The sequence below is a fragment of the Eretmochelys imbricata genome, chromosome 18 (genome assembly GCF_965152235.1).
Source record: "Eretmochelys imbricata isolate rEreImb1 chromosome 18, rEreImb1.hap1, whole genome shotgun sequence".
Taxonomy (NCBI): Eukaryota; Metazoa; Chordata; order Testudines; family Cheloniidae; genus Eretmochelys; species Eretmochelys imbricata.
In genome coordinates this window covers 12244738-12316400 of record NC_135589.1, presented here as the reverse complement: position 1 = coordinate 12316400, position 71663 = coordinate 12244738, and the positions used below count along the sequence as shown (strand labels likewise).

The window sequence follows — 71663 nt, the reverse complement described above, 5'->3', positions numbered from 1 at the left end:
CACCTCCCTCCATTCCACCATTGACCCCCCCTCCCATCCATATCATCCTCCATCACATTAGGATGTCCCTGCACTTTTATAGCCTGCTGCCAGCTCCACCATCCTGCCTCAACGTCTCATCACAGACCCCACCTCCTTCCTTGTATTTCCCACAAAACCTACCCCCACCAGTCAAACCCATCACAGCCCTCCTATCCCACACCAACATCCCTCGTAGATTCAATTACCTCCGCACAGTTTTCTGTAGAGACCTCTGTTAACCCACTTCAGTTTCCACCCCAGTCTCCCACCACGTTACCTCAGCTTTGGGCTCGCGCACGCGCACACACACACACCATTGCCTCAGTGAGGATACAAGGTTAATTAGGTGTGTTATGTGCATGTGTCGAAGGTGCCGCAGTTTCCTTTCAAACTGCCCCCTTTCCTCACAGCTTCCCCTTTTGTTTCATACTGGGGATAGAGAAGGCCCCCTGATTGGCATGTGTGAACTGGGGCAGAAGTGGATCCTGAATGAAAGGGGACAGGTGCATAGAAGAAGGCACAAAGAAGGGAGTGTGGGGAGAATGCAATGCATGTGTCTGGGGTGAAGTAAGTGGAGAACGTAAGAGACAGGACCTGAAGTTAGACCAGGGTGGCATCATCTGGGGTCTTGGAGAAGTCTGAAATGGATATGGCAGCCAACCTGAGGTTACATTTGGGAGTGGTGAGCTCATAGCACCAGGGGAGGGAGCTAACGTTCACAGCAGCATTGTGGCTGGAGTGAAGAGGAGTGATGCATAGTATATCAGGCAGCCCAAGAGAGGAGGAGATTGCAGTCCTCAAGGCAGAAGACCAGTAACTGGACCAGTTTTAGTCCCTAGGATGGAAAGGAAGTGTCAAATTTTTGAAATGCTGTGCAGAAGAGAGTGGCAAGATGTGGCAACTGGCTGACTTTGTAGGGAGAAGGAGAGCCAGGAGTCACAGGGGACACTCACGTTTTGGTCCTGAGAGGGGTAGAGAAGATGGCAGTGGTAGAGGAAAGAGGAGGCAGACCATGGTTAAGAGGGACAAGAAGCAGCTTAGTTTTTGCCCTGTTGAGCTGGAGTTGCCAGCGAGCCATCCAGGAGAGCCAGACGTGGCACTGTATAAAAGGACACTGGTCAGATGTGGAGAGGTCCTCAGCACAGAGGTGGCACCTGAAGCTATGCACATAGCCAAAAATCAATCAAACATCAGGTGCAAAGGAGAGAACCAAAGCCCTCAAAAAACTTCAACAGAAACATGGAAGGGAAGAGGTGCAGCCAAAGAAAATGACTCCCTGGAGGGATGGGTGGGCTTGTGCTGAGGAACAGGACAAGACATGTTCCATGCCTCTTCAGAGAGCTTCACCAAGAAGAAAGAGAGTGTCTCTCTCCTGAAGTGCAGGTACAGGAAGCACCCTCTCTCCTTCAGACAACCTTTAGTATCTGGCTTCTGTACCAGCTACATCTAGGGGGTACCTACCAGGCCCTGCTGATAAGGTAGGTAGGCAGGCAGCATGGAAACCAGCCCCCCTAAACATGGATGACTCACCATTGCATACTGGCTAAAAATGCAGTGGTCTCTCTAGACAGTCTAGCAGCTTTGGGTCTTCACGCCTCCCGCTGTGGATGTATGCAGCTCAGTCAATTCCAGCACACCTCCCTCATGCTAGCGTGAGAATCTGAGGTGTATCCTGAGATGGGTCTAGAGCCACATCCCAGAACCAAGAAATTGGCAACTTAGCAAGTGAAAAATCAGTAACGCAGTTTTATGTAAGGTGGTAGGGAGAAGGGACACCACAAAGCAGCCTGACCCCTTCAGTAGATTTCCTTTTTGTACACAGAGACCATAGACTTTAAATATTCCAGCTGATAGCTGGATTCAGTACCCCTCAGACTGCCTACATCCGGCACCCCACCCTGGAAAAAGCAGCTTTTCCTTTTCATTCCCTGCGGACTCTCAGCAGGCCTCAGGGGTTCTTCCCTCCCCACCCCCATTTCCCGCTATGGTTGCACCTGCTTTGTCACATTGTATCATGCACGGTGATGCGACATGGCCATAGCGACCTGATGGGAGGGCAGTCAAGAGGATGTGACAGCTGATGCCCTGAACATGCACTCATCTGGGGTGGGGGTGGGGGGTAGTCACAGAAATGGCGTAGGAAAAAATAAAACCAAGGATTACACAGCTTTGGGAATGGAACAAGACATGATATAATGGCGCAAGAACCCTGAGATGGGAACACAATGGGACAATTCTCAGCTGTCCTGCATCTTGGGTCACAGGGCACAGAGTAGGGGATGAATTAGGCTCGCTGAGTTCCTTGACCTGGACTAATTTGGGAAACTGAAAGGTTGGGCCCTGAAGGTTGGATTTGTTCCCCTCCGTAGCTGGGGTGTCACGTCGCCACTTCCTACAATGACGTGTGATGCTCTGCAATTCAGGGGGCATTTGCTGCTGGGAGATGGAGAAGGACCGTCGACTAGGGGCTAGAGCCAGGGAACCAGGGTTCCATCCCCAGCTTTGCCACTGGTTGGCTGTGTGACCTCAGGCAAGTCACTTCATTTCTCGGGGCCTGAGTTTACCCGTAACACTTCGCTACCTCACAGGTAAACATCACCCTACCTCTAATGCCTGCAAAGAGCATCAAGATCCTTGGATCAGAGGCCCTATATAAATGCAAAGCACTGGTGTTATTACAGTGTTGTTAGATATTGGGGGGAGGGTGTCACCAGTGTCAACCTTCAGGGCTCTGCAGATAGCAGGTGCCGGGAGCTCTGAAGGAGATAAGCTCTACAGATGCTCATTGTTAGGAGGTAGAGTTACTGGGGGCTGTGTGGGAGTCTGTTCAAATCCAAGTGGTGACATAAGTGGAACTAGTTCGCTGGTCTCAACCTTGCTTTTGGATGTGCTTTGTCCATGCCATGAAACAACTACGAGTTAGAAGCCTCCGTTCAGGAGAGGATCAGGGATGGCAAGTCGGAGCTGAGATGCACTGCTAGAGCTGGATAAATGGCACTATTGGGGGCAGAACTGGAACGGCAAGATCTACTGCAGACCAGGAGTGAGGGGCACTGGCTGGGCGGAGCATGGGGCGCTTGCCCCTGTCCATGGTGTGCCTGGCTCTGGATAGCCCTCAGAGCCCGTCGCTTTCATTTGTACTACATTCAGCCCAAATTTAAAGAACAAAAAAAATCAGAAAGAGAGAGATGAACCAAATACCCTGTGAAAATCCTGTCCTCAAGCCACGGCCCAGAAGATAAACCTCCCTTTCCCACACAGCAACTAGTATATGTGACATCTTTCCACTTCATAAATCTCCACCTTGATTGCTGGATACACAGGGGCCTGCGAGCCCAGTCACTGAGAGGCAGATCTGGGAAACGGCCCCTTAGGGACCCAGCGAAGAACAGTTCCTGAAAAGCCTCCATGTGAAGCCAGAGGTATCTTCTCATCATGGTACAAAGTGAGCAGGGGCCTAATGCTCACTGCAACTGCACGAGGGTTCTTGGCACCATCTAGTGCCAAGAAAGGAGACTGCGGCATCCCTGCCAGCGTGGAGAGAGCTGAGAGAGAAATTAGACAAATCCTCTGCTCAGGTGGAACCGGCAGCTCCTCTAGAACAGCAGGGAGGACCTGCAGTAGGTGGGTGGCTTTCCCCATTGCACTCACAGGATGGATACTCCCCCATAACGGTCTCACTGGTTGGGGGCATCCCACTGGGGAAGGAAAATGGCACCTGAGCAGAGAGTACTGGCTCCTGCCATGCTCTCACTGGTGGTGCAGTCAGCTCCTGGGGGGCTGCGCAAGCTACTTCCTTTGCTGCAGAATCCTCCCACAGTTCTCAGTTCCATCCAGCGCAAGGAGGGGGTCTCCGCTGACAGCTTCCATGGCTTATACCGACAGCCTGCAAGGCTGTCATGCTCCTTGGCTGCAAGAGAGGCCGTCTGGCCCATAGGACAAGGAAGGTTCTTTCAGGCATAATGGCAGCATGAAGGAAAAACAAAGAAGGTAACATCACTGGTGGGAGAGGGAGACCAAGGCAGCTGGATTGGGGGAGTGGGATGAAATGAGTGTAGAGACAGACAGTGTAGAGACATGGAGGCGGAGCAGTGACAGAAAGGCAGTGAACGGGTCAAGGAGGGCGACATGGTAAGAACAGGGGGAGAGGAAGAGTATTTTAGCCATATTGTTTTGGGAAGGCCAATGGGGAGTGAGGGTATGGACAATCACTGCAGGGCAAGAGAACCAAAGCAGAAACCAGTAGGGGAAAGAGAGGAAGGGTGGGCATTAGGGACACTAAAGGAAGAAGAGGCAGGATTTGACCAGAGCCTCAGTGTACAAAGGATTGAGAGTGACTGAAGAGGACTCCATGGTTGCGAGGCTAGGTGGCAGGGAGACTGGTGGAGGTGACAGGGTAGTATCACGCTGCGATATTAGGAAGATTGGGGTATGGCATGCTCTCCCACGTTTTTGGCAACAGGCACTAGCAAAGACCAACTGACTGCCTTATTCAACATTTGCCCATCTATCCATTCACCATCCAGATCTCATCTTCAGTGTTCTTATCACCATGGAGTTCAAATCCTACCTGCTGTCACTGACTACAGTCTGAGAAAGTGACACAGGCTGTCCATGCAAGTGGCATGGAAATAAAATGGTTGATTGGACAAGGAGTCGGGTAAATTGAGTAAACTGCATCTGTCCAGCAATCTGCACGTGCATCCCCAACACAGGTGCTGCACTAAGGGGACAGGGAATAACTGAGGGAATAGCAAAAATGTGTATTGTGCAGGTGGGTGGGAACAGGCATGCCAGAGGGGGTAATTATCACCTCAAGAGCAAGGGAAAAGTCATACAGCAGAGCGCATTATTCATCCACTCCCTTCCTCTCCTGTATAGCATGGATTAGTGAGCAGCTGCCCAAGCTACCTGATGCAAACAGCATGTAAATAACCCTTCTGGATTTTCAGATTTCCCTTAAGCTCCTCCTCTTCCTGCTCAGGTGCAATGTCCTTCCCTCAGGCCAGAACATGGAATGGACAATTACAACAAGTTACACTGAATCATGACATTGCCGAACCCTGATATAAACAGCTCCCAGACATTCGTCACCTGGGACAGGCTGTTGGCTAGAGGTTTGAAACACATCGACCTTCTGAGCCAAGTCACCCACAGCTGGACCCTACTGAAACCAATGGAGAACCCATAAGGGATCAATTTAGCCCTTTGGAGAGTAACATTCAAATCAACCAAGTCCTTCACCTTTGCAAGGAAAGTAAGCCAAGGATCTGTTTGCTGTGGCAAGCGGAGGGACTTGTGTAGGAGACCACAACAGGCACTGGCCATGCTGTGGACATTGAAGATGCCATGGCAATTCTCCGAAGAGCAGGCATGTGCCTCAGTGTCCTTAGCCAGCATTTACTCTCCTTGCTGTGGTGAGGACCTAGCTAGGGATCGATCTGGCTGGTGTTCGATCTGCAAGGAGGCTATGTCCCTTTGGAATGTGCCATGAAGATGATGATGATTGCTGATGTGAAGTGTGCTGTGAGCCAGTGGGGTGCCATTTTCCAGGGCCAGGGTTGCTATGGGAGAGATTGTGGGCCTGGTTCTCCCCTGCCTCGCAACTTGCACCATCATTTACACCTGTGCAAAACAGGGGGGCGGGGGAAGTCTGAACTCCCCACTCACACGGGGAGAGTGTTTGATACACCCTTAGCATGGTGCAAGATAGCAGTGGGGAATCAGGCCCTGGGACTGCTGTGTGGATGATCACTGCTCATGGCTGTCACTGACAGGGGATCCATCTATAAGGGTGTGACCTTGACAGTTCTGAGAAAGCAAAGTGCTTGGTGCAGGCAGTGCTCAGCCCCATAGGATCAGGCCAATCCTGGTCCTATATCTTTCCTATGAAGACATGAGTGCACACAGCTCTCCTCAATCTTGCTTGTCCAAAAGAGTCTTGCTGAACCTAGTTACCAACAGCCTTTCAAGAGCTTTAAGCAGCTAATTAGGGCATCTTTTTTTCTTTTCTCCCCACAAGATAATAATTGCATTATAAAAATGAATACGTAACGAAGCAGAAACCACAGGCGCGGTGATGGTAGAGAGAGAGATGGAGTGTGTGCCAGTCCTCACTCCCCAGTCGCAGGGGGAAGCCCTCACATCAGAGGGACTAAAGAGCCAGTGCGGTTTCCACAGCCGTGGGGAGGAAAACCTCGAAAAACCACTATGTCATTTAGAGTCACAAGAGTCAGCGGATGGTTTAGTGCTTAAACAATCGATGTGCAGGAAGAGAGAGGATCCGTGTGTGTTTGTCCGTGTCCATCTCTCCCTCAGTCTCCTCATATACAACGAGGAGCAAATGTCAACAACAATCAGGGTAATTTAGAGGAAAAAAAGCCAGACTTGGCTTCTAGTTCTACACGTGAAGGGAAGTAAGAGTGTGCGTCAGCTGGGCCCAGGGATATCTGGAAGACGGCTAAAGGGGGAGCCTGGAAGGAGAGCGTTTGGGAAGCGTCTGAGGGCAGCGTGGCGAGGCCAGAAGCTGAAGGAGAGATGGCCTTGAAGAAGCTCCAAATTGATGCAGTTCCAGCATCCTGAACAAGGAGTTAGGGCAGGATGTGGATTGGGAGCAAGGGCTATCGCTGTTCCTCCCCCCCCCCCCCACGGGTATCACTGGAGGTATGGGGGAGGGATGTGGCATGTCCTGGACAGAACCAGGCATCTCTTTTTAAGAGCAAATAGCTGCAGGGATAGTAATTAACGGGCTATGATTTTGCAGGGGGAGGGCCTTTTCCCTCCCACTGCCCATTCTTTACTGCCCCCTGTGGTGCAAAATCAGCCTCTGTTCTCCTGGCCTGGCCTCTATCTCCAAAGCGCAGTTATGAACCCTCCAGCACACACAGTTAATTAGAGAAAATATCCTTTCTAGCAATTTAAATGATTTTGGCATTTTCAGGAGGGCACATGTAATATTCAAATTACTTCCACTCCACACTGCCTTGTCTTGCCTGGCTCATCTTCCCAGGTGAATTTGTAGTCTCTGAAATGCTCTAATTTCCCACACAAGCCATGTCAAATATAATTTTGGTGCAAAGTTGGTAATTATACGTAACATCAGTCTGATGTTAAAAACACTGAAAAATTTAGCAAGAAGAGACAAATGGAGAGGCACAAGTCTGAGACCAGCCAACGAAAGGCGTGCGGCCCCCTTAGTATTTGTGCTCTTTAATTAATAATAGCATGTTTTCAGGAACTGAAAAGATGTGTTTCCCGAACTGACTAGAATTCACTTATGTCCCAATTACGTTGTCTTGGTGAGAACTTGGGTCAGGTCTGCTAAAAAGCCGTGGCTGCACCAGAGACAACATCTGGGTCCCCTTCTGAAGTCCAGCAGGATCATGAGGGTGTAACCAACAGAAGAATCTCATTCTTGGCTGATAACCTGGAGTCTAGACCCCACACACACACTTCCCTTCTCTGTACAGCCCCTTTGGAGAGAGCCAAACGTATTTGCATCAATGAGTCATGCAGTAAAATTAGGCGGTAGAATAAATGGAGTTTTACCTCCGGCTCAAACGTATTGAACAAACGTTTGAACAGACTTGGTACTTGGCCCAAAGAGAAGAATTAACGTGGAGAGTGAATTATCTGACACCCCTTCCCCCACCAGCAGCTCTTCCCCAAGGATGCTGGGCCTGCCAGTTTCACATAGTATATCAGCCTTCCTTGCTTTCTGACATCACTGACCCACAGAGCAGCCTGTCCGGGAAGGTGTAGAACCCGCTGAGTTAATCCGGGCCATTCTGAAATGGGCGCCCGTTGCTTAGGCTGCTAAGGACTGAAGGGTTAAGCCCATGGAAACCACTGCCCCGGGGATTTTGGAGGAGACAGGCAGAACTCAGGCACATTGAGACGTTTCTGCCTTTTGCCTCACACAAGTGAGAACTCAGCACAGCGTTTGTAAAGTTCCTTAGGGAAGGAGGGGTGTGGTCAGCCATGGTATTGTCACCTCAATCTCCCGGCCACCACCTCCTTAGCAGCCCAACAAAGGGGCTCATGGGTCAGCCAGAAGGTGCTGCTCATAAGCAATATAACGGCCTTCTTCCCCCGGGCACTGAGACCTCTGTAGTGCCTCCAGCATCAGTCAACAGCAGAGCCAAATTTTGCAAACTATCACACAACCATTAGAGCAGCCTTGAGGTTAAAGTGAAGAACTGGGGGGGAGGGGGGTCAGAATACCTGGGTTCAATTCAGGGTTCAGCCACTGACACTGTGTGACCCTGGATCCATTCCTTAACCAATCTGTGCTGGAAATTCTTCGTCTGGAAAACTGGGATAATGAAACTTACTCAGAGGATTCAATGACTGTTAGTACGGCACTTTGGACGGAAGGCGTTATTGAAATGCAGAGTGTTCCCCATCACTTGTATGACTGGTCCCAGTCCTATTGCTACTTCTTAAATAAACAGTGCACCTAGTCAGCTATGAGACGTGACCCACAGCTGTGCCTAAGAGTCTATCAGCGCCATAGGGAACACGCATGTCACAGCCAGCAGAATCCTTTTATAGCAAAGCGACTGCTTTCACAGACCATCACCACACTGAATGGAGATTTACGAGATGAAGTGAGCTGTAGCTCACAAAAGCTCATGCTCAAATAAATTTGTTAGTCTCTAAGGTGCCACAAGTACTCCTTTTCTTTTTTAGAACCCCAATGGCAACGCACCAGAGCAACTCAGGATCTGTCCTCTAGCTTCACTACCAGTGAATCCCGCTGTAATCTGACCACAGGACCTTCACAATCACCACCAGGAACGTCACTGGCCATAACCTGACACACGTGTAACTCTACCGCATCAAGGTAAGAATCTGGCCCTAAATGATTAGGGAGCAAGACCCACCCATTAAGAGAGTTCACATTTTAGAGGGATATGTTTTCAAACATAGGTGCATCCCCAAAATATGCCTGCACGCTTCATGGCATATGAAAACCCTTCATTTACCTCACATTTTGCCTGTGCAAAGCAGATCACCTAGGCATATCAGACCTACTATGCTTTAGCATTTCCTGCCCTCCAATGTCTTTCCTAGAGCCCAGCTCAGAAAAAAAGAGAAAGCAGGCTCTTTAGAGAGTGATCCTTCTCCACCCTTCCACCTCCTCAAAACTAACTCCCCCTTCTCAAGCCCTTACACTCTCTTTGGTTTGTGCTGCTCAGTTAACAGTTACTGGCTGTGCATAAACAGAAAATCCATCACACTGCAACCACACGGGCCAAAGAAACCCTAGGAACTTTCACCACAGCTTTGTGGCGAGAGATGAAAAAGAAGGGACTCTGTTCAGCTCGGAGCGAGAAGGGGGTGAAAAATCTCTGGCTCTGAAAGGCAGGTCCACAGTCCTGCTAAAGAGCAGTCTGGGCTTCAGTCAGGGCAAAGGGGAATACAGAAGATCATAGAATCATAGAATATCAGGGTTGGAAGGGACCCCTGAAGGTCATCTAGTCCAACCCCCTGCTCGAAGCAGGACCAATTCCCAGTTAAATCATCCCAGCCAGGGCTTTGTCAAGCCTGACCTTAAAAACTTCCAAGGAAGGAGATTCCACCACCTCCCTAGGCAACGCATTCCAGTGTTTCACCACCCTCTTAGTGAAAAAGTTTTTCCTAATATCCAATCTAAACCTCCCCCACTGCAACTTGAGGCCATTACTCCTCGTTCTGTCATCTGCTACCATTGAGAACAGTCTAGAGCCATCCTCTTTGGAACCCCCCTTCAGGTAGTTGAAAGCAGCTATCAAATCCCCCCTCATTCTTCTCTTCTGCAGGCTAAACAATCCCAGCTCCCTCAGCCTCTCCTCATAAGTCATGTGTTCTAGACCCCTAATCATTTTTGTTGCCCTTCGCTGGACTCTCTCCAATTTATCCACATCCTTCTTGTAGTGTGGGGCCCAAAACTGGACACAGTACTCCAGATGAGGCCTCACCAATGTCGAATAGAGTGGGACGATCACGTCCCTCGATCTGCTCGCTATGCCCCTACTTATACATCCCAAAATGCCATTGGCCTTCTTGGCAACAAGGGCACACTGCTGACTCATATCCAGCTTCTCGTCCACTGTCACCCCTAGGTCCTTTTCCGCAGAACTGCTGCCTAGCCATTCGGTCCCTAGTCTGTAGCGGTGCATTGGATTCTTCCGTCCTAAGTGCAGGACCCTGCACTTATCCTTATTGAACCTCATCAGATTTCTTTTGGCCCAATCCTCCAATTTGTCTAGGTCCTTCTGTATCCTATCCCTCCCCTCCAGCGTATCTACCACTCCTCCCAGTTTAGTATCGTCCGCAAATTTGCTGAGAGTGCAATCCACACCATCCTCCAGATCATTTATGAAGATATTGAACAAAACCGGCCCCAGGACTGACCCCTGGGGCACTCCACTTGACACCGGCTGCCAACTAGACATGGAGCCATTGATCACTACCCGTTGAGCCCGACAATCTAGCCAGCTTTCTATCCACCCTATAGTGCATTCATCCAGCCCATACTTCCTTAACTTGCTGACAAGAATACTGTGGGAGACCGTGTCAAAAGCTTTGCTAAAGTCAAGAAACAATACATCCACTGCTTTCCCTTCATCCACAGAACCAGTAATCTCATGATAAAAGGCGATTAGATTAGTCAGGCATGACCTTCCCTTGGTGAATCCATGCTGGCTGTTCCTGATCACTTTCCTCTCATGCAAGTACTTCAAGATTGATTCTTTGAGGACCTGCTCCATGATTTTTCCAGGGACTGAGGTGAGGCTGACTGGCCTGTAGTTCCCAGGATCCTCCTTCTTCCCTTTTTTAAAGATTGGCACTACATTAGCCTTTTTCCAGTCATCCGGGACTTCCCCGGTTCGCCACGAGTTTTCAAAGATAATGGCCAATGGCTCTGCAATCACAGCCGCCAATTCCTTCAGCACTCTCGGATGCAACTCGTCCGGCCCCATGGACTTGTGCACGTCCAGCTTTTCTAAATAGTCCCTAACCACCTCTATCTCCACAGAGGGCTGGCCATCTCTTCCCCATTTTGTGATGCCCAGCGTAGCAGTCTGGGAGCTGACCTTGTTAGTGAAAACAGAGGCAAAAAAAGCATTGAGTACATTAGCTTTTTCCACATCCTCTGTCACTAGGTTGCCTCCCTCATTCAGTAAGGGGCCCACACTTTCCTTGGCTTTCTTCTTGTTGCCACCATACCTGAAGAAACCCTTCTTGTTACTCTTGACATCTCTCGCTAGCTGCAGCTCCAGGTGCGATTTGGCCCTCCTGATTTCATTCCTACATGCCCGAGCAATATTTTTATACTCTTCCCTGGTCATATGTCCAACCTTCCACTTCTTGTAAGCTTCTTTTTTATGTTTAAGATCCGCTAGGATTTCACCGTTAAGCCAAGCTGGTCGCCTGCCATATTTACTATTCTTTCGACTCATCGGGATGGTTTGTCCCTGTAACCTCAACAGGGATTCAGCTATTGCTTCTTGTCCCCCAACCAGTACACAATGGAGAACATAACAATATCATCCACTACTGGAACTTGCAACAACCCACCTAAACGTGTAGCAGCAAAGGGAAGTGGGGAATAGGACTGAGAGAGATTTTCTGCCACTCCCGCTGGGCTCATTGACAAACTGACTCACCCTACAAGTGTCATCATGGGCTCTTGTAGATCCACTCACATCTCTGTTGACTTCCAGGAGCCTTTTTTTTTTTGTGTACTGAAGCATTGCAAAGCACCCTCGTGGAGTCCTTTACCAAGATGCTTAGCTTGCATTAAACAGAGAAGAGATTCCAAAGCCTCACAGCTGAGAAGCCTTCACACTAAGCACAAATCTGTGCCCTGACTTAATTAGACACAGGGTTCAGGCTGTAACATTAGTTGCAACAATGTACCTTTCAGTGGCTGCCCTGCAATATAACACTGTGCAAAGTACATCTAAACAAACTTCTACTGTCCTAAGCATACCTTAGAACCTGCATTTGCACATACACTAAACAGGTAATTGTGCGAGCAAACGGGCACATATGCACACAGTTACTCAGATGCACAAGCAAAAGCCTATTTACAGGCACAAATGAATGTTTCATTCATTTCACAGGTAAAATGTTGTTGCCTGCATTTGAAAATGTGACCCACAACAGTTCTCTGGCACCCACAGTCTTAAAAAAAGGACTCGTGGGTACAGTCATTGCTTCGCTCAGTACACATAACCAGGCAGGGGAGCCCCATGTGACACAAATCTCACAAGCTGCACATATAGCAACTTACACTGGATATTTTCAGGTAAGGATTTCAAAGCACATTAAAGACATTAACTAAATAAGCATGTGCTGGATCACCCACTGCTCTCGCCCTGTAAGTTTATTCCACAAGCTTGAGGTCCCAAACACTTTTGATACCTCCTTTCCAAATCCCAACTGGGGAAATCAACCAACTAATCAGAAAAATACTCTCTTGTATATGGGGGTCTCAGGGAGGGGAGGGGGAAGAGAGGGCTTTTATGCAATGATATGGGACCAAATTTTCACCAGTGCCCAGCACTCAGCATACTGAACTCTTATGAAGATCTGGGCCCTGGTGGCTGGGGCTAAGGATCCATTTTACCTACATCAATGGCATACAGAGGGAAAAGGTTTGTCTCACGCCACTGCTTGTCCACCTTGCATTAAAATGCCACCAGTATGGCCAACTGACTAGCACAGACCATTTGCAGCCAGGGGACCTAGATTCTAGTCAAGGCTGTCACTGATCTGCTATAAGAAAAGGAGTACTTGTGGCACCTTAGAGACTAACCAATTTATTTGAGCATGAGCTTTCGTGAGCTACAGCTCACTTCATCGGATACATACCGTGGAAACTGCAGCAGACATTATATACACACAGAGATCATGAAACAATACCTCCTCCCACCCCACTGTCCTGCTGGTAATAGCTTATCTAAAGTGATCATCAAGTTGAGCCATTTCCAGCACAAATCCAGGTTTTCTCACCCTCCACCCCGCCACACACAAACTCACTCTCCTGCTGGTAATAGCCCATCCAAAGTGACAACTCTCTTCACAATGTGCATGATAATCAAGGTGGGCCATTTCCTGCAAACCAAACAAAACCTGGATTTGTGCTGGAAATGGCCCAACTTGATGATCACTTTAGATAAGCTATTACCAGCAGGACAGTGGGGTGGGAGGAGGTATTGTTTCATGATCTCTGTGTGTATATAATGTTTGCTGCAGTTTCCACGGTATGCATCCGATGAAGTGAGCTGTAGCTCACGAAAGCTCATGCTCAAATAAATTGGTTAGTCTCTAAGGTGCCACAAGTACTCCTTTTCTTTTTGCGAATACAGACTAACACGGCTGTTACTCTGAAAACTGATCTGCTATGTGATTTTTAACCATGTAGCTCCCTTGTCTCCATTGCCCAATCTATAAACAGGTAATAGTACTGCCGACCTATCTAGTTATCTGCAGAGCTCAGGAAGGATTTTTTTCCTCTGATGCACAACTGGTTAGATGTAGTCTGAGGTAGTTTTTTTGCCTTCCTCTGAAGCATCATAGATTGTCCACAGCTGGAGAAGGGACACCAGATGGGGTGGCCCAGAACTCTGAGATGGTAGAGACTAGAATCCTCTTCTTCAGTGCCTGGCTAGTGTCTTGCCCACGTGCTCATGGACATATATTGGTCGCCAGATTGGCAGTTAGGAAGGAACAGGCAGATTGGCAGGGACCTTGAGGTTTTTCACCTTCCTCTGCAGCATAGGCCATGATTTGTCCACTGAGATCATTTGGGCATCTCTCATCTAATCAATTCCCTGCAATTGCAAGGGCCTCAAGCATTGGTGCACCTCAGTCTCTCCCTATGGCATACAGTTTTGTTTCCTAGGGAATTAAATGCTGTAGTCTGTCTGGCCTCAATATAGGGATATTCGGGTGAAAATTAATGGCCTGCGATACACGATGTCATACTAGATGATCCAATGGTCCCGTCTGGTCTTAAACTCGATGAATTTATTAAACTATCTCTCAGGCGTGCTTTTAGGATTAATTAGTTAACTTTGCAATGGAGTTTGACCAATTCACTATTGCCATGCACTTTGTGCAAAAGGTGCAAAGTCAGAGTGAAACATTACTACTGCACTGGTGCCAATATTCGCGTGAATAGCAGGACAATGGTGAATCTGGCCCACAAAGCACTATACTTGGTAATAGTGATTAGAGCTGGGGTCTGGGTGTCATGAAAGCTAGGTTCTGTTTCCAGTTTTGCCACTGACTTTCTGAGCAACTCACTTACACAGCTCTGTGCCTCAGTTTCCCCACCTGTAAAATGGAAGTGACAAAGCTTATTTCCTGGGGATACATGACCAAATCTAGTGCTGGTGTAGCTCCTTTCTATCTCAGGTAGAGGCTGATGGTTATAAAGCACTCCAAAGCCCTTGGATGAAGCAGCTGTATAAGCGCGAAGGATTATTTGGTGAGGCTTTCCCCCCCACAGTCTGACTAGATAATCTCTGGAAGGGAGGAGAGCCAGAGACAAAGCCACCAGTGACTCTAAAGCCTGCCAACGCTAAGTGGCTCTGCTTGCCATTTCATATCAAGCCGGGCTTTGTCTCAGACAGAAGACCAGGATGTGGCAAGGTAGCGAGGTGAGTAAATAGTTCCTTTGCTGCCATGGCAATGGTGCAAAGAGACTGAAGCAAACACCGAGGGAAATGGCCGTAAATCACTACTTGGTCAATTCTGTTTAGTTTCCATGAAGGAGTTTGGTACGGTGGTCGGTGGTCGGAAAGTGCCTTGTTGACAAGCCCACTTGCATTTTCTCCAGGAAAGGAGTGCGGTTTCGCTCCATTTAATGGACTGTCTGATGCGGGCTCTGGAGGAGAATAGCCAGAAGCTCCAAACCAACGTCCTTTTAGCCTTGCACCTTGCTCTGCCTCACGCTGAGAGGTTGTTCCCAGGTCCAGCACTGCCCGTGCAGCCCCAGCTCCCTTTAGAAACTAGTAGGCTGCCCATGCAGCTTAAACTCCTTAAACTCTGCCAGGGTAACAGGGGCAATAAGGGCCGGGGGGGGAGGAGGGGGGGTTCAGAAGTCACACTCCTTCCACCTGTCACTCCATTAATGTCAGCCTAGGGGCCAGATTCTGGTTTCACTGACAATCCTGAGAAGCTCTGCTGACTTCAGGGAACTTATCTGGAAATCTGCTAGTGCGAGGCCAGAATGCAGCACCAATGTTCAGGCTTTCATGTGTTTTCAGAGAGCTGCTTTCCCTCCCCGACCCATCTCTCAGCGGGGTTGTGGTCTGGGTGACTCTGCATAAGAGACGTGGTGGGATTCCCTGTTTATTCTCTCACTCACTCAGCAGGACAGTCGTTCCAGTTGCAAATTCATGGGATATTTCCTCTGATTGTCGCCACCACAAACCCCACCTGGGATCTGAACACCTTGCTGGGTTCTTTCTGCCTCTTTCATCACCACCAGGAAATAAAGATTCTGCACTCACAGCACTGAACAAAGATGCATGGGGCAGAATAGATTCCAGCTCATCGGTCTACGCCTGTATCAGTAAAGAACCCAGGAGCCCCCTCAGGCTGCAGCTTTGGCAGCATCAGCTGGTCCGGTCCAAACCCTGACCTGCCTTGCAAGGTAGCCATTTGGCAACCACCTCTCACGCATTGTTGTGGGACCGCCTGGGAGGGCCAGCTAACAGAGTTGTTCAGCAAACCTTGGAGAGCCCTGTCAACACCACATTTCAACTAGTTTAATCAAAAACATGTTGGAGACTAACCACTCCTCACCTCCCCCAGGAGGGTTCAGATAAGGGTTGTAAAATGTTAGCGTGCTGACAGGGTCTCAGGCAATGGGCTCCAGTTGTATCATTAGGCCCATATTCATCACATTCCATTCTTATCCCTTATGGCATCTTACTTTATTCTCAATCCAGACCCAGCCTTCTTCCCCATCCGTGCATTACCACTATTAACCACTGGGCCCGATTCTCCCCTGCTTTGCACTCGAGTGTCATTTACACCCATCCTAGGAAAGCATAAAATGCTACTTAATCAGAATGGTGCAGTTTTCACGCTCGCCGGTGCATAGATTGTAAATGGCACAAGGCAGGGAAGAATCAGATCTCTTTTCTGCTGCTTCCCTTAGGCTGTTCCTGAAATATCAGCCTGCTTAGCTGATTGCACAGGTACAGGAGGGTGGGAATGTTTTCCCAGGCTAGACAATACCCTGCTGACTGGTTTATTGCTAGTCTGCCACCATTTGAGTTACTGGTCTGATCCAAAGCCTATCTAACTCAATGGAAAGACAGTCAGCATCAGTGGGCTTAAGGATCAGGCTCTGTGAGAATAGTGAAAAAGCACCAGCTCCAGCCATGAAAGTCCTCAGTCATTCGCTGATGAGATTCTCTTCTAGTGGGTAGAGAGACCCCACAAGCTGCTCCTCATTTGGAATAATTCATTAGCAAACCGTCCTACCTGAGACAGCACCAAGGATATCAAGAGTTGGGTGGGTCTGTGCCTCTCCATCATACATTACAGCATCACCCTGGGCCTGGCTCAGGGCCAAGGGCACAGACAGGGCAGAGTGTGTTGAATGCTTAAATAGGCTCTGAAAGAGTTTAACTGGTTCTGAAATCATTGGTTAGATTAGAAAGGGGGCAAAGGGGTAGAGAAAGAGAGGAGGAATTGGCCTCTAGCCACTTCATTTCAGCATGGTCAACCCTAAGCGGGCAAAATTCATGAATCAGGCCCCAAATAATCATGAGATTGGCTTAAAAATCATGACATTTAAACATGAATAAATGCTGAGTTGTTATACTGACCTTCTGATTCTTAGCCCTTTAGGGGTCACATTTTTAAGCTTTTCTCTGCAACCTGCAGGTCTAGAAACTGACTTTTTTTAAATGAAAGCCAAGACTGTCACCTAATCACTTGACTCCAAGAGTTGAGGCTTTAAGAAAAATACTAAATATTGCATGAGTTGTCAACATCACATTTTAACTGAACTGTCCTCACCCTTTCCCGAGAGTCTGAAACTGAATTATTACTAGGCAAAGGTTGGTAGGCTCGAACCAAAACCCCAGATCCAAAGAGCCCAAGGTTTGGGCAGGGGGATTTGGTTTACAATAGGAGCCATTTTATTATATTTTTAGATTTTGTGTTAATCCAAAGGGAAGGTGGGGGAAAAATTGAGCCCCAAGATATTCTGTGGGGCAGGCCGGGTGGAAGTACAAGGCATTGTGCATCAGTAGTGACTACAGAGGCCAGTCCACACAAGGGATAACAGCCTACTACTGCAACTAGCTAGTGGAGCCACTCTTTTAGCTCAAAACAGAGAGGTATGTGCTGGGGTGGTGTAGGTCCCATGCTGATGACCCATGATGCACACCCAAAACCTTGGGAGGCAGCCTATTATTTCCAATGGGAAACCCTACTGTTGCCTCACTACAACCCAGCTATGACATCCAGCCACTCTGTTACCACTGGGATGACACAATCCAGCAGTGTCTGACAGGCTGCTATGGCCACCTTCCCCCCAACACCAGTGGATATGTCAGAGTGAAAGCATCCCTGAGTTTCTCATCACCCTGGGGTCACATCTGGTTCAAATTGGAGCTCCCATTTAGTTCCAATCTGCTGATTTCCTGCTACTGTCCATGAAAAGAGAGCACAGCTCTGTGGCTTCCCATGGGTGTAATGGTCTAATCTCTACCTTGTTGTATGCTGTATGGGGGAGGGGAAAATCAGGGCTACTCGGGAGTCAGTTTCTCTTCCTTTATGGCTGCAGCCTGTGCTTATGCCATGCACCTTTATTCCTGCCAACAAGCAGCCCTAGACATCCCAGTGCCCTCCCCCCCTTCACCGGAGTTCCTCTGGCCTCTTAATTGAATCCTTCCCTGGCTGGGACAGGTTTTCCTCATTACTGAGGAGCCGGCACATGGATCCAATCCTGCTTCCCCCTTCCCCTCCCATTATGAACTCAGTGCAGACCCCAGGAGGCTCCTGCGGGTGGGTGACCTCACCAGTGAACTGCTCCCACAGCTACTGTAATGCTGCTAATGAGGTCAAAGAGCAGTGTGGCCCCAGACAGGTACAGGGCAGCAGGAGAGAGTTCTCAGTCAAAATTCTGGCAAGCACCAAGATACAATTCAATTCTGAATTACAATACCCAACACCTTTAATCTACAGACCTTACTGCACTTCAGAAAGGAGGTCAATACCACTATCCCCATTTTACAGTTGGGGAAACTGAGGCACAGAGTGGTGAAGTGACTTGCCCAAGGTCACCCAGCAGACCAGTGGCATAGCCAGGAATAGAACCCAGTCCAGTGATTCCCTGCACCGATTGTCCTAAAAGCCAGCTTCCATTCTGTACAGGATAGCATGAGCAGTGCAAGCTCTTTCACTCCAGCCCAGCCTCACACTCTGACCCGCTCTAGACCCGAAAGGCGTCCATTCCACCTTTGGTCTCTCATTAGTGCCACACTTGGGGCACACCTGAGACCGAGCAACCTCACATGGGCCAGTCAACAGCCACTATTTGCGACAGATCATTCTGGCAGGGGTATTGTTGCCATGTTGTCTTTCCCCTTCTTTACAGGGAGAGATTCCTTGGGAATGTCTTTGGAATTAAAGACAGAGCTCCAGGGGTGAAGCTGGGTCAGGATTGGGGCAGAGCTGACAGCTGTCACTCAGAGCTGCAGCCCACTCACAGACATCTCACCTCAGCTCCACTGGAGATTTCCAAAAGACCATGGATACTTGGATATTTACATTGATGGATATTTGCAGCTGCCAACGTCGAGAATTCCGGCCAGATTCGGCATCAGGTCTCATGCATGGGCTCTCTCTGCCAGGACTCTTTGGAGGGGATACTGGGGGTTGTTTTGTTTACAAACTGCTGTGGAAATGTTAACCATCAATATATCCATCAAAAGCCACTGGTAGGAAATATCCACCAAAGCATAATACCCCTTCCCCAAATCCCAAAGACCTAAAACTGTGCTTCCAGGAGAGTCTCTAGTGGAAGAAATATAGAGCAATTTGTCTTGGAGGTCATACCCAGACCCCACCCATGGGAGAGGCTACTGCATTTCATACAGCTCAGTGCTTTACAGCCAGGTGCTAGCATCCAGACTTCACACAGAACTATTCAATGTCTCAGCTCTGCCCCTTCTTGACAATAGTTTCAGATAAATCTCCTTTCTCATCGTGTCTGCAGGAAGTGGTGTCACACAGCAGTTGCTTAGGTTGTTCCCCAGTTTGTATCCCCTATAAGGGGAAAACCGTCCCAAGTTCTGCTTCCTATAAATGTAAGACCGTGGCTAATTACATTATTCTGTGGTATTTCCAGCACTAGTCCCTTTGGATTTCCCCATAGAGACTCTTAGCTATTTCATAGCTAGAGGAAAAAAGTCAGGATTCAGTCCCACTATTGACAGGTTTCAGAGTAACAGCCGTGTTAGTCTGTATTCTCAAAATACAGACTAATAGTCCCACTATTAACACTTTGCTCTTAAACTGTATCTTTGAGGAATTCAAAACACTTTTGCAACAATCAGCAACACCTCAGTGCATAAACAGAGGCACAAGAGAGGGTAGTTGCATTACTTGCCCACAGTTAGTCCATAGCAGAACTGGGAGTAGAACCCAAAAGTTCAAATTTCCAGGTCCACTGCTCTGACTGCTAGTCCACACTCTCAAACTGTACTAGCTACATCTGGATTTCATCAAGGTCTGAATATTATTAAAAAAATAACTAACCCTTTGGGGAAGAAAAACCCTCTGATCCAGAGGCTTTTTAGTAGTGCAGGGAATGAGTGGTGGTATTATTATTATTATTACTATTATTATTAGACAGGATGCAACAGAACAAGAGGTGGACCTTCCCCTACAGGGCACAAGTATGTTTGTTATGAAACTATTTGGATCCACAGAGGAATTCCATATGTGGCTTCCCCCCACTGGCTAGAGGTTCTCACTTTGGAACCAACCCTGGGCTCCCGTGCCTACGGGCTCGGCAGCATGGAAGGGGAGGGTGGACGCTGGAGGAGTAATGGGATTGTCAGCCGCTGAGGCTGCTGTTTGGCAAGCCGACAATGTTTGTTTGCACCTCTTTGAAGATGAGAGATGAAAGTGGCGCCCACATGGGCTGCCTTTGATTAGCTTCTTATTTTAAACATTGCAGCTGCGATTATTTTTCTTTTTCTTGAAGCATTTCTGCCACAGCACCAGAAACTCTGAGGTTCCCTTCTCCGGGGAGGTTTGACTTCAAGGAAACATAACAAAGAGAAGTGTGAATATAAAGGAGACTGGACAACCCTGGGCCAAGAGGGACTTATGTCATTTTATTTTTAATTTTACTTCCATTTTTTCCCCAGCCCCAATGGGCCTTGGAAAGAAAATATTTGTTTACTTCTGTTTTAATAGGGAAAATAAATGAGTCCTGGGATTGCACAGAGCTGTCATGGAGAGGCAAATGTCTAATGGTTAGAGCAGGGGTCTGGAAATCCAAAATTCTATCCCCAGATCTGCCACCCTGGCACTTGCGGAAAAGTCAGTTTGCCCATCTGTAAATGGGGATTGTAAAGTGCTGCCTCCTGGAGGCAAGGGATAGCGTAAGCAGCATCAGTGAAGTGCTTCATGAGCTTTGACAGATGGTGCAACAGCCTTGTAAAGTATTGTCATCAATAGATATTCAGCAGACTTTCTGCTATCTAGGTACTTATATGGCCTTCATCACAGCAGCAACTGAGGGTCTCACAGCTACATATGTATTTTATTCTTACTATTTCCCTATCTCATAGGGGGATTCGCAGGAAACTAAGGAACAGGGTAGATTAAGTGATTTGGTCAAGGTTACACAGGGAGTCAGTGGCAGAGCCAGTTACTGCTCCCATAGCTCTTCAGTTCCAGTCTGGTACCCTATCCACTGGACCATCTCTCCTTCCCCACTGATTGGGTTTGCAGACAAGAGGTGCCCCAGGAAGTTGTCCTGCCTTTTCCATGTTTCGGTCAGTCTAACACAAACACTCAGGTTGTCCCATTCTTCCTGCTACAGAGGGAAGAGCACTGACTGAGCAGGTCTGAAAAAGGGAACTGTTTTTTGGTGTCCACTAGAATCCAAAATCTGGTTATACCCTGGACCAAAGTCTCTGTTTTTTCTTCTGAAGACCTGACAGAGTAATTTTCAGCCAGGCGTCTGATCAGATGATAGGCCAAAATTATCCTTGATATGACTCCACTGACTTCAGTGGCATGACACCAGAAATCAACTTAGCCACCTGCTCCCTATATTGGGACTGATTTTCAAATGTGATGACCAGCTGTGAGTCCAGCTGATGTCAATGAAAGCTTCAGGTGCTCAGCCTCTTTGACAGAGTCCCATAGTCCTTCGAGAAGCTCCCACTCCCTTCTCAGTGCACACCCAACTTCTACCACTGCACACAAAAAGACAACTAGGACAAGGACCCTTTGCTGAGGGTGGCAGTTGATGAGCTGTGGCACCACAGAGAAAGTGGATGAGAGGAAAGGTCTGTACGGATGAGTCATGGTCAGGATCACAATGCCCATCTATTAAAATAAATACCACTTTCCTGGTATTCTTATGAACAATTTCCCAAGACATTCACAAGCCAAAGAGAAAGGTCTGGGGGAGAGGGTATGATCACACCATGAAATTTCAAATCCACTCCATCCTGAAAAGAGGATCTAATTCCACCAAATAAAATACCCACCAAAAGGGCAACCCCAGCCCAATTTGATCTAATCCAGCCCTATCTCAGAAAATCCAAAGAAACAACTTTCCCAGTCTTTCTCCATCTCATGCAGCCCATTCCTCAACCTCTCACCCTTATCTCCCCTCATTAGCTCCAGTGCAAAGAGACGATCAGCTGAACCAGCTCCACTAACCATCCATCCCAAACAATCCAAAGTCAGTTCTGGCCTACTACCCACTTCCCATCCAAACCAACCCTCTCTAAAGAGGTAATCAATCAGCTCCTCTCCAGAGAGGCCACCCACTTCCACAGACCCCCAATAAAAGCACCACAAACCCACTATACCCCATCTGATCAATATGTCCAGCCAGAGCAAAGAGGAATCCTATACCCAATGTCAGTCAGGGAAGTGGGGCAATCCAGTGCAGTCACTTCAAGGAGATCACCAGAGAGCCCAGACCCAAATGCCAAAAACCTTATACTGGCAAAAATAAAACACAATAAAAATAAAAAGTTATTAAAGGAAAAACTAATGGTGTTAATTCAAGGGCTGTTATTTGTACACAGGTTTCCATGACCAACCCTACCATTTAATGACCTAGGTAAGGGAGCATAAGTGTGGACACATAATTAGGAAAAGGGGAAGAGAATCATTCTAAGCACTCACTCCTTTCTGCCGCAGGTGATTCAGAAATGAAGGCACACAGACTCCATAGTGAGATACAGCACTAGCCACTTTGTGGAGCAAGTCTACATACCATGACCATACTCATTGCACTGACCAGCCTCCCAAAGTCCTGTCCCATCATGCACTGGGCTTAGCATAAAACCTGGGATGGACCTTCTGGAAAGAGTCCCTTCTTTGGTTGCTCCAAATTCCAGGTGAGGAACATGGAGGGGTTTCTTCAAAGCCCTCTGAAAGGCCCTCCTACAAGGTTGTTCTCCACTTGAACGTGGGTTAACCTCCTGAGTCAGATGGCAGCAAGTAGGCTGGTGAGGCGAATGTGCTACAGAAATGGCTCATCTCAGGGATGGAGATGAAGGTCATTCACACCAATGAGGTGAACTTTAAAAACAATAGCTTGGGATATTTACTAATGTTATAAACCCACCTCAGCCCTTTCCTCATTGCTCTTGTCATGCACAGCAAAGATCCTTGATGAAGTCAGTGTCATCCATCCCAACTGCTGGAGAGAGAAGAAAGTTAAAAATCAAATCTCGCCTACCTCGGGGGAGGTGGGGTGCTCTGAAGCTGAATTCATTTAGATTTGAAAAAGGCCTCGAGAAAAAGTTGTGTAGAAGGGCAAAGTATTATTATTAATATAGAAGATATTTTAAAGGGTCAAGGATGATCGAATAGAAAAGCAACATCTGAGAGGCAGTATAGTCTAGTGGATAGAGCACTGGCCTGGGACTCAAGAGACCTCACTTCTATTCCTGACTCTGCCACTGGCTTTTTGGGTGACCCTGGGCAACTCACTTCCTCACTGTTTCCCATCACATCCTTTGTGTTTCTTGTCTAGGTAGACTTAAAGATTTTCAGGGGAGGAACGGTCTCTTGCTGTCCATATGTACAGCACCTGTACAATAGAGCTATGATCTCAGTTGAGGCCTCTAGCTGCTACTGTAACACAAACAATAATAGCCCTGTCTTGGGACTGCAGGTATAAGTTCAAGGAGATGGGAGAGAAAACCACACGAGGAGAGAGTCCATATACTGATCCTTCCACTGGGACCTCCAGCCCCCACCCTCAGTCCAGTTATTCCAACTGCACCAACACATCCAACTCCCACGGCAGAGCTGGCTGCCACATTGTGGCCCATTCCTCTGCACGTCACATCTGGCTGATGTAAAACACACATGTTTTGACTGAAGCTTTTTCTTTAAAACACCAACATTAAAGGAAGGTTTGCTTTGTAAAACTGAAACTGTAAAACTTCTCTGAAACCCAATCTGGGGGATTAAAAGAACCACATGAAAAGGGCTAAATATGACCTGGATATTTACTTCCTGTTCATAAGTTCGCTGAACATGTGCCTCCCAGCCTTTCAGTAAGAAGTGAGACTTTCAGGAACTTCTCCTCTTTTGTTTCAAGAAAGAAAGGAAGGAAGGAAGAAAGGAAGTTTGGAAGCTGCTAACTCTTTTTTAGCTCTTGGCTAATTTTAAGGGTTTTGCTTTCTGTTCAGTAGCATCTCACATTCTTGGAGGCCCAATGAAGTTACACAGCTAGGAATAACCATTTGGCTACTAATGGATATATTGTCCCTATGAGCACTGTACCAAACAAAAGCCCTGATCCTGCTTTTTTTAGAGGCAGCGGCAAAACTCCCATTGATTTCAGTGGGAACAGGATTAGGCCTAGAGATAATATTATTGAGGGGCAGGAGCAGGTTGAAAGATTCTATGATGATGCACATGAGGATGGATGGATAGATAGATATCTTTTTCTTCAGGAGTCAGAAAGCAGCTCTTTTTCAACACACCAGTTCAAAGGAACCTTTTAATAGCAATAGCATCAACTCCACATATTCAAAAGTTCATAGATTCATAAGATTCTAAGGCCAGGAGGGAATGTTGTGATCTTCTAGTCTGACCCCTTGTGTAACACAGGCCATACAACTTCCCCAAAATAATTCCTAGAGCAGATCATTTAGAAAACCATCCCATCTTGATTTAAAAATTGTCAGTGATCTGTAGATACTTAATAGACTATAATCAAGTAACCCCTTAGACTTCTCTTTGTTAAGCTAAATAGATTGAGCTCTTTGAGTCTATTAGTACAGGGCATGTTTTCTAATCTTTTAATCATTCTTGTGGCTTTTCTCTGAACCCTCTCCAATTTATCAACATCTTTCTTGATGTAAATCTGACCTACATTCTTTGTTCCTAGATGTATTAAAACACATATTGATTGCTTGCACCCAGTTTACCAAGAGATTCAGCTCACTCTGAATCAATGACCTGTCCTCTTCACTATTTATCACTCTAACAATTTTTGTGTCATCTGCAAACTTTATCAGTGATAATTTTATGCTTTCTTCCAAGTCAATTATAAAAATGCTAAATCATTAGTCAAGCCCCCCAGAAAATCATGAAATTGGCTTAAAAATAACATTTTTAAAACATATTAATAATTATAGATTCTTTTTACTTGCCTTCAAGATTTTGAGCCTTTGTGGGTCATTTTTTCCAAATTTTCTCAGCAACCATGAAACTGCTAGAAACATGGGGTTTTTTTTAAATGAAAGCTGAGAGTCTACTATACTATACCATGACTCCAGGAGCTGGGGCATTAAGAAAAACAACAATTATTGCAAGATTTGGCAACACTATGGAGTCATTTTTTCCCCACAGAACAATGTTATTCTGTGCTGAGGGTCCCATATAAATGATCTGCAATATAACTGGAATTGCAGAGTTCATTCTTCTGTGACACAAGTGTTGCTTCATCATAGCCAAATTCTCTATGAGCCAATTCTACTGTAACTTGATTTTAAGGGGGGAAAAAAAATTGAAAGACATTTTTTTCATTGATTTTTACTTAGATAATAATGCCACAGCACGGCACTGAAAATTACATGACTGCCCTGGAGTCTACTTGGAAACCACACACTAGGGGAACACTGTTTCAGCGGCAGATAGGCTTCAGATACAAAGCACCAAATCCTACAACTGGAACACTGTGGGCTGCCCCCACCCCCTGCATCCTCATGTCTATATGCAGATCCCCACTGATTCTGCACCAGTGAAGGAGTTCGCCCATGTGGATCCAGGTGCAGGATCCAGCTCACAGTTTGGATTTGGATCCGGGGTTTTGGTTCAGCTTCTGTCACCAGTTCAAATGTATTTGCTCTTTTTCATTATGATTAATTTCCAATATGTTGCCATTTCTATGCGCCCCTCTCCTTTTGGGGAGGCTAGTAATAATGCTGGGTTGTGCGCACTCATACATTTCCCCTCACACACACTTTGGTACGTGATCCCAGAGACAATCGCACCCTACATATGGCCTGATTTTGAGGAGTAAAAGCACATCTACTCCATCTGTCCATCCTCATTCAGAAGTTGTTATTCTCTCATTCTCACTGAATCACTTCATAACCCCTGGCATCTGCGACAGCCACTCTGGCAAAGTTTTAATTACATCTGTCAAGGTCTAGACCAGGCAGGTCACAGGGAAATAAAGCTCTTTCATGAATGAGATGGTTTTTGATTTGCTACAACTTAGAAAACACACACAGAGAAGGAGAGAAGAGCCAGTTTGTGAGCCAGAAACAGGTCAATTTCTTAGCCAAAAAGAAGCCCATTGTCTAGCCTCTTACAAGCCATGGTGTAAGCCAATCAATACTAAAGAGTAGGATGAGACCTATGAGGGTGGCAGATCATCCCACATCTGCTACTGTAAGGCTCTCTCTCAGTTTCATGGTTGCTGAGAAAATTTGGAAAAAATGACCCACAAAGGCTCAAAATCTTGTAGACATACCCATAGAAGCCAGTGTCCAAAGCCAAAAGAGGCCAGTTTCTGAATCATTTCCACCACAGAAAGAAGCAATTTATGAGCCAAAAGCATCCATTTTCCAAGTCACTTCTGAGCCACAAAGCCTAGTGTCTGAGTCAGTTCCAGGGGGGATATCTGGCACTTCTCCAAGCTTGGGAGTGTTGCTATCACAGCAATTGTTTGGTGATGCCATCCCAATAAAGCTTCATTATGGTGTTCCTCTTTCTATAAACTTCAGTGCCCTCCAGTGTCCCCAGCAATCACTTATCTAATATTAGGATATTAAAAAATATGGAAAGATTTTAAAGAGACTTATTAAAATGCAATTAGTGGCGCGTACGACTTAAGCAGCAAGATTATTTTTAAAAACGACTTGATTGTGTGGAATGCCATGCACCTTACAGAGATAATAAAGCTGCCAATCAAGTCCATTTTCAAATTAGGAAATTTTCATTCATTTTTTACAGCCCCCTAAGTGAATATTAAAACTGATTATTAACCTCAGAGTGTGGCAGCGGCCCCTAAAACCTGCATGTTCAAAAAAAAAAAAAAAAGAGAGAGCGTTTCATAATTGTTAGGCTGGGCTTTGTTCCCCATTTGGGCTGAGCGGGCTGTGATCTTTTAAAGGGCCAGTGTCCCCACTTTGACCAAGGCAGTTTAAAAAGCCTGCATCCCTTGGTTGGAAAGGGGCAGCACTCCAGATTTTGCCACTGCAACTTGGGAGGTAGGAGTGAACTGACTGTAATGAACCATCCTCTATATTACACAGCAAAATGAATTTTGCTGACAACAAACAGCAGATAACACTGCCCCCTCATGTCCAAAGTGTGAATCCCACCAGATCTTTAAAGCCCCTCACAAGTAACCCTGGCTTTGTCTGAGCAAACAGGGACACGCAAGGCAAATTAACGCTAATGTAAGAACACATACCTTTGTCACATTCAGGTAGCAGGTGTGCAGGGCTTCAGTGTATGTTAGTATTTGCTTTTCCTATATGTCACATGTCTCCCCCTTCTCTGATTTTTTTTTTTTTTTTAATTCCTACTGGCAGTCAATTGAGTATGATACTTCCTGGCATTTGACTTGGCTGGCATTTTTATTCCACCCCATAAAATGGATCTTTCTCTGAGAAATAAAGCCACATCATCAGCCTGACATGTTACTTCTTTCACAGCTCTTTATCCACTGTCAAAGTGGATTTATTGATGCTTCCTGGATTTCTCTCCTTGAGTCTGCAGCTGGAAATGACGAATGCTCCATAAAGCAGTAGGCTGGGTCTCACCTTGGGAGCTTTGTTTTGGGGGATAAATGCAAAGATTCGGGGGCAAGAATTTAGTTCTATGGGCTCAGTCTTCCAAGGTGCTCAAAACTCTGATCCCAACCAGCAAAACACACAAGCTCATGCTTAACTGAAAGCATGTGAATAGTCTCGTGGATCTCCAGGGGACCACTCACATGCTTAAAGTTACATATGTGCTTCAGTGCTTTGCTAAATGAGGGCCAGATTGCTCAGTACCTTGTAGGATTGGGCCTTAGAAAATATCTACTCAGGGATACTGTCAATGACAGGAGAGAAACCCAGGACAGAAGTTACTTGGGCAGTGCAGGCATCTGATGTGTACAGCTCCCTCTGGAATCTGGGGCACCTGGAAAGAATCTATGGCACCATTTTCAAGGAAAACAATCTGCCAGGGCTGGAATAATGGGGGTTAGGAGTTGACAAATTGGCTTAGCAAAGCACCACCACAAAGCCAGATTTCAAATCTCGAGTGAGTCACAAGTGAAGAAAGTTTAGTGGCCAGGGGCTCACCTTAGTCCTTGGTGGATATTTGTCCACAACACTAAACGACCACATGATCCAGCATAATTCAATACAATAGATAATCCATAATAAAGACGCATGGTCATCACCAGCAGGGGGCTACAGCAAGTCAAGGTAATGGGACATTAGCAGAACTGGGTAGGGTGGGGTAGAGTAGAGTAAGGGTGGAATAGCGGGGGTGCTGTTGATGAGGACTGAGGAGTATTCGCAGAGCTTTGGAAGGGCTGGAAAACCAAGGGGTGCTTTGGGTCAAGATTGAGGTATATCAGAAGAGCGGTATGGAGGCCTAGGACAGGAATAGTAAGTAATAGTAGTGTACCATAGGTGCATTGGTAGAGCTGTGTATGAGAACCCTGCTTTAGCCAATTCTAACATTTTCTCTGTGTCATAAAAATGACACTTTACAGCTAAGCAGAGTTTATAGAGACATGAATCACAGTAGCAGTATCAGGTTGCATGTAATGCATAGAATGGAATTAAAGGACATATAATATCAATATAATCTTTGGGTTCCTGAGATACTGTGTATACTGTAACACCGGCACAGTAAATAACTCAGTTATTAACACACTCCCAACACAAATAACATTCATAATCATAGGGACAATTCCTGGCTTGATGTAAAAATGATCCCAAAAGCTTGAGTGATTGGTGGGAATAATGCATGGGGTGATTACCAGGTTAGGGGTTGAACATGCAAAACTATGCAGACCATGTCCCTGAAGCTGCCCTGTGCCCCCAGTCATGAACGACTTCAGGAGCAGCCTCTCTGTGGCTCCTGGGAGAGCCGGAACGAGCAGGACAAGTTCTACCTAATGCTGCCCCTGCTGGGTGCTGGTTCTCCAAAAGGCAACCCCCAGCAAGCCATTATCCCAGAAAGTCACAGGCCAAGATTACCCATGTAATAAAGAAGCAGCTGTATGAAGCTGGCACATAGGGAGAAATCTGAGATCCAGCTATTCGAAAGCATCAGACTAAAAAAACAAAAAACACAAAAAAAGAGAAACTAACCTTAGATGGTGTAAAACAACTGGTAGGTAGGGATGGGTCCTGGATCCAAACACACCTGAACTGTGAGGGAGCGCAGATCCAGATTGGATGGAGAGTTTGCCTCATCTCAGACTCATCTCCACTCCTGAGAAACAGAGGTGGGAAATCTGGAGTGAAAAGGTTTGTTTCCTTAATGATGGAAAAGAGGGGAAATAATTAGTGCTACTGAAACCTTTATTAGGAAAGGAGGCAGGATCCAAGAAGCTGGTCTTTTCCTTCCCCTTGCAACATTCCCGAAGCTGAGTTTGCATCTTGCATGGAGTTTCTGGCTTTCTCATTAAGACCTAGCTAGCTACATCTCAGCAGTTCCCCTCCAGGTGTCAGCCTTGCACTTCACATGCAATTTTCTTCCCTCAGCCAACACTGGAGGGAGGCGCCTGGCTCAATGCTCAGAGAAGTGCAGATCCTCCTCAAGCAGAGATCATCAGAGCCCTTAAAATATTACATAGATTCTGCAATCTGATTTCAAGAAAGAAACTGAAATAGCACACACCCCCTTTGCCACGGCAGAAATGTCTCAATGCCATTGTGTAAAGGGAAAACCTAAATGGGCCCATTAGCCTTCTTCAGGCTACATCTGCCAAGAGAACAGAGCTGCCAGGCCAGAAACAATTTAGAAGCCAGGACTTTCATTTAAGTTTTCTTTATTTAGGATGTAATTGATGTGCCTGTTCTTCTTTCTTTGGCCTTATTTCCCAACCGCTAAAAGCCTCCACTCTCTTCCTCTGCACTTTTGTACATAACTCTAGACTGCATTAGTAGTCTTCTCAGCTGGATTTCTCAACCAATGCAGCTTCATTGGATGCTGGAATGGAGACAAGGCACATGCAGGCTCAGGTGTTTTTATCACTGCATTGAGGTCATATGTGTCACCTGCTCTGAGGTCAGGATCGAGGACTTTGCCAGAGCTGGACTGGCATGTCTGTTAGAGTGCAGGTCAGGATGTCGAGGCAACTGCCCATTAGCAATACCCTGAGTCATCCATTCCTCCTGTCTTCCACCTTGATACTGAGTAAACTTCATCACTGTGATGAGGGCTTATCCTGTTTCCCACGAGATCACTCACAGGCCAAAATTTTTATAGCTGTTGGGAGGAAGCTTATACACCACCTAATCCAATGGGGCATTGGTCCATGACTGGAGCTCCCAAGCACTATGGTAATACAAATAAATAATAACAATACTTCAGGCTAAGGACTGGGTGTCAGGAGGCATGGGTCTCCGCTAGAGACTTCCTGTGTGACACTGGGCAAATCACTTTGCCACTCTGTGCCTCAGTTTCCCCATTGGTTGGCTTTAAAGCTAACTGAACAGCGCCAGAGTGAGTAAATGCAATATAAACACAAGGGTGCTGAGAAGAGTCAGGAGGAGACAGGTGGAGCTCTTACACTTTTCATGAGTTTTCCTGAATAAGGAGTCCATCGCATCCTATGCAGCTGACTGCTTGCTCCCCTCAATCTAAATACTCATTGGTATGTCTTACAGCTGGACCCCACTGTACAATGTGTGTTATGTGCCCTCTCTCTGGGGCTGATCCACTGTCTCGCTTTTCCATGCCTGCTTCTAGTTCTAAAGTGACCTATATTCCATACCAAATGGTGGCACCTCACTTTCATTGTAGAACATTATTCACATGAGAAATAAAGACTCATGAAACAGAGGGTACAGAAGGGGGGTTATTCACACTAGGAGAAGGGAACCCACAGCATTTAAAGTCTCCAGCACTAATAATTTGTGTGTGTGTTCCTCATCTGGGATCTTTGTCACATATTGTGTCCCATACTTGGGCCTTGATAGATTGAGAGATCTGAGAATAATTTCCTGCTACTCATCCCAGTTCCTGAATTTAGTTCTTTAGTCACAGAGGTCTCTGGTGAAGGTTCACACCCTGTTATCAGTCCGTGGTGAGGGTTGTAGTACACAAGAAGATCTCTGACTCCCAGCTCCAATGGACTGTGAAAGGCAGCAAATTCCACCGGGAACTCCATGTCACCCTCCAACCAAGAATTCGACTCTGGGAACGGACAGGATGAGTCCCTGATGAACATAACCACAGCGATGGTTCTTCCCACACCCTGCTGTGGATGGCCCTGCAGTTCTGTGGAGGTGTCTTGTGAGCAATTCCAGCTGACCCTGCAAAACAAAATGGGATGAATGTGATCCATGTGCTCTCCTTGTAAGACACCAGCATTGGACAGTCACTTGGCTCTCTCTCAAACAAACGGGTGGAGATCTCAGAGCCTACATCCCACTATGCTTTGCCTCCTGATTGCCAGCTCCTATGAGTAAGGCTAATGTATGAAGAGAGACACAGAAAGACAAACTTACCAGTTTAAATCCTCCAAATGTGCTACTTGCCTGCTGCTAGGACTGTAGGCCACAGGGAGTCGGAGATATTACATGATATCCAGCCCTGCTAAATGTTAATGCCGCACCCACCCATTTGCTGGCATTTTGCCAGGGCATGGGCCACTAGCTGTGGGGGAAACATTTCCTTAGCCAATTGCACAAAGAAGAGCAGGTAAACATTTTTGCCTAAGTGTTCTAGAGCTGGCAGTTACTCCAGCAGGAGACTATAACAGAATTGTTTCAGTGCAGCTCTCTGCTCATTAAAACAAGAAAGTAATTTGCACTTGGGGACTTGCAGTGTCAACAGACACACCAGGAAATGTCTCTCACTCTGCTTTCGTAGATCTCTCCTGTTCTCCAAGGCTTATGCACATCACACGAACAAAGATGGAGGTTGTGAGGTCCAACTTCAGGCAGCAGCTATGGATGTCAGGAGTTCCTGGGGCTCAGGTCGTCTCCTCTGGATCAGAAGGGACCCTGCATTTTGTGTTGATTTTCCAATTGTGGTGTTTTCTTCCCTGACTGAGCTCCCTGCCCAATAGCCCTGCAGATTGTGGCAAGGTTCTGGACAGATGGATGGCTGTTGGAAGCACATCAGATCTATGGGTGGTTGAACCCACTCATACAAAGAAATGCAGCCACATCAGCCCTGCCCTCAGATAATTCCACTGGCTCCCTTGTTTGTTTCTCTGTGACACTAGACAGAAAAAGCAGGTGAGGTAATATCTTTTATCAGAACAAATTCTGTTTGTGAGAGAGAAGTTTTCAAGCTTACACAGAGCTCTTCTTCAGGCCTGGGAAAGGTACTCAGAGTATCACAGCTAAATACAAGATAGAACAGATTGTTTCACATTAAGTAGTTAACACAAATATCAAGGGGATATTCGAGGTGAAGTGGCCAGTTAACCCTCTCCCCAAAAGCTAACCTACCTCCCCAACAGATGGTAGCTAGGTCGATGGAAGAATTCCTCCATCAATCTAGCACAGTCTACATCAGGGGTTAGGGACCGGTCTACACTACAAATGCTGCATTGGTGCAGTTGCACTGATGCAGTTGTGCCACTCTAGCATTTTGATGAAGATGCTTTAAGCCAATGGGAGAGAGCTCTCCTGCTGGTTTAGTTACTCCACCTCTGCGAGAGGCAGTAGCTGTGTGCTTGGCTACACTTATATTTTATAGTGCTCTAACTTGCTGGCTCACGGGTGTGAAAAATCACCCCCCTGAGCGCAGCAAGTCAGAGTGCTTTAAAGCACTAGTGTAAACAGGCTCCAAGCACTGGGAGCCGTGCTCCCAGCGCTCGGAGTTAATCCCCTTGTGAAGGTGGATTTCCAGGAGCGCTGGGAGAGCTGTCTCCTGGCGCTTGCACCCCTTGTGGAGGTGGATTTCCAGGAGCGCTGGGAGAGCTGTCTCCTGGCGCTCGCACGCAACCACACTTGCACTTCAAAGTGCTGCTATGGGAGCACTCCCGCGACAGCACTTTGAAGTTTCCAGTGTAGCCATGCCCTATGTCACCAGGAGAAGCTCTCCCACTAACATAACGCTGTCTGCACAGTTGGTTACGGTCAGTATAACTATGCTGCTCAGTGGTGTGGATTTTTCACGCCCCTGAAAGATGTAGCTATGCCTATATAAGTTTCCAGTATAGGCCAGCCCTGAGATACCTAAAAATCAGGTCTGGTCTATACCAGGAAAACAATATCCATGAGCAACACAGTTAAACTGATTTAACCCCCAGGGTAGACAGCACTACAATTCTCCCATCAACCGAGCTACTGCCTCTCTGGAAGGTGAATCCCTCCCATCGGCAGGTAGTGTCTTCACTGAAGCACTACAGTGGCTTAGCTTTAAGTGCAGACAAGCCCTCAGTGGCCACTGAAATTTTGTCCCTAACTAAGTACTGGAAGCTATCCCAAATGAGGGCATTGAGAGGGATGTAAATATAGGGGCAATGAGACAAATTTTGCTGTCAGGTACTTTGCATGTGTAGAGTTTGACCAACATATTTCAACTAGGGAAATTTCCTGTACCATTTATTCCCAGGAAGCAAAGTGTTGCTACACTGCTCTATCATTAATTTACAGAATACATGCCCCAAGCCAAACTGCACTGAATGACCCAGGTTATCCTACTTACTTCAGTGGTATTATGCCAGTGCTGATGAGAGATTGGGCTCCCCAGAAATTAAAATAAAAATTCAGGCAAAAAAACACCCTTAATTGTATCTATTGTATAGTTTCATAGTAGCCCCCATCCTCGTGGTATCTGAGGGCCTCCCTGATTAATTACTTTAGCCTTGGGCTGGATTAGTGCCTTGCTATCCAGGCTAAAGAAGGGACATCACAGAGCAGAACTGACCCCAGAACCAGGACTGTGCTGGATTGTGACTGTGAGCCAAAGCTCTGCCCCCTTCCTGCCTGACAGTTCCTTGGCCACCTGCCTGGGATGGGGAGTTGTAGCAGGGTTTGGCCATGTGGGTGATCTGTGCAGGGAACCTCAGCAGTGAGCCCCTATTGGGCTTCACGGAACCTTGAGCTCTTCTCCTTTCTGTGGATATGGGAAGCTCTGCTAAGGGGAAGGTAAGAAAATGGATAACAAAAAAAATTGACCTTAATTTTTGGAACGTGTGTTTTTCAACTTCAGCCAACAAGCTCTGATGATCTCATCTCCCCAAGGAATAGCACCTTCCTCTCAACGACATGGCTCCTGGGGCTCTAATCTCTGCACATAACAGCTCCAACAGCTTTAATCTATAAACAACAGAAATGAATAACTGAACTGCCTCCAGGCAGCTGCTTGTCCCCTTAACTAGTGACACTCGGCATGTGCTGTACTCAAGGCATGGGGCAAAGGAAGATTGTGCTGACATATACAAGAGCAGGCATGGGCTTGGCAATTTCACTTGCGATGCAGGCTGCTTCCGAATGCAGTCCCAATGGCCCTACAGCAATGAATGCCCTATTATTACTCTTACAATTATTTATAATGGGCAGCAGCATAGTGACCCTGATGCTTCTAGAATGCCCCCTGCAGGCTGCTCTGCAGAGACCAAAATATGGCTACCCTCCATAGAGCTAAAATGAGGTGGCAGGTTGACTCAGTGGCTATTTAGTGTGAGAGGATGACTAATGCAGGATTAAAAGAAGGTAAGTGGGGATGTGCGTTGAAGAGCCAAGTTTATGAAATATTTACAGACAACAGGCCTGCTTCTGATCCCAACTACAACATTCCACTGAATCCTCCTGCTTTATACTGGCCCAACTGAGATCAGAATCAGGCTGAAACGCTCCATGTTTTTGAAGTACCCATAGCTAAATTCTTTAGCACAAGGTTATATTTAGATGCCCATAGATGTTCCTTTGCACCTGTGGGCACTCTTTATGAGGGTCAGTGGCTAATCATTATACTGAGTTTGCTTGTACCCCTGGGCACACTTAGCCTAGGGCAACAAATAGTTATTATATTGGATTATGTTCTGTGCCCGTGGGCACACTTAACTGAACACACATGATGGCTACTATGACTGCATTGCCTTTGTCTACACCCATGGGCATGCTGAACTGCTGGTGTGGAGGAGTCAGTGAATTAAATATCTGCATGCCCACCGGTGCACTTAGCAAGTGCTACTGCTAATTGTATTACTTGAAACTTAATATAAGTTCAAAGTACAGCAAGGAAAGTGCAGCAAAAATCACAACTGTCACTGAGAATTAACAGATAGATTTGAAGTTGCTTAATTCTGAGCCTGTATGTTGCCAGAACTGAGGAACCAGCTTTGGGAAAAAGTCTTTATTGCAAATAATTGCCCTTTTTCTGACTATTTTACAGCTGCAAGACTCTGAATCAGACAGTTCACTCACCACTCTCTCCAAGCTGCTTACCTGTGTGAAATCTAGTCCACAGTTGATGCTTACTCTGCTCATTAGTGAAGTTACCACCAGATGCTTTGTTAGCAAGAGGTCACTTTGGCCAAATGCCACAGAAACCTCTTGAAATAGTCTGACTGCTAACCTATACATTTCACTTGACATGGTGCAGTCTGGTAATGCTGACAGCCTGGAATCACAGCTCAGTACTTACAGCATGTACAAACAACACTGATTGACTCATTGCCAGCTTGGAGCCATCAAAATAGGATTTAGGATGCATGTTGAGCATGGGTAGAAAATGTGGGAATCTCAGGATAATGGCTACCTGGAAGGTGAATTCAGTTCTTTAACCTAACTATACAAAACATGGTCCTTTCACATCACTGTCAGGATATGCCAATTAACTGATGTGGCCGAGCCTAATGTTAAATCAACATAGATTGCTTGGGGTTTTTAGAGGTGCTGAGCACCTATTGCTCCTATTGATTTCAATGGGAGCCATGAGTGCTTAGAACCTCTGAAAAAATCAGGCCAAGAGACTGAATCCACTATTCCAAGGAACTGATCCCTCTAGAGCGGAGATCTAGTGTTGGTTTAGCACCAGTCTGACTGCCATTAGAAACTGAATCACCCTCTCCCTGCAAGTGAGGCTGGCTTGGGTGGAATAGTGTAAGGAACCTTTGATTTTAGCAAGGCATTTGACACAGTCCAACATGACATTCTTATAAACAAACTAGGGAAATGTATGGTCTAGATTATTGTAAGGCAGGTGCACAACTGGTTGAAAGACCGTACTCAAAGAGCAGTTATGAATTTTTCACTGTCAAACTAGGAAGGTGTATCTAGTGGGGTCCTGCAAGTGTCAGTCCTGGGTCAGGTACTTTTCATTATTTTCACTAATGACTTGGATAATGGAGTGGAGAGTATGCTTATCACCTTTGCAGATGACATCAACCTGAGAGGGGTTGCAAACACTTTGGAGGCCAGGATTAGAATTCAAAATGATCTTAATAAATTGGAGAACTGGTCTGAATTCAACAAGCTAAAATTAAAAAAAGACAAGTGCAAAGCACTTCACTTAGGAAGGAAAATGCACAACTACAAAATGGGGAATAACTGGCTAGGTGGTAGTACTGCCGAAAACGGTTTGGGATCACAAATTGAATACGAGTCAACAATGCGATGCAGCCCTGGGGGGCTCCCTGGAAGCAGCGACATCCCCCTCGCTCAGCTCCTAGGCAGAGGCATGACAAGGCAGCTCTGTGTGCTGCCTCCGCCCAGAGCACTTGCTTCACAGCTCCCATTGGCTAGGAACCGCGGCCAATGGGAGCTGCAGGGGCAGTGCCTGCAGGCAGAGGCAGTGCACAGAGCTGCCTGGCCACGCCTCCACCTACAAGCTGAGCAAGGGGGATGTTGCCGCTTCCGGGGAGCCCTCCAGGTAAGTGTCACCCAGAGCCCGCCTCACCCTGTCCCATGCCCTCAACCCCCTGCCTCCTCCCACACCCAAACTCTGCTGCTGCTGGCAGGGAGGTGCAGAGCCAGGTAGGGAGCCTGTTGGCCCTACCGCCTGCCCCCCCCCCAGCACCAGTGGGGGTCACAGGCCATGCATTGCCCTCCCCCAGCACCTGCAGGGCCCCTGGGCAGCCCCACAACCCCCGCAAGTTTTAGTCATGCATATTTTTAGTAAAAATCATGGACAGGTCACGGGCCGCGACTTTTTCTTTACTGCCCATGATCTGTCCGTGACTTTTACTAAAAATACCCGTGACTAAAACGTAGCCTTAGTCATAGTTTATGAATACTCTACATTGGTCTGGGTAGTGGGGTATTTTCTGTATGATTCTATTGGTTTAACTCAACAGGAGGCTGTCTGGAAAAACATGCCAGAAGGAAAAGAATGTCTCAAGATAGCCACCTCTCAGCAAACATTGAAGAGCTGTTACGGGACAATGCCAGAACTGTTAGCTTTGATGATTTTGCCTCCTCTCCAGCCTACCTATCCAAATGGTTCTGACCAGGACAGGGTAAGACTCACGAACACAGGAGAATAAAATAACTCTGTCAGAATTAAAGGGGACCCTCTCTAAAAAGAGAGGGTGTAGTTGTCCAAGAAGAACCAGATTGAGGCTCAGGACCTCACAGGTCTGAGGAAGATAGGCCTATCTAGAAAACCATCAGGAAATGGTAAAACAGTGTAGACTGTTTGTTGTTTTAAAATCCTTTTTTTTTCTGGAAGCTTTGTTCCTCTTGCTAAAATGCATTACATTAGTTTAGGAAGACTGCCTGGTTGCTGGATACCACCAGTCACAGACTCCAAAAGGGAAGAACCACAAGTTCCCCAACTCTGTTGGACCTGTAGGGTAAGCACAGTGGGTACACAGGATACTCTAGCCCAGGGACCGGTCCAGTCTAAGAGTGGGTGAATTGCAAAAATCCACCTCAGCATAGGTAAAGGCCTTACATGGGAGGGAGTCCACTCTGAGGGAGACCGGAGGAGGGACAGAGATGCAGCCTGTCCTGTAATCTGACCATACACATCCAGTAGCCTAAATATCAAATCCTTTCTATGTTCACTCCTAGTGAGTCCTGTCTCTTCTCTACAAGGGTCACTACAAACATCCTTTGCCACAAAGAGAAATTCATGAAGCAGAACCTCACAAACAATCCTTTGTAGAAAAGACCACAACATCTGAAGGGGTTGTACTCCACCAGCAGCTACAGTTCTAGCCTCTCCCTACCACTTATCCCACAACATAGCAGTAACGAAAAAGGGGAATGAGGAAGACAGGTGCATGGGAATTCAGTTCTCAAATGAGATTCCTTCTTACTCAGTAATAGAATAGTTTACCTCCCAACCTTGGCAAAGCTCCGGGGAATCACATGCTGCTGGTTCCATGAAGAACTCACCTGCACATTAACCTGTCCAGATTTCAATCAGTTTGGTTTAGCCAATTCTTTTTAAAATTAAGAGGGAAGGCCATGGTAAAAACACAGGTAGAGAACAGACTGGAGGAACCTTCCTCACAAGATACAGAAGGAGGCCACATGAGTGACAAAGTGCCTGAGGTTCAAAACCAGTGCTGCTAACGTTACAGTACAACCTTACAGAAGGTGCTCCCCAGTTAAATGCCTACATACAGCAGCACTACGTGTATCTCAAAGCCTAAGAGAAATAGATCTTGCTCAGGGTAAAACAATGGGAGTTCTTGCTTGGGATCTGACTGCATGACTAGGCTATTAGATGTACCAGGCTTTGGATAAGACATGAAACTAAGGTGATACTGAAGATCCCACAGCATTTTATCTAAAGAAAGATGACACATTTCCTATCTACATTTCCTTTCTCATACACATTAGATACTGTTTCATATCTGTCTGCAAGTCATTGCTGAGAAAACAGGGGTTGCCCAGTTTGCTTATGCAATCACCACAATACCAGTAACTACTGCATTCACTTTGGGAATGAAAGGTGCTATAAGGAAACCAATATTTATTCTATGAATGCAGCTTTGTGCAGCACATTTATCAACCTCAGACTCAAATCCGTCAACCGTTGTGTAAGAATTATTATGGTTTAAGCAGATTGTCAATCTAACATGTGGGATCTTTCTTTCTCTGGGCTGCAATGAGATGACATATGGAAACATGCATTTAGACAGGGTCCATGTGAGTAGCTTTGGCTCTCTAGAAAGACTCAGACCAAACTCTGAGCTCCTGTCTCATTGCATAAAGTACAACCTGTCATTAAGCAGGAAACTGACATAACACTTGTCACATACACTGACGCTTTGTCTAATAGTTTTGCACAGTTATCTCACATTTCATTCATCCAAAAAAAACAATCTCCAGAAACTTTTTGAGCACTCAGCAAAGGAGCCTGTTACGTTCTGAAAGCTGCATAACTTGTCCACTTCATTGCATTCACAGAAAAAGGCCTCATTAGCCTTGTCTCCTTTGGTGCATTTAACTTGCCTTTCCCTCCCCCTCTCATGCTTTGAGGTCCTGCCAACATTGTCAGAGACAATGCGCAGGGAAAAAACATTTCTTCAATTAAATTACAAAATGAAGGATTAGCTTGCATGAGCAGGGTGAATGCAGCAAGGCTGTCTAAGCACAAGGGTAGGTTGGGGTGTGGTGGTAACAGCCTAAGCAGAAGAGCAGTGAATGAGAGAGATGTATTGTAACCAAATGAATGGCTGGGGAAGACCATCTTTTGGTGGCAATAAGAATAAAACCCTGCAGATCTCTAGCACCTTTCTTGGTCAAAGAACTTTACAAATATTAATGAATTAAGGCTAAAAAAATACCTCTTAGTGTTATGTATTATTATCCCCATTTTACAGGCAGGCACAGCATTGGGAAGTTAAAGAATTTGACTAAGGTCATAAAGCAAGTCTGTAGCAGAGATAGGAACAGACCTCAGGAGTCCCAGCTACAAGTCCCCTGCTCTAGCACTAAGCCAACATCCCACAAGGATTAAAGGGACAATATTGATTTCCCACACTCTGATTAACAAACTCCAGGTTTGTCCCCTTAGGAGCATCACAGGAGCTTAGTTAAGCCCTGAATGGAAAGCTCTGCATGACTGAAGATCCCAATTAGCTGGACTTCAGATTGTCCCCTTACACTTTCAGAGAATTGGGTTTTACCTGTAATCAACTTTAACTCTGTAATAATACCAAGAGAAGTGTTTTCATTATTTTAAATATAATCAGCATAGGGGAAATATAACAGTACTGAGCAAATACAAAAGAAAACATGTTAAGGCACGGAAATCCACAGTTAAAGCATCCTTAATTCCGTCATCACATCCCCATGAAATAACCCTGCAGTTACGACTGATGTATTTCAGTGTTTGTGGCTCTCATCCTCAATGGTATTTAGGCACCTAAATCCTACTGAAATCAATGGGAGTTAGGCTCCTAAATACCACTGAGCATCTGGGCTTACAATCCAAGATTGAAGTAAACTGATTTTTTGTCATTACAGGGAAGAGTCACATTTGTTTGAGTGTCTTACCTCAGATTTAGTATGAAAAAAAAAAAGTGTCTTTAGAAGTCAGTTTAATTTAATCTGGGACTACAAATATTAGTGTGAATTGCATCACTATAGGTAGGGCCCTTCATTTTCAGTTTTTATTTTATTTAATTTTTCCTGGGAATTTATCAGTGTTTATTACCACAGCAACAAAAACAGGTGAAGATCAGTCCAAAAACTTATTTTTTCTGGGTAAAATAGAGGTTTATTTTGGTAGATGGAAAGATGGGGGGGAAAGTATTCAGTTGATTAGTGCTTTGAATTCCGTTCATCAGTGTGGTTTGCTGCAGAACCAAAACAGAAATCAAAACACGCCACCTTTGAGTTTAAGAAAACAATATATCTCTAATCAAATAAAACTTTTTATTTGAATAAACAATTTACTGTTGTAGACTTAGAACTATTAGCCTATAAATATTTACATTTAATAATTGGGCCACACCGTTTGTAGCGCATACACGCAACTTCATCCTTTTCTCCTGTTTTTGTTTTTTCTTTCAACTTTTGAATACTTCCTAGTGTTCTGAAACATATTCTGATACAGATTTTTGTTTTCTTCCCATTTTAGTGTGTCAGATCTTTAAACCGTTATCTAACAGCTTGAATGCGTACATGAGATTCATCAGTACGTTCAGATGCGCACACAGTTTAGAGCTTGCATGTGTGCCTGCATCTTCTAGACTAATACATAGCCTTACTTCAACAAGCAGCTTTGCATATACACACAGACTAACATATTATCATAATACATATATCTCATGCAAGGTATTGTATTTTCCTAATAAAACAAGTTATTTTTATGTTTGAATGATAAAAAAGTAGGGTGAAAATCAGAAAAACCTGAATAATATTTTTTGAAAAACCTGGGAATATTTTGGTAAAAATTGGTTTAAACTGAAAACGAAGGGGCTTAACTATAGGGAAGAGTTAAAGTGGTTTGGGTGCCTTAAATGTGCTTTTCCATATCAAGTCTGAATTTCATGTGTTGTAATGCTTGTTTTGTTACACCATCTCTAATGTTTTTACCCTTACATTCCTCAGTCTCAACTTCATGTTAAGAGGGTTGGTTGGGTTGTTTGGTTTTTTTTGGTCTGAGAACGTGTGCGCACATATGTACACAAATACTTACCTCATTTTTAAAAAATGAAACATTTCTCTGTGCCCAAGAAACAAAAAAATAGCTGGCCTTCACACTTCGCTCCACAGCAATGTAAAATAATATGGGAGTTTGAGCTTTTGATCAGTACTTGAAACAAGTTTCACACATGTACAGCCAACCCCCCCTTAAATTATCAGTGGCATCATTGTCCGTGCCATGCAAGAGGCTGCACAAACCATGCACAATGCCATCCAGAGCTCACTGGGCTTTTTGGTGCATGCAGGAGTCACTGCATTGAGCAGCAGGCAAACAATGCAAAACATCAGCTGCTGCCCTGCTGCTCCCCAACTCCCTTAACCTTAAAGGTCCTTTTGTCTTTAAGGGCAAAAACCCAAGGGAATTAAATGCAAGAAAGCTGCGTTAACATTACAGAGGAAGGCTCCAGGCCTACTGCAGGTGGGGGTCAGTGCTAAGGCTCCCATAAGCTTCGCCTGCCTTAAAGGGGAGTAACGCCCCGGCCAAGGCTAAGCCCTCCCTCACACGCCCTCCCGCCAATTTCCCATCTCTCCGCCCTCCCCGCTTTACGCATGCGCGTTGCCGGCGGAGCGGATCGTACCATTACTCTGCAGTATGTGGGGGGGATCCCAGATTTGCTACCGTCCCTGCCCGGAGGCACGGTTCCGCACATCCCGAGCGAAGGACATGAAGGCCTATGTGAGCTCTGCTCTACGTGGTTCCAAACAGGCCAAGTTCCTGGCTTTGGCTGTTTCCAGTCTATTTCCAGCTGGGCCCCCCCGCGGGAGGAATGGTTCAACCCGAGGCAGGGCTCTGCCGCCGGGGGCCGCCATTTTGTCAGCAGCGGCTGCAGGAGAGGAAGGTGGAGGCACCCGGAGCCCCCTCGCCCCATGTAAGCTTCCCCCCGCCCCCGTCCCCGTGAGCAGACCGCGGCGGAGAGCTAGAGGCTCTGGCGTTTCGGGCCTCAACCGCGGCTGGGCTCTGCCTGAGCGGGCCGGGGGGCGCAGGGAGCTAGGCCCAGCCTGGAGCTCGAGAGAGGCTGGGCTCGCTGGTGAGGCCTAGCCGGGGGTGTGATTTATAAGCTAGGCCTCATTTGGGCGCAGCCTATCGGCTAGGCATGTGGTCTCATGCCCGTCTCCCGGAAATGGTTTGGTCCTGACTCTCTTCTTCCCTTTCCCTATGGTCTGACCTCTCTGCTCCCCCGATCCCAGACTCCCTCTCCTCAGGATGATCTGGACATTCACCCCTCCACCACCTTGGAAATGGTCTGAGCCCTTCTCCCCCTTTGCCTTCCACCGCCCGCTCCAGCGTGGTCTGGTCCTTGGCTTCCCCCCTTTTTTCTCCTCCCAGCAATGCCAGTTGGTTGGGTTCTTTCCCTGCACCCCGTCCCACACAAACTTGGCTCTTGCCCCATCCCCTCAGTTGGGGTGATTGGTGAGATCATTGCAGATTGTGAACAAATTCTTTCTTTCATAGTTTTAAATAACTTTGTTCATGATCCCTCCTCTCCAGGCATTGCCCATAAATGTCACTTTATATGTATGTTGTTAGAACATAACAAACTTAAAGCTTAGAGAAGATAAAATGCAACATCTTTTGGTAGGTTCCTAGTGCCTAGGAAGAAAAGCATTGTCGGTGTTTTACAGAGAAACAAACTGATTTATTATGAGATTAAAAATGAACAAAATAAGAGAATAAAAAATTGCTGAGGCCCTCTTTTTTTAATCCATTAGTAAAATCCAGCAAAGATGTCTGAATACATCCGTGTTACAGAGGATGAGAATGATGAGCCCATTGAGATCCCTTCAGAGGATGATGGCACTGTGCTGCTATCCACAGTAACTGCCCAGTTCCCGGGAGCATGTGGCCTGCGTTACAGGAACCCAGTGTCTCAGTGTATGAGAGGAGTCCGGCTAGTAGAAGGAATTCTGCATGCTCCAGATGCTGGCTGGGGAAATCTGGTCTATGTTGTTAATTATCCCAAAGGTTTGTCTTTGTTCCATGCATTTTTGGTACAACCATACTTTCTTATTTACAAGGAATTTTATATCAAGATCTATGGGTTCCTTAGTTTTTATGTTTTCCTCTTATCTTACTGTCAAACCATAGCAGCAACTTAAAGTGTGTGCCTGGCCCACAGAATGAATTTCAGAGAGTTCGCTATAATTTAGCACCATAATTGTACAAGGTACTTTACAAATAGGACTTTGTCCTCCTGTTTGTAAGGCATTTAACGATCTTATATAGATAACTTCCAAAGGTCCGATACCACAGTGAGTACCGTGCAGGGCTGAGGTTTGCCCATGTGACGCTAATTATATGATCAGGGCCAAAGACATCAGTGTTGTAGGGGAGGGTGTGGGAAAGGTGAAGGAAGAAAAGGAAAGGGAAAAGTAAGGAGAGCACTTTTCCTTTTTCACTGAGTAGCTGTTGCCTCAAACTATGTATAATACACACAACCTCTGGTCAGGCATGTGAATGTTATTTGGCAGTACTTCAGTGGAAAACAAGCTTAAAGTGTGTTTTAGATGAGAGTTTGAGTCTGCTCGTCTTCTGCACTCCTCTCCCCAATACTGTAGGGCAGTTGGATGCAGATTATAACATATATGCAGCAAATAGTATGTATCTCTTCCCAGTTCTTAGCTTTCGCAATACATCCTGCAAAAAAGGATCTAATCCTTGTGCTGTGCTGCTTCCGACTAATGGAAGTAGCTTTCCTTTCCTTTGATGTAATGTGGAGATGATAGTTTCTGATGTACATCTTTACATTCAGATAACAAGAGGAAAATGGATGAAACAGATGCCTCATCAGCTGTAAAAGTAAAACGAGCAGTACAAAAGACATCTGATTTAATAGTTTTGGGTCTTCCCTGGAAAACCACTGAACAAGATCTAAAGGAATATTTCAGTACATTTGGAGAAGTTCTCATGGTGCAGGTAAATTTCTGTTGTATTTGACTCTCTACTTGAGTCAAAAGCTGTGAATTCAGATGGAAGTTTTTCCTGCATGAGCCAGTACAAGGCAAAAAGGGCAATTAAATTTAAAAGCACATCTTTAACTGTTGTAACATTAAAATTTGCTTTACTCTATTTGCTTTGCAGTATGCTATTTTTTCTTGGAGGTATCTTGGTATGTGTTCAGGTCGTTGACCCCTGTCGAGACCGATTTCTCAAAGGGGGATGATTCTGATGTTACACTAGTGTAAACGAGACATGATATGGCCCATTGTGTGGTGTTTGGTTTTTGTGCTTGCATATTAGTTTATTGGTATGGTAGTTGTAGCATTTGTGAAGACTTACTTTTTGCAGTTCTTGTTTGAATTTGAAACTTAACTTTAACAATAAGTTTGAGTTTAGGTTTAAGGGTTTGTTTTATATGGATATTGGATTAGCACTTTGCCACGATGCATCAAACCCACACTCTTTTGAACATTGTTTGTGTAATGGTAATCCACAGCCTGATTTCGTAAGTATGAAACTGTCAAAAGCTTTTGTGTACTGTCGTTGCTAGTACCAGGGGCCTTTTCATGGGGGATATAGAAGCCTCATTAAGATAGGATCAAAACTTTTCACATTACACTCTTTTAACCATGCTTTGGTAATCCTAGCATTCCTTTTGATCTTGGAAAAGACTGCTGATTAGCATGAGTTGCAGCTAGGCTAAGAATACCAGTGCATATTACTGCTTCGGTATTTCAGCTATCTAGATCATCTTTTTCTTTCTCCCCCTCCCCTCCGCCTTAGGTTAAGAAAGACATTAAGACTGGTCACTCAAAGGGATTTGGTTTTGTTCGATTTACGGAGTATGAAACCCAGGTGAAAGTGATGTCTCAACGGCACATGATAGATGGAAGATGGTGTGACTGTAAACTACCTAATTCTAAGGTATCGTTCCTTAAATTATTTTAGCGTTTGTAGAAACAAAACATGCACTCCTTTAAAGAATCCTGTGTGAAGAGGGGATTAGATATATGGACAAACAAAGGGAGAGGGGGACTTTAAAGGGATCCTCGAGGTGGTTGAGAAAACAAAAGGAAGGAGTGGAGCCTGGAGGTTAGATAAAGGAACAGTGGGATGGGGGATTGAGAAAACAACTAAGCACAGGGGAGAAGATGTCCAGTCTGAAAACTACAAAAACCAGCCTGACGACATCATAAATGTCTAGCAGCCCCTGCTTCAGATACTGTCCTCATTTTGCGGAAGGGAGGAAAGTGAGGCACAGAGGATAGGTAGATAACTTGCCTAAGGCCAGACTGAGTCAGTGGCAGAGCAGGGAACAGAACCCAACACTTTGGACTATGCATATTTCCTCGCTCTATACGTATTCAACTGAAGGATTTACAGCGCAAGGAATGGTCTGCTGCCTACCTAACCAATCCTCATTTGCCATCACTTTTCAAGTCTCATTTCCTTTCCACTCTCTATTTTTCACATATATGCCCCTGGCACCACCCCTCGGAGATGCTCCTTCAGCAAGATGTTGTAAACAAATATCCAGTCATCAGAAGAGCTCTAGATTATGTGGTGGTAGATATGGCTGTGGTCAGTATATACTGGTGTTTCCACCATTGTCAGCAATACTGCACCACTACAAGAGCAAAGATAGAAGATTTCCCTAAAATGTCTAGTGTAAAGGCCCTAGGGGGTAAGATTGCTTCCATCTACTCAGGAATTCCAAGTTCATCCCTGCAGTCTTCCTCTCAGGTGGTACAGGTTTTAATTACATTATCTCGGGTAGAGTGGAGAGCAACTGGAGGTTTGCTTTTCTTTCGATCTTCCTATAACTGTGATACACCCCCGTACCCCGGTTAATAGTTTATGAAGTTCTCTATCACAAAAGAAACTAAGTTGTATTTAGTATTCAGAGGGATGATTGCAGTGTTTTGGTCATTATTTCTTTTCCTGCGATTCTACCCAGCAAAGTCCTGATGAACCTTTGCGCAGCAGAAAGGTGTTTGTTGGGCGCTGCACTGAGGATATGACTGCAGATGAGCTCCGGCAGTTCTTTTCTCAGTATGGAGAGGTGGTAGATGTCTTCATCCCCAAACCCTTCAGAGCTTTTGCCTTTGTTACGTTTGCAGATGATCAGGTATTTATTTAAAATATTTTAGCTCCTGACATTTAGGAACCGTTTCCTAAGTCTTAAATATCTCTCTTTACCATTCTGACCATAAATGTTGACAAACACTGTCACTTAGCATGTAATTATTGGAATTGAATATACAGTGCTTGTTTTTGTCATTGCAATTTGAGAATTTCAGTTGTACTTTGAATTTCTATTGAATTACATTAGTATGCTTACAGTTCATGTCTACAGATTCACACTTTTCAGCTGGTACTGTGTATATGGATCTTCACACTAGACTAACTTAAGTTTATTCAGTAAAGTTAAAGGATCTTGTTTTTAGTTTGTGTCAAATCTTCACACACCCTTCCTTTACAGTTTACAAATATATTCAGAATCATGTGGTTTGTCTTGTTATGCTGTAACAAGTACTTTAAAAAATGGTCTAATTGTATATTTATTTACATCCCTTATTTCTTATAGGTTGCCCAGTCTCTTTGTGGAGAGGACTTGATCATTAAAGGAATCAGCGTACATATATCCAATGCTGAACCTAAGCACAATAGCAATAGACAGTTAGAAAGAGGTGGAAGATTTGGTGGTAATCCAGGAGGCTTTGGGAATCAGGGTGGATTTGGTAATAGCAGGGGGGGAGGAGGTGGTTTGGGAAACAACCAGGGCAGTAATATGGGTGGAGGGATGAATTTTGGAGCATTTAGTATCAATCCTGCTATGATGGCGGCAGCCCAGGCAGCGTTGCAGAGCAGTTGGGGAATGATGGGCATGTTAGCTAGTCAACAGAACCAGTCTGGGCCATCAGGAAACAACCAGCCTCAAGGCAACATGCAAAGGGAGCAGAACCAGGGTTTTAGTTCAGGAAGTAATTCTTACGGAGGATCTAACTCTGGAGCAGCAATAGGTTGGGGGTCAGCATCAAATGCAGGATCAAGCAGTGGGTTTAATGGAGGCTTTGGTTCAAGTATGGATTCCAAATCGTCAGGCTGGGGAATGTAGACGGTGGGCTCTGATATTGACTCTATGGTGGGAAATCAAATTTTTCTAAACTCATGGTAAGTATATTGTAAATTGCATATATACTAAAATTTTCCTGATCAATTTGTTCAATGTGCAGTATATTCAACAGTATTTTTGACATTTTTCTTTTGTAAAAAGAAAGGTTAAAGGAATTTTATAAGTTTTGTTACATAATTTGTTGGAATATTGAATGGTTGAAAGTGAACTGCTGTTTGCCTGATGGGTAAACTAACACACTACAATTGAGAGGAAGGGTTTTTCCTGTAATATTTTATTCCTTGTTTCCTTGTCAGCTGAATTCTTTGCATGTTCAAAAAGGAAACCATTGGTCAGAAACTACATTCTTTCTTTTCCTCTTGTTTGTTTTAATTTGATCCCCACCATAAGAATCTCTCCAAATGCCCCAGTTGGAGAACACAGTGTCAGTGTTGTTGGTTTTTGTTTTTGTTTTCCTTTTAACACTGTCTCCCCTCATATACTAAGTACAATATGAAGGCTTCATTTAACCTCTGCAGTTCATCTCATTTCAATGTGTATGGAAGAAGCACTTAATTGAAAGCAGTGCTGTAAATATTCTGCTTTAGGAATACTTCTGTCTACATGCTTTCTCATCCAAGAATACTTCATCACACTGCACATGCTACGTCTTAGACGGTGGGTGTTCCATTTTTATCCGCTACTCTTTATTTCATGGAGTCGTATCAACGCTATGAACGCAAGGCTGTGAGATGGAACCAGAAGGCTGTTTGAACTTTTGAAACCTTGTGTGGGATTGATGGTGTTGCCGAGGCATGAGAGGGCTGGTATGTGCGAGAAAAAGGAGAGAGCGCATGCAGAGACCTGGTGGTGCATTATGGGATTTTATTTTACTTGGCGAGATGTCTCTCAATCCTGTGGCTTTGGTGAGAGAGTGTGCAGAGAGCAATGATAGCAAATAAAGTACGAGTGTTTCTTGCATTCAAAGGACATCCATATCTGGAAGACTAAATGGGTGTTATACCTAGTTAACCAATTAGTTGAATGTGTTAAGTGAAATGAATATCTGTATTTTTTTTTCCCTTATGTCAACTGCTGTGAATGTTGTATGGTGTGTGTTCTTTTCTGTTAATGATATGTAAGTGTGGTAATGTGAATTGAAGATGATGGGGTTTGTGACGAGAACATTGAGTTTGTGGTGTGCTTTGCGGTAGTTGTAGCAGAGTTCACTAGCGAGCTCAGTGTGCCTCTTAAGGGTGGAAGTTCCACTGTCTGTAAGATATCCATAAGAATGCTGTTTGCTGCAGTTCTGTGTTTGGATGCTTTTTATAAGATTTGTCAATGTAGGAAATTCTTAAATAAAACTGATTTAAGTAATATGTGTCTTTGTTTTGCAGCCCTGAATGCAAAGAATTCATAGCAGTTAATTTATTTTGTCCTTTGAGATGAACTTCCGTAAAGTTGTTTTTGCAGTAATTCAGTTTGTTTCAGATAAGCATGCTTTAAAAGTTGACAAGTCAAATGGATCCATCACTCATCATGCATTGATACCTGACACCCAACTTGTAATCCTTTGTCTATTTTTGCATTGTTCTGTGATACATATCTAAAATCCAGTTCTCACAAGGTTGGGTACCCTCACCTAAAATGGTAAGACATTCCCTCCAGCTTGCATCCTCACCAAGGAAACTCCTACTTGTTTTTAGGAAGTGGGGTGGATTTTTTTTGGAATTGGGGAGAACAGGTGATGGGGGAAGTAGATAACACTTATACCTGTCAGTAGACTTGCTGCTCTTAAATGTATTTTCCAAAGCAGCTCCTTTGAGGATGAGAATGTAAAGCAAAATAAATATTGTAGGCTGCTTTACAATCAGCCTGCTGATTGGGAACCAAAGGGAAAATATTCCCGCTCTAATTTCAGCACAGAAGAAACTGTAAACTTGTGGCTAAAATAAAATATTAGCTCATGATGAAGAATGTCCACCTGAAGAAAGTATTGATGAATTTATAAGAGGCTTCTTATCTCCAAAAGAGAAATGTATCCAGTAGTAACACATCCAGCAAGGTTATTTCCATAAGTATTAGATCCTCAGAAATTGATTAGTGTGTGCTTGAAATCCAACACCACACTGATCCTTTTATTACGTTATTTCATATTCTGCAGCTTCTGAATACAGAGATTTAGGGCAATTTACCTTAGTTTCTGCTTTGACTTGGATATTTAAGTTCATAAAGTGGATCTTAATTAGGATGTATCCTATTTATTTGTATCTCAATGTGGTTTCTCATGAAGCGGAGACCATCTAATTTTTGTTAGCTGTTTGCACTGGTATTACTTTAACTCCAGTCCAAGGGGATAACTGGAAACTAAGTCTCAATCTACATACTTGGAAAAAAAAGGCAAAGGGGGTTGTGATCTCTCCAGAAATAAGTTGTAATCCCAAATCTTCTCACTATTCAAATCCCTTTGCAAAAAGTTTAATTTTTCTGCACCTAAATCAGATACTATTTCCAAACTCTGTACCATCTGTGAATTTTGCATTTTAGCACTTGCACTATTACCAGCTACTGCTGCTGAGTAACAGTTAAAAATGGTATTCTGGGACCTCCAAAGACTTAAACGGTGGCATCCCTGCAAGGAACCTGATGGTAAGTTTGTCATTAGCATGGCTTTAATTTGTTTAAACTTGTTTAAATTGAGGATCTGGTATTAACAGGTTGGCAGCACTGGGTAATCTTTACTATGAATTTTATTCTCCCCTGACCCTCAAAGAAATTCCTGAAAGTTTTGTAGCCATTTTCAGACTTTATTGGTCATTTTCTCTAAATGCTTTTTATATTCTAATGTTTTAAGTGAGTTAATAAAAGGTATTTTTGTCACCACCTGTGAGCGTTGTCTTGTTCTTTTAACAATTTTCATTTCAAGTATGTATTACAATAACATGATTAAATAGACAAAAGATGATCGTAGAAACAACCAGTTTTTAATATAATTAGAGTATACTCTTCAGGCTCATTTAGCAATAAAAAATAAAAAAAATTACATTTTAGTATAAAAGGTTCTGAGCAAACTTTTTAGGGTAACCTGCTAAATCTTTTTTAATCTGACTAGTGGGAATGTACTGCTAAAACTGATGGGATGTTGACAGTTTCCTGGGCAGTACTGCTTTAAATATAAGTGAGTACTGAGACTGGACCACTACATGACTTATTAATTTATTAATTACATTTCAGTGATGACTGTAAATGATAAAACACCTTAGGAATCTTGGTTGTACTAACTCTCTACTCTGTTTGTTTTTGTAGAGGCAGATTATTATAATAAGATCCCTGCAATTATTATTAAGGGTGTTTACTCTGTTCTTAGTTATGTCTAAACTGGCTCTTAAGAATAGAGCAGAAACGTTCGGTCCATACTCTGCCATCGTCTTGCAGAGCTGTCCAGCTGAAGCTGTTGGGATTTTATCAGAGGCAGCAAGTGTCTCGAACTAGTCAACATTTTTGATTTTGACATTTGTATTCTAACTTGAGGGGGAATATTTATGGCTGTGCTAATATAACAAGTGCTAAACTTTCGCACTGTCAACAAGTATGTTCTTCTATTAACTAGATTGGCATTACTATAGTTTCATTACATGTGTATTTTTTAAAAGGAATGGGATCCATGACATTAAGTGGACGATGAAGTGAGCTGTAGCTCACGAAAGCTCATGCTCAAATAAATTGGTTAGTCTCTAAGGTGCCACAAGTCCTCCTTTTCTTTTTGCAAACTTAACACTAACTTTCAGATGGAAAGTATTTAACACCTAAGATTTTGAGTTTTCTGTAATCTGCTTTTTTTTAGTTTATTTACATGAACTAAACAAGGTGCTGCTACATGCACAGTTTCCCTTGATCTTTTGAGCCTTCCACCTTTCAACAGGTATGGAAAGCAACTTTAAAATAAGATTTGAGTGTAAAACTAATTGATTAGGTTAGTTGGGCAGATATAACACCTGAAAGTATTAATTGACACAAACTGAAATCTTTTAAATCAACTTTAAAAATATTACAAAACTGGAATCTGATCTGTTAAATGTCTTAATGTACCAAAAGGGAGAATGTTATTTTTACTCACTTTTCATTGTCACTGCACATAAGAGACTATTTAAGAATTTTTCAAAATGGTGTTTTCAATCCACGAAATGTAGTTAATCAGTTTCGTGTACACCCCATATTGGCCAGCAACCCCACAGTCTACGCCCCAGGACACAATACCACCAACAAACCATTTCTTAGTCAGGCTGTCTACGAAAGTTAATGGTCCCCCACTGTCACCCTGACAAGAATCTTTTCCCCCTTCTTCCTCCCCAGCACACAACATGTTTTCTGTTATTAGCAGAGATTTTCCACTTGGCAGCTTTGCAAATGCATCTTTACACTTTCTGTTGTCAATAACTACTAATTCAACATACAGTAGATGAGGGGAAAGCCTCCTTTTTTCAGTTCTTCCCCAGCCAGCTACAGTTCCCATATCATCTGTTTTCACATGGAATCTTTCTTCTTTTCTTGGCAAGCAAATGGGTGTAATATTTGCATTAATTGGGACTTTATGTTTCAGTTTAATCAGGGCAATGTCATTGTCAAAACTCATGCCATTACTGTAACCTTCGTGTACAAAAATTCCTTCTGCCCAGGCTTGTTGGTAGTGAGCTGAATTTTTGTCCAGAAATCCCATTTTGATTGTCAAAGTTGATGGGTCCATTTGATTGACGACTACATGAGCAGCAGTTAAAACCCAATTGTCATACAAGAGGGCGCCACCGCCTAGGCTTCCGTCTTCATTAATTAGCATAACTTGCCAGGGGAACTGTCCAGGCTTTGCCCTTTTGCCTCCAATTATACGTTCCAGGGTTGTCCTCGTTTGTATTCCACAAACTGATGGGAGAGAAGCACATGAAGTGATAAATATTTAGTAAAGAGTTGGAGTATGACAACTGGTTACTAAGTCTGGCTCAGCTGAAGTCACCATGTGTAGACATTGCTTCTAACTAGTTAATCAATTTTGGAACAGTGAAGTCATTTGCAAATGATTTTTAGTTCTCATCTGTGACCAGCCTGAAAACCTAGACAAGAGCACAGTTGCAAATTTAAGTTCGCAAATGGGTTGATGCTGTCAGATAATATTGATTTAGGGTGAGATTTTCAGGGGGACTTGGGCTCCTAGCGCACTTAAGCACTTCTGAAAATCCCACCTTTAATTTCTTGCACTGTGAGCAGAATACATGTAGGGACCATGACTTGAAGAATCCTACTTTAAGAATAAAGAAGGAGGCTACATATAAAGTTTGGGCACAAGGAGAAGATGAGAAAGTTACTTACCTGTAACTGGAAGTTCTTTGAGATGTGTGGTCCCTATCTGTATTTCACTGTGGGTTATGCATGTGCCCAGAGTCAGAGAATTTGAAAGTAGTGTTGGTTTGGTCTGTGCATGTGCTCTGGCTCATCTTGTGCTTCTGACTGAGGTAATAAAGGACAGAGTGGGCCAACCACCTCTTTAGTTCCTTCTCCACTGCAAATCAGATAAGATCTGAAGCAGAGGGGAAGGAGTGTGGGTAGTGGATAGGGGGATCTCACATCTCTAAGAACTCCAGTTACAGGTAAGTAATTTCCTCCTCTTCAAGTGATGGTCCCTGTTGTATTCCACTGTGGGTGATTGACAAGTAGTACCTAAGGAGGAGGTAGGTGTGAGGATAAGGGCAGTAGGGTTGAATGGAGAACCTCCATCCCAAAGGATGCATCCACAGCCGAGTCCTGTAGCAGGGTGTAATGCCTTGCAAATGTGGATGGAGCGCTATGTGGCTGCTTTACCGATATCTAGGAGGTCGCTAAAGGCTTCAACCTGGGCCGTGCAGCAGTGAGAAGGAACTGAAGAGGTAGTACGTCTGCCCCACAATCTATTACCTTTGTTGGAAGTGGGAGGCGAGCCAGGGTGCGTGCACAGAGCAGTAAATGCTACTTTCAAATTCTCTGACTATGGGTGCATGGTACACATGTATAATCCACACTGGCATACAATGCTCTCTAAATACCAGCTTATTAGGCAATGTTGCAAAGTCAGTAATTTAATTGCCCAAACATTCAAAATCATGACATTCTGCAGTAAAACTACCTGACAATGGGCTTGTTTTCACTCAAGTCTTTCTGCTTTAGCCTGATACTCATGCAAACTGTACCTATGTTGACTATACAAACTAAGAAATTCTAATTTTATTGTGAAACTTTTTCCTGCCTCTGGTACCAGGCTCAAAGAGGCATCTGCTCTACTGTAAATTGGGTCAGACAGAATCAGGTATGAGCTTAAGAGGTCCTGAGAATCCACAGTTTCCACTGTCCTGATGGGACGTGAGAGGTGCTCAGCTTCAAGCCTCCATGTTAACAATGGTGGAAAATGCAGGAGAAGGACAAAAGAGGGATTCTTAAAAATGGGGACCACTGTAAAAGAATTAGTGACTAAAGGAACCCTAGCTGAACTCTGGATATTGTGAAAATTTAGACCCATCAATGTGTCTTTCATCTTTTACTGTAATTATATCATGTTCCCCATCCTGTTGAGTCTCGGATGACACCACTTCTACAGGTATGTCTATGCTGGATATGTCATATGTCAGCAGCATGTGGAGTACCTACATGGGTAGCTCCACCAGCATGATTATAAATAGCAATATAGACGATGAGGCATGGGTTAGGTGAGAGAATCCAGGCATGCCTGAAGGGTACCCAACATGCTGCCAGATCCTTGTATAGAACGTAATGAGTAAGGACCAGGTACTAGTGTAATTTTTGGCAACGACACTATTTAAAGACCACTCATAAGACAAATTATACTAAACAAAGCTGCACTTCTTATCCTGATACCAAGTTCTTGCTAATCTACATCAATTATAAACTCCTTGTATAAATTCATACATTACCTGGCTCACAGATTGGCAGAGCTTTTTCTCTCTTGGAGTTCTTCCAGTATCCATCAGCACCACACTGGTATCTACCTGCATGTCATAGAAAAGGCAAGAATGCACATGTTAAGTGGCCAGCATGTTTTTAAAGCTCTGCATCTACAGAACGTGGCTGTATCTGACTATATAAGTACAGAGGTTTTTCAATTCTCAGAGTTCAGGTCCTACTACCCTCTTAGATTTTGTGAATTCCTATGGGAAAGTGGCTCTGTGCATCATCCCTCTCTCTAACTGGGCTGTGAGATGTGGGTGGTCAGGGTCTTATGCAGCATAAGTATCCTACCTAAGCCTAAAGCCACCACTGCCACTTGTAAAGTGGCACCCTCAGATGTGACTTGAATGTAAATTCCACACCCTGAAGGGTAAGGGACATGTATGAAGTGTTAGGTATATTAATTAAATCCTCTGAAACAGATCTTTTGTAGCATTCCAGAGCCAGCCCTCACACAAGGATCGTTTCTTAAATCAAAGAGATCAACATTAAGCTAATCTTTTATATAATCTTTTAGGGCCACGTTCTACTGATCTGAATGAAGTATTGCCAGTACATGCTACAGCACCATCACGCATTCACCAGCTGCAGAGAAAAATACTGTCTTGAACCTCTCAGTCACAGTGACTGGCTGAATTTGTTGTGCCCCATGCCTGATTTCTAAATGTTCTTGCCTAATGCAGGGCCGGGACCTGGGAGGTGCTGAGCACTGATGTCAGGAGTTGCTTGTTCTCAGCGTCTGAGGATCAGGCTGTAAGGAATAAGGTCTCCCCTTACCATTATTACTTGCTTTCATAGTGTAGAAGGTGCTCTTGCATTTGTACTGAATCTCAGCTTTGTAGGTGGTCACCTCTGGTCCTGTGATGTAAGTAATCGTGCCGTTGTCTATGTCTTCAGGTCGACCACAGTTAACAACTGAAAACAGTTCCGAAAGACAGAATTGTGAAAGGTTCTTCTAATTACCAACGTAAAAATGGGCTGCAACAGTCAAGCCAGGAGGGCAGGAGCTGATTCGCTCCTACCCCTGTTGAGAGTGTGTCATGGAAGGAAGTTTGCTGTCTTTATGTCCTACTATCTAGTGGCCATCGGAGACAGGAGATAATCTCTGTAGCTCTTTAGGATGCACTTTGAAAGCTGCTTAAAGGGAACTTTTTAAAACTAGAGAAGACGTTTAAAAAGAATGGCCCTTTTCAGTGTTTGTGCATCGACTCTTGAGTGCCGCTCTACAGGGAGGGAACAGTGCAAGACTTGTTTTACCGAAGTTTTTTCCTGGGGGTGGGGGAGGAGGTTGGATGGTGAATATGAGGGAAAGTCTGGGTCAAGTGGAATTATTGGACTATCTTCTGAAGAATAAATTATAATGCAACCAGACACACACATTTTTGTAAAATTAAAGTTAAAGGTAGCACTTTTGGGTTCTGGAAGCAGTTACACCCAGGGCCTTACAAGGAAACAAACCTGCATTCTAATCTAGACCAGTCTATTATCTACAGTATGTCGTTCATATTGGTAATTGTTATGACACAGCCCAGAAGGAAGTATGGATAAATCTAGAATTCTACATTTCTTATAAGGGAAGAGACTATGCCTAATAGTTCTTAGAGCAAGACACTGGGAAGTAGGACTTCAGGATTCTGTTCCCACCTGCTAGTGACTTGCTTGCTGAGCTATACCAAGTCCTTTTACCTCACTGTGTCTCCATTTACCCACCTACAAAATGGGTATGTCGCTACCTGCAGTACCACCTAGGTGTTGTGAGGATTTGAACTTACTTAACACAAAGTAGTTGTAATTTGTGGGGGGAGGTATCGAACAATTGGAATAGTTTTCCCTCTATGCTAATAGCTCTGATCAGTTTCTGGATACCTGTAGTATAGTTTCCAAGTAAATTAACTTCGTGTTGCTACCATCATTGCTTTTTAAAACATGCTTTTAAAGAATGGTGGAAAAAATCAAGGCAGCTTCCAATTTTTGAATATGAAATACATTTGAAATAATAAAAGGGATGACTTTTACGCAACTAAAAAAAAAACCATCAAACCTATATTGCCTCCTACATCTTGGCACTTATGAAGGTAATTTTATATTCTGTGTTTGACAGAAGAATTGAGACACTGGTATACTGCAAAGTTGAAAACAATTAGTGTTGACTTACTGATGCACTTTGCAATTGGTTTGTTCCAGGAACCACTCTTTTGACATTCTGCTTTAAAAGACTTTAAAACCAGTTCATTCTGCAAGAGGAAAATAGGAAATGTATTTATTTCTCTAAAATTACTCACTTGGCTTCATTAATAATCATGATGTTGCTCACTGGGAGAATGCGTCAGTTAAATATAATGTATAGGGTTTTAGCTCACTGATATGGAATGAAAAATATGCATAAAACAGATTTATACAGGTTTGTGATGCGATTCTCAGATGTCCTACTTTGTTCTTAAACAGTAGATATATCATTTTAGTGAGGGGAAAAGGTATTTCCTATACTGCACTCATCTTGGACACAAACATAACCTTTCTTACCACTATTTGGTGGAATAAGTGAGGGTAACTTAACAGTTCTGGATATTTGTTTTGGAGTAGCAGTTCTACCCATTTATGCCTGCTGTGTGCTCCTAATGGTTAACAATGGAGACAGCTAAAGTAATATAAAAATATTCAAGTAAGAGCATGGTGTATCTTCTGGATTTTATCTGTTTCGCTACATGAACAGACCCTTTACTGCATCTCATTTTGATTATTCATTTAAACTCACACAACTCAGATGCATTTAGTTATCCTAGGTATGTACATGAACAGCAATGTCCTCAAACTGTCAAAAGCAGGATAGATTCTAGAATCTTAGTGAATGTGTAGAAAATGGAAAGACCATTAATGTGGAGCTAGTACACTTTTTGTATTGATCATGAAGATAAGCATGTGTGAAACTAAATAATAAGAGCCAAATTGTGATCTCAGAAGCTTGCTCTGAGTGGGTGCTGTATTTGGAATATCTTCAGAAATTACCTCATAAACACTGAAGTTGAAATGCTATGGGACTGAATGTAAAATGTCCTCTAGTGCAGCAATAGAGAGCAAACATCTAGTTTTAAAAACTCCCTCTGCAGAGATGTAGTAACAATTTAAAGAATTTTTTAAAAAATCATTCTGTTCCATTAAGTCAACATGGTAAACATTTTTAAAGTTATTCTCTAGCTCCCAACTCAATTACAGACAAAACTGTAAGTGATGTCCAGAAAGCTTCTAAATCTGGACACTAAAACTTGTTTGGGAAAGGACAATTTTGGAAGGACCACAACTGCAAAAATAACTAATGCAAACTGTGTGTGTATAGTTGATGCACCCACAATTACACTAGGAGCAGTACAGACGTTAAATTACTTTGTACAGTGGCTAACTGGAGAGAAACACATTTAATTCCACAAATTAACCTCCCTAGGGAAACCAGAGAAGGAGAAGCTTTGGTTTACCTACTTCCAACAGCACATATCCAGTATCACAGGACAGAGTATAGTAGTCTTTCAGGATGTATTTTGCTTGCACTGGATTGATGTGACCATGGGGTGGTGCTTTAGGACTGGGGCATGGCAAAGCTGTAGCGGGATGGAAAACAAAACATTATCCTTCCTCCTAAGGCAGATTCTAATCTTTGTTTCTAAATCTGCTATTAGGAAACCAAATACCATGTTTTCCCCTCACAGCGTAACTAAGACCAAAAGGAAACATTTCATAGAGAAATGCGTAAATTTGCTGTGTTGTACTCATGACCAATGGCTGCAGTTAGCAACGCCGATTCTGGGTCACACAGGACTGACTAGTCTTCCCCAAGCTGAGAGTGAAGGGCGTCTCTGTAGCCTAGACACCAGTTCATAGTTCTACCAAGCTGGGTGCTTGTTTCTTAAAGCCAGAGCCAGGCCAGACAATTCTGACGCTAGACCCAAGGAGAATCTCACCCTGCGTTGTTGTTCTGGCTCTCCTCAAGGGGTTTTACATTGGTTAATGAAGCAAGTAAAAACTAAATATGAAAGCAGTTTAGAAGGGTTTGCTTGCTGTGTATGCCTCCCTGGAATGAAGTCCTGGGAGTGCTCTGCAGCTGAAAATTAAGTAGGGAGAAGTGTCAGAGATGCACTGTGTGGTAGTGTAACAGAACAGTAGCAAACAGCAGTGCATCGGTTACTACTATGCTGTACACCTTGGCCTTTTGGAACTTCACACGGATAGAAATTCTCCTGCTCCAAAAGCGCAAGCCCTTACTACTTGAGCTGAAGGAGAATCACTGCTGAGTAGCATCGAGCCTATGAAGTGCAGTTGATTCCATCCAGTATAGAGAAGTGGTACACTTACACAATAACCAGTTCATTACATGATCAAGCTCCTGATGCGGCAGGAAGTGCAGGTTAATTTGAAATGAGTAGCGTGGCAATATTACCAGTGAAATGGATCTCACAGAAATACCCTTACTACTGATCCTAGTCAAAAAGGTGATAGACTGAGAATGTAGCAAGAATTAATATGAGCATAAAGAAATTTGGCTCTGGAATCAGCATCAGCAGCCCTGCCTCCTACAGAAGAGCTAGATTTACAAATGGCAAGAACAGAGCCACCCACCTGTTGTAGTGTATGAGATCTTCCAACCAGTGTGGTCTCCGGAGATATCGGTGGTGAAAGTAATATCCACAACATTGCTGCCTGTCTCAATTTTTGGAGGTATGTTCTGTCCACAGAATGGGCCATATTCCTTTTTGGGTGTTTTAATCTGAAACAGTGAGAAGAGTCAGACAACCGTGCTTTGCCCATTCCAGGATACTCAGATCATCTAAGGAGCATACAACTTGACTTCAATAGGACACGCAGGTAGGGACTGTGCAAACCTCTAGCTATGGCTCTCTTAGGGGATGATAAATTTTGTTAAATGTTCAATAGAAACAAAGCTATAGTTATTTTGATTGATAGCAAGTCATCAATAATTGCATATCGAGCATCTTTCATCAAAGCATCTCAAAGGGCTTTAGAAATATTATTAAGCCTTACAACATCCTCATGAGGTAGATATTATGTCTATTTCACAGGTAGGCAAGCTGTCACTACAAGAGGTTAAGTCACTTGCCCAAAATCACACAGTGAGTTAAGGGCAGAGCTTAGGATAGAAGCCGGGAATCTTGCTTCCCAATCATCTTATAAAAGTGGGTTGTTCTTGGTGACATTCCCAAACAAGAAAACCTTAAAGGGCAAGGGATAAAGGGTACGATTTGAGGAAGGTGCAGCAAGTGACAAAAGTAGGCTCAGCCACCAAGACTGTGATGAAAAAACAATGAGACTCAACAGACCTTAAGGGCGTCATAGGGACACACTGTTTCCATGTGACTTTCCACGTTAAAGGTTTCCACAAATTCCAGGATGATCATGAAGCCATCTTCCACCCGGATAGTGTAGCTGCAGGTGGAGAGTTTGGGATAAGGCTTGGGATAATTGGGACTGATGATCACTCCAGATCTCTTAGTAAAAGCATTGTTCTGACACTGAGCTAGAAGAAGAAAAACAAAAATGGTAACAGTGATAATTTCCCCTAGAGCTGCATCTCCTCGCATAGTAGGGATTGCAGAGCCTCTTCTACAGTAGTCTCTCTTCTGGAGAATAACTTTCTAATAGTTGCTTAGGGCACAAGGGAAGCAAATTGTGTATGGGGGGGGGGGCAGAGGGGAGCCTTACAGGTGTCCCTAGTCTGGATTTGTCCCTGTTGCAAAAGTCACTAGATCTATCAGTGACTTTGGGGCATAGTTAGAGGCCTAGCACCATAAAGCAGTGCTGTCTCAGGAATGGTACCTTGACAAGGGCAGGGATTGAGTGGGAAGAAGAGGGGGAGCCAGAACCTTAATAGCCAGGGTGTTGCAGGTCAGAATTAAGAGGCAATGGTAGGGCTCTGTCGGTCCAGCAGTGGTTGGCTGGGAAATATTAGAATGTGACAGAGCTGGGATGCAGGCAGGAGTGAAATAGAGAATCTGTATGTCAGGTCTGTGATGCCCCAGCAACACTGTAAGCACGTGGCTTTCCTACTGTAGCCAGACTCTGCATGGTTCTAGTCAAAGCTATCAGTCCCTCACTTCCAGAAACCTCACGATACATCTCATCCTTCTTCCTTTGCCAGAGGTTTAAGATACTTTATTCTCTGGGCAAAACCAGCTGTGCCCCTTGAACTTGGAGCCCCAATGCTTCCTGCTGAAGAGAGACAGGGAGGAACAACCACAAGGCTCTCTGCTTGTTGATTGCTGCAAAGTGGTGCTTTGATTAGCTGGGCACCAAGGGTTTATGATGTGCTGCCAAGAGTCAGATGAGCAGCTTCCTTTAATTAATAGGGAATGATGGACCAGTTGCTAAATTTGGCATATTGTCCAGTCTATAGCAGCATTGGTAAAGCTAAATTAATTATAAAAGGGAAAACTGTTTAGCTTTTTAAACATATCCTTAGGCCCACAATCCTAATCCCTGACAACAAAAATGCCATCACAACCCCCACCCCCCCATTACTAAACACACTCAACAATCTAAAACAGAACTTTCCTATGGGTTGCCTGTCACATTTTGTGTTGTCTAGTTAGAGGGAAAGCTTCTCAGGTTAGGGACTGTCTATTGTATGGCACCGAGCATGTTCGTGCCACTTAAATAATTCTCAGGTTTCCTATGGTAAAATTGTGGGCTCCTCTTATTTTGGAGAATGAAACCTATTCTCACCTGACCCTCAATTATACAACAATCCTGTCTGCTGATGCTCAGATTTACATTGTAAGCTTTTTGAGGAAGAGATCATATGTTTGTTATGTGTTTGAACAGTGCCTAGTATACTTTCGCTATCACAATACAAACAGTAACGCACTTTGGGCTCTGCTTATGTTTCTTGATAGAAACATAAGCAGAGCGGTAGTATCTTTCCACAGCAAGCTGAAGTTTCAGAACCATAACTCTGACCGGCTCTTCTGGAGCAGCTCTGAGCAACTACATGAACCTATCCATTGCCATGGTACCTAAGCATCAGAGTGCATTGTATTTCAAACCCCTGAAGCAGCGACCTTGTCACCCAAACATCAGAGAACAACATACAGATGGTTAGGCTTTTCGCTTTAATGCCAGGCCCCTCTGTCACGGAATCTGAACACACACTCAATTTTAAAGTCCTGGTCGAAGTGCCCGTCCCACCTGCAGAGTGCATTTGCTTTTGCCCTGCAGGAGTGAGAAAGTTTTTTGGTGCACTAAAGCGTCAGGAGTTTGGCAGCTGATTTTGACTCTGCTCTTCCAGGCTGCTGCTCACTTTGTTTCCTGTAGCTGGTGTAAAGGAATCAGCTGAGCTATGTTAGATGTTGACACCCATCGCTTCCTCCTACTCCACACGCCAGGAGAATAATTGGAAATTGCTTTCTTCTTTAAGTCACTGCCACATTTTTCCCCACTAAATAGATGGCCCTGTAATTCTATGGTCTGTACCTCAATGTACTGAAGCCTTTGGTGAGTATTAGACAGAAAACTAGGGCCCCATTGTGCTATTAATCTTCTGTGATATGCCTTCCTGAGCCATTGATGGTGTTGCTTACAGTATTGATTCGGAGACTTTGAGTTCTTTGTTTTGCCCTTAAGAGCTTGGTGGAAAGTAGCATGACCACATCCTCACTTTCATCCATCACAGGGCCAGAACAAGAAGGAAGTCCAATTCAATACAAAACGTTAACTCCTTCCTGGTCACAAACAAGGTAGTGGAAAATTGCTTGCTCTCCAGAAACTTCATTTCCCTTGTATCACAAGAGGCTAAGCTAATCCTATCACCCTTATGAGTGGTCATAAAACAGGCGGGAGCCAAGGAGCAATACCCTTCTAGCCTAAAGAAAGAGATAGTGCATGTTCTCATTCCAAAGATCCAATACCTTACCTACACAAGCCTTCACCCATGCCTTGCATCTACTGTATGAATTAGGAATACCCCCGTGGAGGCAAAAGTCTGGGACAGGGCCATCTCTGTTATAATGACCTCTGTGCTAGGCTACCTGATCTTAGTTTTCATTTATTATACATGGGAAATTATATACTATATTAATTGTAATCATCATATATATTTATATTTAAAATACTGGGATTAGTTAGAGAAGAGAGTAAAGGGCAACATGATAGAGGAATCTAAGATAATGAATGTTACAGAAGTGGTCAGGTGGGTTCCCATATTTTGTGCATATATTACCTATCACCATGGTATCCAAAGACTATTTACTTTCTCTGACAATACAAGAACAATGGGACGCTTACATGAAATTAAAGGCCAAGAAATTTAAAGTTTGATATAAGGAAATACTTTTAAAATGTTGCATATAATTACAGAATGGGTAATGGGGTGGATCACTTGATGATGACCTGTTCTGTTCATTCCCTCTGAGGCACCTGGCATTGACCACTGTCGGAAGACAGGATCCTGGGCTAGATGGACCATTTGTCTGACCCAGTATGGCCGTTCTTATGTTCCCTGTGGAACTTGCTGACACATGATGTTAATAAAACTAAGAGTTTAGTGGAATAAAAGCAGGCTAGACAATTACAGTTACCCTAACTAGGATCAAAATGTCTAAGGGGAATCAACACAGGACATAAGGCAGCCACCAATTAGAGTAAGGAAGGAACAGCTCACAGAAGTGTATTTCAGAACTGTTGATTATGAGGGATTTATACCATTCTCTGAAGCATTTGGAACTGACCATTGTCAGAGACCAGGCACTGAACTACATGAACCATGGGTCTGATCCATTAAGGAAATTCCTGTGTTCCAGAATTGCCCCAAAAGTGTTAATCTCCTAACATAGCACAAACAAGATGTTTGTGGAGAAGCTCTTTGGGGCAGGAACAGTCTATTTGTACTGTTCGTACAGTGCCTAGCACACCTGGCTCCTGGTTTGTGACTGGAATCCCTCAGTGCTGCCACAATACTAATAAGAAGAGGAAAGTGCAGACATCTCACTATTCAGAAAATGGGTCCTCAATCTTAACCTTGTTCTGGAGGACTAAGGAAGGGCAAAGATGGAGGCTAATTCATTCTTCATCCTCACTTAAACCTGGCTCCTTTGAGCCGAGAGTGCCCATTGAGACTCATTGTGGTTGGTGGTTTTGCAACAAGACAGTCTGGGGACGTGTGAGCAGACACCAATAAACCCTCTTGATATGTAGCCACAAGCAGCAGCTAAAACCAGCTGACCAGACAGGAGCAGACACCTCATGCCAGACCAAGGGATTTGCAGCTTGAAGATGAAACACTTTAGGACCTGTTCTACTTTTCTATTCAATATCTCCTGGATGTGGCCATCGGGAGCTGCCTTTGAAAGGGCTATATTTTTACTTCGCAGATCTGCAAGTGAGAAACTCATAAACTAGCCAGCACAAAAAGAATCAAATGTTCAGACAGCTCTCAGCAGGAATGCAGAGCCTGGGTTTCTCAAACCAACCTTTACAGCTGCCCAGAGAGTGCTCAATTATACTTAGCCCATATTTTTATTCAAATCACAGTGAGCTGTTCACCAGAGACTTGAACTCTGAAAAATGAGCCCCTCTAAACTTGTGAGCTCAGTGCCACTGGCTCATTAGGTTTCTAACAAAAAGTGGGTCGTAAATTTGTGCCATTGAGCCACCAGAAAAATCTCAAGCTGCTATAAGCATGGAAGCCAACAGAAGTACTGCGAGCATGAAGCAGCCTTCAAGACAAGATCAAGTACATCAGGACAGAGCCTTCCTACCCATGAAAGAGCTAGTCAGGCTGAGATTGGCACTGTGATCTCTAGGTGTCTAGGTTTGACTACAGCCTTCATCTCCTGAGTATCTAAGCGCTTCACACTCATGGTGTGTGTGTGGCGGGGGGGAGTTACCCTCACAACATCCTTGTGAGGTAGGGAAGTGGTGTTGTCCCCATTTTACAGATGGGAGACTGAGGCACAGCGTAGATTAAATGACTTGCCCAATGTCATACATGAAGTCTGTCATTAAGCCAGGACTGAGCCCAGGTCTTCCAAGCCTGCATCTGATGCTCTACCTATTAGACCATCCTTCCTCCCAGTCTTCCCTTGGAACAGGGATTTGGGGTATGCATGAACTGAGCATAGAAAAGCAGAGATTGGAGTAGAGAGACTGAACTTCTGAGGCTTGTTTTAAGTGCCCACTGCCCTTTTTTTAACTTCAGCAATGAAGAGGCTCCATGGCCTCATGAACTTGCTTACTTTTTTTAATATAAAGCCTGGCTTTATCTTCAGGGGGATTTTCCTGGAGCTTCTCAGTTCCACTAGTGAATATCCCACTTGCAGCCAGAAAACAGGTCCTGGAACATGGCTAATGAACACCCCATTGAGGTTACCTAGCCAGCTCCTGTGTTACTTTGAAATAGAAAAGGGAGGCATGGATCAATGCTATGGGGACATTAGTGGAGACTGTACCACAGGAGTTAACCTGGCCAGCTACAGTGCCACTTATAAAGAAGGAACCAGGCACTGGATGGAGCCACTTATTTAAATCCACCTCTGTTTCCAGGATACTATCTTTGTCAGTGGCAGACAGAGGACACATGGCAGCATATGAGCTCAGCTGAGCTGCCTTGTGGCTACAATGGGCGCTCTGGATCTATCAGGCAAGAGATGGAACTTCCTTTCCACACTCAGCGGAAAGACACCGCTCCCCCAAAAGCTGGCTGCTTTGCTTACACTAACTGCCTTGTGCTGCCCTCTTCCCCCATTCCTTTGGCCACTCATCATACGCTAAGCTCGTAAATTCGCTGGGCCAGGGCCTATCTTCATTATTTTCTTTAGCAAAGCACCTGGAGCCCAGAGACTTTGCAGAGGGTTCACCAGATCGCACCATTAGAACAGGGTTGGGTTTCCAGTGGGAGATGTGGCTAAAGTCATAAAGTTTGGGTCCAGATCCCGATTCTTCCACAGTGTCAGCATGCTCAGAACTGGGGCTTCTGGCTTGTCTGAACACAGACACGAGGTTCTCTCTTGGAGTCTGAATAGATCGAACTTACCGAGTGTTCAAAGGGGTGGAGGGATTCAGGTCCTGTTCTAGTTTAAGCACTTTGATCAGTCAAGCAAGAAAAGCAATGGGCTTAAGACCAGAGGCAGTCCTATCTCTAGGTAGCTTTACTGCCAACAGCAGGGCTCTCTCTTATCAGCCTCTGCCTTATCTGCCTTTTCCCTTCCTCAGCAGCACATGGCAATGCAAAGAAATGAGGAGGAGGCTGCAGTTGACTTTAGGAACAGGAAAGGCCATTTTATTGTCTGCAGGAGGCAGGTCTGGAAGGAAGGAAACTGAGACATGCGCAAGTCACTAATCAAACAAACAAGCGGAGCTGGTGGCCCTGTGACATGCAGCTATGGGCAAGTCAGGAAGAAGGATGAGCCAGCTCTTCCCAGCACATCTGTCTTGATCTCTGCCTATGCGAGGAGAAGCTTAATTATCTCACACTGGAAAATAAAGGAGAAAGAGAGTAAATAAGTAAGAGGGCAGCCAGTCGCAGCCTTCCCAGAGCGGGGCCAAAAACTCAAAGGGGCAGCTTCAGTAGTCAGCATCTTTCCAAACAGATCTTTGGAGTCTGAAGGATGGAATGAGCTCAGCGCTTGCCATCTTAAACCAAGATGGGAGATTTGCTTTAAAACAACAACAAACCCAGCCCCCCTGTTGTTACAAGCCCCAATGATGGGAAGAGGAAAAGGGACTGGGGCAGCTGGCAGAAGTTCCCAAGGCACTAGAGATATGCCCGAGTCTTGGAGTCTGGCTCCCAAATTGGACCCAAACATCCCCCCAGTTTGTGTGTGTTTGCAATGGGCTGCACTGAAATGCTAGATCCAGAGACAGGCTCGAACTTCAGAGTTTAGATCTAAATCCATAGCAAAGTGGTGGAAAAGCTGGGCTTGCCATGTCATTCCACACCAGCCTCGGCCAAGTACAAAATGGCCCTGGTTCTCCCCAGGCACAGGAGCCAGCTCTTGGTCAGCGAAGCTGCATGTGGCAGGGAGGAATCTGGCGCCAGGAATCTACACATGTTTTGCAGCAGGCAGAACCAAGCCCGAGGTGTTGATCGTTGCACTGATTCAGACAGACATTCACTCCTTATTGTCAGATCATAAACCTTCCTTCAGCAGCATGTGCAGAGCAGCAGAGACAGCCAGCAGCCCGGCTGTGTGCCTGCTAGGGGAGGGAGAGCTCTGGCTGGCCCCCTCACCTATTTCAGGGTGGGTTATTATGGCCGGTGTCAACAGCATGAGGACTCTCCTAGCCGTCAGGTAATAGCAGGGCTGTTCTCTGTCTGAACTGGGAATCCACTGTCACTCGTCAGCAGATTGTTCCTCCTCGAAGCAGCCCCGAGCTCAGATCCCGAAGCGCCAGAAGACTCAAAAGTATTATCCATCGCAGCACTCGGAAGGCAGGAGTGCTGGCCGGAGGGGCTGGGCTGGCAGCCCTGCAGACTGAAGGTCTCCGATATGAGCAGCCACGGGGCAGGCTTCCTTCCTCTAGCCAACATGCTGAAAACCTGGCCTGGAGGGATGATTTCTGGCAGCGACTGGAATGTTCTAACCTCCATGCCTAGCCAAGCAATGGCCTCTCTTCTGAGACTGCTGACACCAGGGCTGGTGAATGCCAGGGGTGGGATGCCTGACCTGCAGGAGCTAGACACTCTGCCATCAGCTGAGGAGTGTATGCACTGACTCATGCCCTGCCCCATCAGGGTGACTTCAGCTGGCCTGCAGGGGCCATAGGCCAGCTCTGAACTTGGCTGCACCATGGATTGCTTACTGACCTGGTCGCCTAGAGGGGGAGAGGAACTCCTGTTCTAACGGGGTGGGGGCAGCTGACCCTGCGCATGGGTAGAGGGGCAGACTCACCTACGCAGGTCCTCTTGTTTTCATGGAGGACGTAGCCAACCCTGCAGCTGCAGTAGAAGCCGCCCAAGTAATTATGACAGTGATGGTCACAAAGTGGTTCGTCGTCAATCAGCTGCTCACACTCGTCAACATCTAGCGGGTTGAAACACAGCAGCATTAACTTGACTGCACTGGGTGGTGGGCTCTGTGCAGGAATGTAATGGGAACTGGCGGGGAGGTGGGAACAGAGCAGGTACATGTTTTAGTAAATTGACTCTATACCCTTTAACATGTGTCTGTGCCAGGCTGGTTTTCCTTAGTATTCTTTGTAAAACATAAAGGTGGGGCTTTCAGAGGAACCTAAGCTAGGCAGAGGTACAGTTCCCCCAGGAAGCGAACGGGCCTGGTGCTTCTGAATCACTCTGGAGCTTTTCAAACACACTTCTCCCCCCACTGCCTCCCCTTAGCTTGTACAGTTGGAAGATCCCCTGCTCTAGGCACCATATGAAACTCAAAGCCAAACACCCAGCACAATCTGACAGCTGGTGAAGGAGCATACAGGGGATTCCCCCTTCCCCAGACACCAGCTCTGCCTGGCCCGCTGTGACAGTGCCGTCTTGCACAGCGATTACTAACGCTGGCTTTGTATTCTGTTCTCACACAGATTCCTGTCGTACTCCATTGTCCTAGGAGGAATCTACCTCCTAACGCTTTGCTCTCCTCCAGCACTGTCCAATCCTTTACAGACGTTAATTAACCATTGCAGAAGCCCTGGATGGTAAATGGGAGTCGCCCCATTTTGTCCATGGGGGAAGAGCAGGTTCAGAGACAGGAAGTGACTTGCCCAAGGTCACACAATGAGACAGTGGCAGAGTTGGGGATAGATGTTCTGAGTTGTAGTCACCTACTCGAGTCACTACCCGTAATGAATACAGCTGATCCTAATCCATTCACTAGTAGCAGCAGGCAGAGTCTCCATCCACCTGAGAAGCACAGCTGTCTCCTTCGGCCAGCCCCTGGTGCTAGCAGCCAGAGTCTGCGTGAGGCCAGGAGGGGAGCTGGCCCTAGCGTAGCTGGGTTGGTTTCTCTACCCTTTCCTCCTCAGTGAGGGGCCCATCTCTCACCTTCAGCTGAGTAGAAGGCCTCGAAGCCGGTGAACTGGTTCTCGTTGGAGTAGTCGGATCGGAAAGTCACAGTGAGGGTGTTGTCGATGGAGTGGTACGTCCTGTTGCCTGGAGCCTCCTCGGTGTCTGTGCTCTCATGTCCACAAAGTGTGGCCACCGGCTTCCCACCGGAGCTGATCTGTGCAGGGGATGGAGGAGTTAGTCACGTCTACACTCAGCTGCAGCCTCTATTTCCACGCCTGCCCCCCACCCAGTATATGGAGCCCAATCCTGCAACCCTGAAATCAGGGGGACCAGGAGTAGGTCCTTGTGCAGGGCCACACCCAGTTCCCTCCCTAACCATGATATGCCCCATTGCCAGCTCCATATAACTATCACCACCCTGCCTGCTTCCAGCTTTCCTTGATTCTCCCCGACCCCCCCGCCACCTTTCAGCTGTGGCATCTCCCCCTCTGCAGCCTCTGGGCACCCCTCTGGAGCATGACCAAGCAGGAATAGAAGGACTGGAGATAGCTGGAGAGGCAAGAAAAGGAAGGAAGAACCAAGACAGGCACTAGCAAGAGCAGCTTTAACTTGTAGCCAGGGTTCCACAGAACCCTGAATGAATCAGCGCATCTGTCATGTGCCCTAGCCACATGCTCTCCACTCTGCTGGCAGAGCTGAGTCTGAAGGTCCCCTGCTCCTGGCAGACTTTCCACCACCAGGAAGTTTGTCCCCCAGTGGGACAATCAGGGGGTTTAGAGATTACAGCATTCTCAGGGGTACATTTGTGACGAAGACCATCCTTCTGGATTCGGTTATACAATCGCGGCTGTCATTTTACACAGTGGACAGCAATTTCCCCATGCCTTGACTTGCCCCCCATTCTCCTCCCCTTCCCTAAATCCTTGGCTGTAAAGCTCATTTCCTGAACCCTCCCTTCCCCCCAACACACACAAAGCCCCAAGGCCAGCTTGGGCCACCAGCCCGGGGTTTTGTTTGCTGTGGGGTTTGTTCCTGTTTGCTTTCCCCTTTGATCCTATGAGGGAGCAATCCACTGGGCTATGGCCAGTCACAGGCGAAAGGAGGTATTAGTGTTAAACGCAGGTTAAAACACACACAGCTTTGAATTTACAGTAAAGCCCGCTAAGCTGGGTCTCTCCATTTCCACATTCTCTCTGATGCAATGTTCCTTGGTGGGAAGCATCCACTGGATTCCCCAAGTATCCCAGTCCTCTAGCCCCATGTCCCCGAAAGTTTTGGATGTCATTACTAGGCCATTTTTGATAAACAGGATTTGTGCTGCCCCTGGGGATGGAGGGGGATGAGAGCTCATGCACACAAGTTCTAGCAGCGGGTAAGAGGCTAAGCAGTCTGACCGACAGGGTACAGCCTCAGAGGAAGACATGGTGAAAAGCACTATGGCCTTAGAGGAACATGAACATCTCGCCCGAGTAACTCAGGGATTAAGATTTTACTTAAAATGCTTGATCTGGTTCTACTGAGGTTAAAACAACGATTGCCAGTGTGAGCACACCACCTGCCTCCTGCATGTCTCCTGTGGATACGGCTCCCCCAACCACAAACTGACCTTCGAGTATGCCCCTACCGATATCAGTATGAACACATGGCTGGACAGCTGGTGTGCTGAGTTTGCTGCCTTGTGCTGCCCTCTTCCCCCATTCCTCTGGCCACTCATCATACGCTAAGCTTGTAAATTCTCTGGGGCAAGGCCTATCTTTTTATTAGATGTATGTACAGCGCCTAGCACAACAGGCCCTGATCCGGATATCAGCAGCGTCTCCTTTCAGGCTTTTTCACACTTCCCCCAAATAGTCCATTGGCCACTTTCTTTTCGCAAGCTCTTCACCACTATATATGAACATCCTGATGCTGCTGCTTGGGCTGTGTCTCACTTTTGACCCAGGTCCCATCAGCACAGCTCTCATGAGATACAAGTATTTTGTAGAGCTGGTCAAAAAATTTCAGACAGGACAGAAAATGTTGATTCAAGAAAATTGAAACGTTTCCTGGGACTGTATCACTTTGTCACAGTTTTCGGTGAAAAATTACTGAATGGCTTCATTTTAATAAGATTGAAGTGTTTTGCTTCTAGGATATTGTATGATGATAGATAAAAGTCTGAGATTATAATTTATACTATAATAGGAGAAGTGACGCACTTCTGTAAGCTCGTTTCAGTATTTCCAAAATGGAATTGGAGCACTATTATTTTGTGAGAAATTCTGACCTCTTGTTTCCATGTGGGATGAAAGAAAATTTCAACAAGTCCGATCTGTCCAGGGAACAGAACTTCAGCATTTCCACCAGCTCTAGTTTTCTTCCAACCATGCTTCCTGATCCTGTGGGCCGATGTGAATGCATCACTTGCAAATCAGCTGACCCAAACATTACAAGGAAATCTGACCATAAGGGAAACTGGTTCCTTGAAACCTGCGACCCCAGCTGGAGCTGGTTGTGCCATATATCAGTATACACATTTCATTCTGAGTGCGGAAGGGGATATGCAGCTCCAGGAGACACAGACAGTATAAAGCAAATTACCCAGAGTAATACATGTGTCTCTACAGAAGTGCACATGCCATGCCATATTGTAAGTACAAACATACACGTCTCATAGGTCTCATATACAGCCAGCCATCAACATGCACAGACGCAAAGTTCTATATTAATACATACGCCTCATGCATGACCATGGACACCCTCTTTGCCCTGAGGCTCAGCGTACCTTCACATAATCGTATTCACACAGGTAGGACAGCTCCATGTTAAAGTGGGTGAAGTAGATCCGGATGACGTGTCCCTTGGGGACGCTGATATTCCAGCTTCTCTGCTTGTTGTTGGGGTAGACGTTTGGGAAGTCTGGGGATGTGATACTCCCATACATTTTCTGCAGCTGGATGTTGCTACCCACTCCATGGCAAAGGGCTGCCAAGAGGAGGTACAGCCTGCCCCAAATGGAACACAGACAGTAACCAGGGGGGTGAACGTTAGCTCAGAGATCACGTTCGCTACACACCGAGGGCACTAGGACATTAGTCAAGATCTCTGCACCTGATGCTCCTCTCCTCTGTAAATGCCCTGGGAGTCAAATGAGTGCTGCTGACATAA

General features: G+C 45.1%; 2 protein-coding genes across 2 annotated transcripts; one reads left to right on the top strand and one right to left on the bottom strand.

Moving 5' to 3' along the window:
* Positions 1–42305: 42305 nt before the first annotated feature.
* TARDBP (TAR DNA binding protein) lies at positions 42306–50455 on the top strand. Its single transcript, XM_077837202.1, has 6 exons — positions 42306–42388; positions 43230–43482; positions 44270–44433; positions 45241–45381; positions 46415–46585; positions 47045–50455. Exons 2-6 carry the CDS (start codon positions 43245–43247, stop codon positions 47573–47575), a joined length of 1245 nt encoding a protein of 414 aa, XP_077693328.1. The 5' UTR covers positions 42306–42388; positions 43230–43244; the 3' UTR covers positions 47576–50455.
* A 1264-nt stretch (positions 50456–51719) lies between these two features.
* On the bottom strand, positions 51720–71439 carry MASP2 (MBL associated serine protease 2). The gene is made up of 10 exons (XM_077837065.1): positions 71281–71439; positions 68553–68730; positions 67450–67581; positions 59887–60083; positions 59168–59315; positions 58034–58152; positions 56715–56793; positions 55337–55474; positions 54526–54600; positions 51720–52489 (listed from the first exon to the last, which is right to left on the bottom strand). Exons 1-10 carry the CDS (start codon positions 71437–71439, stop codon positions 51720–51722), a joined length of 1995 nt encoding a protein of 664 aa, XP_077693191.1.
* Between the last annotated feature and the right edge of the window lie 224 nt (positions 71440–71663).

What these genes read in the sequence shown, in the direction of transcription:
- TARDBP (XM_077837202.1), top strand. Translation starts at nt 43,245, where the DNA reads ATGTCTGAATACATCCGTGTTACAGAGGATGAGAATGATGAGCCCATT. An exon ending in GTAAACTACCTAATTCTAAG is followed by an intron (nt 45,382 to 46,414) that starts GTATCGTTCCTT and finishes GATTCTACCCAG; the next exon opens with CAAAGTCCTGATGAACCTTT. An exon ending in TTACGTTTGCAGATGATCAG is followed by an intron (nt 46,586 to 47,044) that starts GTATTTATTTAA and finishes TATTTCTTATAG; the next exon opens with GTTGCCCAGTCTCTTTGTGG.
- MASP2 (XM_077837065.1), bottom strand. Translation starts at nt 71,439, where the DNA reads ATGTATGGGAGTATCACATCCCCAGACTTCCCAAACGTCTACCCCAAC. An exon ending in GTCCCTATGACGCCCTTAAG is followed by an intron (nt 59,316 to 59,886) that starts GTCTGTTGAGTC and finishes TCACTGTTTCAG; the next exon opens with ATTAAAACACCCAAAAAGGA. An exon ending in GATCTCATACACTACAACAG is followed by an intron (nt 58,153 to 59,167) that starts GTGGGTGGCTCT and finishes ATCCCGCTACAG; the next exon opens with CTTTGCCATGCCCCAGTCCT.